The sequence below is a fragment of the Urocitellus parryii genome, chromosome X, assembly GCF_045843805.1.
Source record: "Urocitellus parryii isolate mUroPar1 chromosome X, mUroPar1.hap1, whole genome shotgun sequence".
Classification (NCBI taxonomy): Eukaryota; Metazoa; Chordata; class Mammalia; order Rodentia; family Sciuridae; genus Urocitellus; species Urocitellus parryii.
The window spans coordinates 44401216-44463872 of NC_135547.1; the positions used below are offsets into that span (position 1 = coordinate 44401216).

The following is a 62657-nucleotide window of genomic DNA, read 5'->3' on the forward strand; positions in this document are numbered from 1 at the left end:
AACATTCAATAGCAAGGTACTTTTAAAAATCCATTCACTATTTCATGATGCACTTAATTATGTCTTCCTTCTGCCTGACCACTCTTAGGATTTACAATTCCAACGCCACTGAAAAGAAAAGCAAATTCTAAATGAAAAAAAAAATATATATATATATATATTTATAAACTTTGTTTATAAATATATATATTTATAAGCAAAGGCGAAAGAAAGAGTATATATATATATATATATATATATATATATATATATATAAACTCTTTTTTCTTTGCTCTTTACCACTAAGCATTCTGGCATTTTTCCACCAATAAAGTAAAATGCAAACAATTGAGAAATTTGTAAGCTATTTTCATGGTCAGATAATTCTGGGTATTTATAGTAAGATATTGCCAAATAAGTTAAAGAAGCCAGGTAATTTAAAAATAAGTTTACCATTAGTTCTTTCAGTGAGAGGAGTTACTCAAAAATCCTCTCCACTGCTACTTTTACTTATTAGCCTAAAATTAAAGTCCAATGAACAATAAAAAAGAAGAGACATTAAATAGAGTGAGCAAGCTGGCATCAGATACTGTACAGCAGGACACTTATGCTATAATCAATGTAAACTTTCCAAGAGCAGCCAGTGTTGTGTGTATTCTTTTATCACCTCTTTGGCTAAGAAGAATTGGATGTCACCTGCAAGCACAGAACAAATCAAAGAAATAAATCACAATATTATCTCCATAGATACTCAGATGGTAAATGGAAATGACACTTAAAATTCAGTAAGGGAGCTAATAGTAATTTACTGAGAGATAATTTCTTTAGGCCCAAAGATCACCTGCCTACTGTAGCACAGGCAAATAAAAGTGTCTGATGGAAAATGGGGCTTGATAATATCACTCTTTAAACAGAGTTAACAAAATGGAAATCCAGTATACACATATTATGAGATATATAGCAAAGAGTTCCCCCAAAGCCTTTTATAATTTTACATTGCTGCAAATCATAGTAGCTTTTCAGTCTCTATTAATACAAGGAATGTTATTCTTTTTGAAAAATCAACAACACCAAAAATCAAATAACCCAGCAAATAAATAGGCAAAAGAACTAAATGGACATTTCTCAAAAGAAGAAATACAAATGACCAACATTTATTTGAAAAATGTTCATCATCCTTAGCAATCAGGGAAATACAAATCAAAACTACACTGAGATTTCATCTCCAATTAGAATGGCAACTATCAAGGATACAAAATAGAAGCTGACAAGGATGCAGAGGAAAAGGAACACTTACACATTGTTTGTGGGACTGTAAATCAGCACAACCACTATGGGAAATCAGTATGGAGATTCCTCAAAAGACTAGGAATGTAACCACCACATGACCCAGCTACACCACTCCTTGATAATTTATCCAAAAGATAAATATCAGTATAATGATACATTCATAGCAATGTTTATAGCAGCACAATCCACAATAGCCAAGTTAGTGGACCAGTGCAGGTGTCCATCAACAGATGAATGGATACAAAAATGTGGTATATGTACACAATGAAGTTTTATTTAGCCATAAAGAAGAATGAAATTACGGCATTTGATGATTAATGGATGGAACTGGAAATTTTCTTTTTTAAAATATTCTTACTTGTAGATGGACACAATACCTTTATTTTATTTATTTTTATGTGGTACTGAGGATTGAACCCATGTGTCACATGTGTTAGGCAAGCACTTTACCACTGAGCTACAACCCCAGCCCCTGGAAAACTTCTTGCTAAATGAAATAAGCCAGACTCAGAAAGTCAAGAATAAAATGTTCTCTTTCATATGTGGAAGCTAAAGAGGGAAAAAAAGGAATAAAATTGGGACCTCACAAAAATAGAAGGGAGAATAGTAGAGTACAGGGAGGAGGGGAGGGGAAAGGGGGTACTGAGGAATTAAATTGATCAAATTATGCTATGTGCATGCATGAATATATCACAATGAATCCCACTTGTATGTATAATTATAATGCATCAATTTAAAAAATAGAAGCGAGATTAGTAGAGGAAGGGGCTCATAGGGAGGGAGGGAAAGGAGAAATACTGGATAATGAAACTGATCAAATTATGTTTTTTTTCACATATGAATATGTCATAATGAATCCCACTGTTATGTATAATTGTAATACACCAATAAAACATTAAAAATCAACAAAAAATCTTTTAACTTTTCAGAGGAATCTCAATAAGTAAGTTAGGATCAAAGCTAGGCTATTATCTCTAAGAATATCTCATGTGAACTTTTGAAATTTTGATGAATTGCCAAAGCACAAAGTTTAATCACTCAAAAACCAGTGTAATTATCTAAAAGAACTAAAATCAGCATGCTGTAGTGATAACAGGCACATCAATGTTTTTAGCTGCACAATTCACAATAGCCAAGTTATGGAACCAGTCCAGGTGCCTGTCAATAGATAAAGAGAATGTGGTATGTATACACAATGGAGTTTTACTCAGCCATAAAGAAGAATGAAATTATGTCATTTTCTGGTAAATGGATGGAACTGGAGAATGTCATGCTAAGTGAAATAAGCCAGACTCAGAAAGTCAAGGGTCAAATGTTTTCTCTCATACGCGGAAGCTGTACAGAAAAAAAAAAAGGAATAAAAGGGGGATTCCATGAAAATAGAAGGGAGATCAGTGCAGTTGAGGTGGGGGGAGGAAGAATGGGAAAAGGGAGTAACTGCAGAATAAAATTGACCAAATTATCCTTAGTGCATATGTGAATATAACACAGTGAATTCCACCTTTCTTTATATCTGTGAAGCACCAGGTTTGTTTTTTTTAAGCAATAAATAAACAGAAGTAAGACCGGAAGGGTAGAGGAAAGTTCACAGGGGGAGGAAGGAGGCAAGAGAAAGTGGAAGTATTAGCAATTAAAATTATTTTTTTTTACCATATTTAGTTTTTTATTCATCAGCTGGTGGACATTAGGTTGATCCCACTTTTTGATTATTGTGAAAAATGTTACTATGGACATTTGTGTACAGCTTTTTGTTTGAACATCTGTTTTCAATTATTTCGGGTCGTATACATGGGCGTATATAGCAATTAAAATTAACAAATTATATTCCATGCCTGTGTGCATATGTTAAAATTAACCTCACTATTATGTATAACTAGAATGCACTAATAAAAATATTAAAAATAAAATGTATGAATGAATAAAAAGTAAATTTTAAATTCTAAGTGTAATTACCAAATTAACAAACTAAAAAAGAAAGATCATTGCATTTTGACAGATACAGAAAATGCATCTGATAAAATCCAATCTTCACTCTTTTTTTTTTTTTTTTTTTTTTTTTTTGGTACCAAGGATTGAACTCAGGGGCATGCAACTGCTGAACCACATCCTCAGACCTATTTTGTATTTTTATTTAGAGACAAATTCTCACTGAGTTGCTTAGTGCTTTGCTTTGAACTCCTGATCCTCCTGTCTCAGGTTTCCCGGAGGCGCTGGGATTACAGGCGTGCCACAACTTTTACTCTTGATTTAAGAAAAAAAAAAAATCTTGTAGCTCAGTTATAGAGCACTGGCCTAGCATATATGAGGCACTGGGTTCGATTCTCAGCACCACATAAAAATAAATAAAATAAAGGTATTGTGTCCATCTACAGCTGAAGGAGGAGGAGGAGGAGGAGGAGGAGGAGGAGGAGAAGAGAAAAAACTCTTAGCAATCTAAGAATCAATGGGAATTTCCTTCACTTGTTAAGGAACAATTCTGAAAAACCCAGCACCATAATTATAATAGACTGAATAGTTCGCGGCCAGCCTTGGCAACTTAGCAAGACCCTGTCCCCAAATAATTTTTTTTACAAAAGAACTGGGGATGTAATTTTTTTTAAAAAAGAACTGGCTTGATCCCCAGTGCCACACAGACACACAAAAGTCCAATAATTTATAAGAATTGCTTGAATTTGCCCAACACTGTGCCAAGCATGACAAATAATGTATACCTCAAGGGTTTTTGCTCTTGTGAGGCAGTGTTCTCAAACTTTGGTTTGCCTTCAGATCACGTGAAGTTCATTAAAATGCATATGCCTAAACTCCATTCCCAAAGATTCTAATTTAAAAGAATCCCTTAATTTTTGATACTGATGCAGGTAGTCCTGAGGCCCTCTGTGGAGTAAGAACTATAAGACATCATGAATACAGAAATCTAACTTTGCTGAAAGGACACTGAATGTTAACTCTGTCTTCTAGTACTCATGCTGCCAGATCATCTGTTGGCCACAGAGACACACCCTATGCTATGATTTAAAAGCATCCCCCAAAACTCTATCTGTTGGAGGTCATCTGTTGGCCACAGAGACACACCCTATGCTATGATTTGAAAGCATCCCCCAAAACTCTATCTGTTGGAGGTCATCTGTTGGCCACAGAGACACAACCTTTGCTAGGATTTGAAAGCCCCAAACTCTTATCTGTTGGAAACTTGATCCCCAATGCAACAATGTTGAGAGGGAATTCCTTTGGGAAGTAATTAACAGCGCCCTCCTGAAAGAATAAATGGCTTTTGCAAGAGGGGCTTTGTTATAAAATGTAGCTCTCTGGCTACCTTGCCCTGCCTCATCTTTTGATGCCCTCCACCAGGTGCAGTAGGAGCCTTTTACCAGATACTGAAAAAGCAACTATGCCATGTTCTTAGACTTCCCAGCCTCCAGAACTGTGAGCCAAATAAATATCTATTATTAAATTCTACAAATCCAGCTTATGATTATTCAGTTATAACAACAGAAAACAGACTAAGACACCCTACTACACACCTTCTCTGCCCCTGCCTCCATGACACAATTGGATTTTAGGGTTCCTCCCTTTTCTCTGACTGCCCATATGACAATTTTGACAGGGATTGACTGTTTTAAGACATGTAAAATCATCAGAGGAAGGGCATTTTCTGAACCACTCCCTATTAATATCATATTTGCTTTTGTTCTGGCACCTCCTCATCCTGGCCTTTCTCTGCTCAGTCTCTGAAAGAGACTGATGAAGCTGTGCCTGCTATTGGGTCATCTTGCTTTTTCAGCAGGACCATATATGTAGAAAACTACATATCATATTATATGTGTAATTAAAACCATTTAAGTCAAAACCAATTGTATGCAGTGAAAAGATACACTGGTAAACTGACCTAAATTACAACTGTTTCCATCCATATTAATTTGTTTTGTACATGAAAAGTGTAGTTGAAAGAGCAGCATGGTGTCCGACAGGACTTGAAAAGCAGCACTTGCTGTAAGTAATTTAAATTGAGCACTATTATCATTTACGGATTTATTCTGTTTAGAATCAATAAGAAGAAAAGACCTGAAAGCTATAAGCGGATGCTAATCACTTCTAGTTCAGTAACTCCTTGTACTCATGTATTTTTCCTTTGTATCTTAGTTAATGATATTTCTTAGGCAGCAAATATTTAAATGTTCTTAAAATATTTTACATGGTATCCTTTCTCCTCCCGCCCCCTTCACCAAATGTGGCAACTATAAATTCATTGTGACAGAGAATTGGAATTTATCATAACTATAAGAAAGTCAGATAAATATGGTTGGTACCTAATTTCAGAAGGTAAAATTATTATGCGTTATTGACATTCACTACACATGACTTAAGAGTATTCACAGTGGAAGGACACTTAAGAATCATTTAGTTCCATCTCCCATTTTTATATGGACAAATTGAGACCAAAGAAGGAAGAGATTTTCCCAGCTCCTAGTGAGTCAAACATTACCTTTATTTTTTTCCTCCTTACTCTTCCTTTCTTTAGCCTTCACTTGCCTCAGGCCTGCTGGGACTCTAAGGTTAACCTTAAAGTCATGCTACATCTAGATATTGGGAACCCCTGACCATGTTGACCATTTCGTCAGTCCCCAGATCTGGGGAAAGCCCACTATTTGCAATTACTGAATTGTACTTGACTCACTATGTCCTGCTCCAACCTATTGCCAAATCAGGTGATTCTACTTTGGCAGTATTTTGCAAGGCAACCCATGCCTTCCTAATTCCTGCTGCCAACAAGTTCAGGTGTTCATTGCTTCTCTCCTGAATCAGTGGCACAGCCTCATAATTCTTCCCTATAACCAGTTTCTCTGTCCCCAATCCCATCTCCACTGCCACTCTCCATGAAACTGGAAGACTAACATTCCCAAAGCCAAGTCATTTTGTTACCACCCTGCTTCAAACCTGACAGCAGCTCCCTATAATGGACAAAATAAATCCCAACTCTTTGACCTGGCATTCAAAGCATGCTATGCATTGATCCTCCTTTATTTATCTAGCCTCATCTTCTTCTATTCTCTTTGCTGTATCATATACCCCAAACTCGACTAGCAGCATATTTCCAAGTATACCCCAAGTCTTCACTTACCCTTACCATCCCCACTAATCTCTGTAAAGATCAGCTTAAATGTTCTTCCTGCCACATAACACACTAGAGATACTTTCTCCTTCCTCTTTCATAACACTTAACTATAATACAATTTTAGAAAGAAGCATTTGATTCTTATACTCTCCTTACTCAAACCATAAACTTCTTGGCAGTGTAACCCATTGGCTTCACTCTGATTCAAGCAGAAGTCATGATTTAGTATGCAGCCATTGGAGCAGAGCTGTGCAATGGAAAAAGAATGTGAATCACATATATAATTGAACATTCTCTAGTAGCCACCTTCAAAAATCTACAGATAAAATTAAATATAACCCTATATTTCAATTTATATCAAATTAATTAGCACTTCAACATGTGATAATATTAAAATATTATTGAGATATTTTATATTCTTCCTAAAAATCTTAGAAATGAGGTGTGTTTTTTAATATTTTATTTTTTTAGTTGTAGATAGACACAATATCTTTATTTTATTTTTATGTGGTGCCAAGGATCATACCCAGGGCCTCGAACATGCTAGGCAAGCACTCTGCCACTGAGCCACAACTCCAGCCCAAGGTGTGTGTGTGTGTTTCTTTTTTAAAGTTTACAGCACATATATGTTTGGACTAGCCATATTTCAAGTGTTTAATCACTGCAAGTAGCCAGTGGCTACCACATTAAACAGTCTTGCTGTCCTGATTCAGATCTCTAACTTAAAGCTGTGTGATCTGGACTAATTGCTTAACCTCCCTGTGTCAGTTGTATGTGTAAAAATAGGAAATTCATAGGGTTACAGTGAGGGTGAAAAAACTTAATAGCTTTTACATGCAGTTTAGCACATGGTAATCATCATTTGATTATCAATAATGATAATCATTATTTTTAGTATCAACTTTGTAGCTACTGAAAGATCTAGAGAACGTCCATGGTTGGCAATTAATATGTGTTTCTTGAATCAAACTAAATTATGCTCAGAGTTCCTCAAAAAGTAGAGGTATTGAAAGTAATGTTTATAGCTCGGTGCTTGTGATCCCAGATACTCAGCTAAGGTATGAGAATTGCTTGAGCCCAGGAGTTTGAGGCCAATCTTGGCAACATAATGAGACCCAATCTTTTTTTAAAGAGAGAGAGAGAGAGAGAGTTGGGCACATGGTGCACATCTGCAATCCCAGCTATTTAGGAGGCTGAAGCTGGAAGATCACAGGTTGCAGGCCAACCTCAGAATATAGTGAAACCTCCCCTCAGAGAGGACTGGAGATATTTCTCAGTGGTAGAGGGTCCCTGGGTTCAATCCCCAGGACTAGAAAAACATTAATGTTTACAACAATTAGAATGGGAATATGAGAGATATTAAAGTACCAAATCACAACGAAATATATTTGTTCTTTCAACATATTTACTTTGTAGCCTCTCTGATTCTCTCCATGCAGGGAGAAAGATCTGCTAGTGCTCTCTGGCTCTCAGTGTTGGCTGAATATTGTAATAACCTGAGAAAATTTTTAAAAGCTACCACTGCATGAGTCCACTCACCAAGGGGATTCTGATTTAATTGGTTTTGAGTAGGGCTTGGCCATTGTTGGCTATAAGAGGCCCATAGGTGATGGTAATGTGAAGCCAAGGCTGAAAACCACTGACCCTGACATTATGGTTTAAATATGACATGTCTCCCAAAACTCATGTATGGGACAATGCAAGAAAGTTTAGAGGTGAAACAAATGGGTTATGAGAGCCTTAACATAATCAGTGCAGTAATCCCCTGATAGGGATTAACTGGGTAGTAACTATAGGCAGCTAGGGTGTGGCTACAGGAGGTAGGTCATTGGGATCATACTTTGGGGTTTATATTTTGTCCCTGGTGAACACAGCTTTCTCTCAGCTTCCTGGTGGCATGTTATGAGCTGCTTTCCTCCTCTATACCTTTCTGCTGTGATGTTCTATCTCACTTCGAGCCCTGAGAAATGGATCAGTCATCTATGGACTGAGACCTCTGAAACCATGAGTGCCAAATAAACTTTTCCTACTCTAAAGTCGTTATTATCAGGTCTTTCATCACAACAGTGAAAAAGCTGACTAAATCACTAGATCTCCATACTTTTGAGTCATGTTTCTCAGAGTGATATACAGACTACCCACATCAGAATTATCCAAGGCATTTGTCTAAAAGGCAGATTCTTGGGTTCTCTGGCAAGCAGCATCAGTCAAAAGGATCTAGGAATGTGAATCACAAGTGGTCTACCTTTGTAACAAGTTTCTTAGATGATTTTGCCTGTCTGGCATTCTCAACACCTCTCCTATACACACCTTCCCACTTACTGTGTCATGAAATGTTCTTCCCATTGCACATGCTCAGAGGGTAGTCTACTGTTCTTGGTCTTAGTACAAAAAAAAGCCCTTTTCTTTCTTAGTGGGTGTTACCACTTCCACTCAACACCCCTTCTTCCAAATATGGCTGCTTTGTGGTTGAAATTCCTGTTCAGTGCTCTGATCCATCAGCGCCTCCCTGGAAACAACACTCTGAAGGCATCACTGGATGCTGCTGGGCAGCTTTCCTTGTTTAGCTTTAAACCCCTAGCCTAAAGAGCACCTTGTTCCTGGGAAGCAGGTGTCCTTGTAAAGTGCTCTGTGGCTATGACTGTGCTTCTAGGAGTCCAGCTGGACTTTGGCAAGACACAAGGCTTGGTTAGCAAATCCAACGAAAGTGGCTGGTGGCTGGCCAAATACATTTGGTGGCCTTAGCAGTTCTCCCTTCTCTTGTCTCTGTGGGTATTAAGTTAAATCTAGCGTGATCAATGACAGTGTTAGGATGAGAAGGATTTGTTGCTTTTTACATCATGAATGGTTTTGCCCAAAGGAAGAATAATCACATTTTAACTTGAAAAGCAATGATAATAGGCAGCCATCATTATGTGTTTAACAAGAATCTGCAAAGCACCTATTTTGTATGCAGTACTATGCTCCAAGCTGTCTCTTTGCCCTAGCAGGCCCCCTTTTGCCAGGAATGGATGGCTGCCTCCTAATCTTGTCTTTCAAGTCAAAGCTTAAATTTTCCCTCCTCAGTATTCCTTAGTCTTAAGTGACCCATTCTACAATCACTTTCCATTGCATTACCTGATTTTTATCTTCTTCATATAGTGCTTTCAAGTACCTAAAATACATCTATTTGTTTTCTCTCCTTCATTCCCTCTCTTCTTCCTTTTCTTCTCTTCCCCCTAGAATGTAAGATCCAGGAAAGAAAGCTGGTCTTGTCTGCTTGCTGCTATAGTTTGGATCCTGAGGGCTCTAACCTCATCAATGGGCAATCATTGTTAGATTCATAGCAAAATGAGAGGTGGTGAAAACTGTAGGTGGTGGGAACTAGTTGAAATAAGTGGGTACTTGAGGGCATGCCCTTAGGGACTATACCTTGTCCCTGGCCCAATTCCCCCTCCCTGATTCCTGGCTGCCATGAGATGAGCAACTTTGCTCTGCCACATCCTTCTCACCACAGGCCCAAAGCAATGGAGCCAGCTGACCACAGACTAAAACCTCTGAAACTGTGAGCCACAGAAAATCTTTCTTCCTTTAAGAGAAAATCTTTCTTCCTTTAAGTTGATTTTCTCAGGTATTTTGTCACAGCATCAAAAAGCTGACAGCCAGAGACTAGGTTTGTGGCTCAGTGATAGAGTGCTCGCTTGGCATGCTCGCTTGGCATACACTTGGTTCAATCCTCAGTACCACATAAATGTAAAATAAAGATATTGTGTCCACCTAAAAATAAAAACTAATTAAAAAAAAAGCTGACAGCCAGGCATGGTGGCCCTGTAATCCCAGCGATTTAGGAGGCTGAGGCAGGAGGATCATGACTTCAAAGGCAGCCTCAGCAACTTAGCAAGGCCCTAAGCAACTTAGCAAGACCCTGTCTCTAAAGAAAAAAGAAAAAAAGGCTGGGGTTGTAGCTTAGTGGTAGAGCACTTACCTAGCACGTGTGAGGCACTGGGTTCAACCCTTAGCACCACATAAAAAATAAATAAATAAATAAAATAAAGGTATTATGTCCATCTACAACTAAAATATTTTTTTAAAAGGCTGGGAATATAGCTCAGTGGTTAAGCACTGGGTTTAATCCTTGATACTGAAAAAAAAAAAAAAGCTAACACACTTGCTTTTTTCTACATCCCTAGTAAATAGCCACTCAATAACTTTTGTTATGTTATTCAAGTACACTTGTTCCTCAAGTAAAACCTTGTTGGAGAATATAACCTGAAACAGGAAAAAGACCTTACCCCTCTCATGTCCTTCTTTCCCATTTATAAAACAAGAATTTAAGTAACATTACCAACAACGACATAAGTATTCTTTTTTTGTGTGCTGGGGATTGAACTCATGAGCATTTAACTACTGAGCCACACCCCCAGCCTTTTTTTTGTATTTTATTTAGAGACAGGATCTTTCTAAGTTGCTTAGGGCCTTGCTAAATTGCTGAGACTGGCTTTGAACTCATGATCCTCCTGCCTGAGCCTCCCAAGCCTCTGAGATTACAGGACCATAAGAATTCTATCATCAGGCACTAGTCTATATGACAATCTGATAAGTAGGTCCTCTTATTAGCCCCATTTTACAGATCAAGAAATTGAGGCTCAGAAAGGAAGTTCACACCCAGATCTGTTCCAGAGTTCTATTAAACAACATCTGTAACATGAAAGTTTCAAAGATAGAATCCCATGTGCAAACTTACTGGGAGAAGCTGCCATCTAAAAAGTGGAAAAATTCTGTTAGAATGTGAGAGTTTTGGACACCACAGTCTGAAATGAAAATGTGGTAATTATACTCTGTTCTGAGAGAAGGCAATCTAAACGTATTATGAGCCCTGTGATAAAGAGTTAAGAACAGGGCTGGGGTTGTGGCTTAGTGGTACAGTGCTTGCCTAGCACGCATGAGGCACTGGATTGGAACCTCAGCACCACATAAAAATAAATAAAATAAGGGTATTGTGTTCATCTACAACTAAAAATACATTTTTTTAAAAAAAGAGTTAAGAAGAAAGAATGAGGAAATCTAGCTAGACATTGTGGATTATGCATGTAATCCCAGCAACTCCAGAGGCATAGGCAGGAGATCAGGAGTTCCTGGCCAGCCTCAGCAATTTAGCAAGGCCCTAAACAACTTAGCAAGACACTGTCTCAAAATAAAGAAAAAAATTTAAAGGGCTGGGAATGTGTTTAAGGCCCTCTGGGTTCAATCCCTGGAACTAGAACAAAATGAGGAAAACTAGAATAGCACAACTACCTTCTGAAAGTATGATGTTGAACAGGTTACTTATCTCTCTGAACCTCAGCTGCCTTCTCTATAAAATGAAGATGACTGATACTGCTCCTGAAGTCATGACCTATACTGAAGATTAAGTGAGCTACCATAGGCAACCTTCCACTGTTAGAGGACAAGAGCAGCTTTAGAATGGGATGGATAGGGACCCAAACAATATAGACATTGTGTGACTTTGGGCAGGACACTTTACCTTTCTGAGAACTGATTTCTTTATGTACAAAATGGGAAAAATCATAAACTAATTCTTCCAACAACTATTTATTAAATGCCTATGGTGCTAGGCACTGTACTCAGCTTTGATACCAAAACATGAATATCTTTGCCCTTAAAAGTTTTATAATTTGGGCTGGGGCTGTAGCTCAGCAGCAGAGCACTTGCCTAGAATGCATGAGGCACTGGGTTCGATCCTCAGCACCACATAAAAATCAACAAATAAAACAAAGTCATTCTATCCAACTACAAAAATGTTTAAAAAGCTTTATAATTTTCTAGTAGGAGACAACAAACAAACAAAAAGAAAACATTTTTTGCAAGGACTATGATACAATAGGGGTCCAAATAGAGGAGACGACAATCCTGCCTAGGGGAATTAGGAAAGTCTGCATAGAGGAGGCAGGAAAGTAGGGACATCCAAATTAGGTATATTCTAGTGTGTCAAATGAATAGTACGTGAAAGTAGGTTATAAATGGAAAATAATGTACAGAGGTTTAATATTGTTTCTGTGATGGGGTTTTACTATGCTTCCTGGGTTGATCTCTTTTTTTTTTTTTTTGAGAGAGAGAGAGAGAGAATTTTAATATTTTTTTTTTAGTTCTTAGTGGACACAACATCTTTGTTTTTGTATGTGGTGCTGAGGATCGAACCCGGGCCACACACATGCCAGGCAAGCGGTCTACCGCTTGAGCCACATCCCCCTGGGTTGATCTCTTAACCCCCAGGCTCAAGGGATCCTCCTGCCTCAGCCTTCCAAGTAGTTGAAAGTAAAATTATGTGCCACTATGTCCTGCTGAGGAATGAACTTGTGTTACTCTGCAAGTCTTCCTGCAAGTGGATAGAGTTACCTGGCAATCTGAGAATTTTAATCTAATTTCAATGACTGAATTAGTTGTAAACTGGGCTTCAACTCTTGCAAAAGCTGATCTATTTCTGTTTATTCCTAGGGCATAGTTTTTTTTGGAGGGGGTGGGGCAGGATGCCAGGGATTGAACCTAGGGGTGCTTAACCACTTAGCTACATCCCTAACCTTTTTTTTTTTTTTTTTTAATTTTGAGACAGGGTCTCACTAAGTTGCTAAGGGCCTTGCTAAATTGCTGAGGCTAGTCTCAAACTTGAGGTCCTCCTGTCTCAGCCTCCCAAGTCACTGGAATTACAGGTGTGCTCTCCTATGCCTGCCTAGGGCATAGTTTTTGAAGTGCCATCAAGAGTTTGTATGGAGGGAGTGCTGTGCTCTCCTTGAATGGTCCCTGGACTTCAGCATTTATACCCCTTGTGCCTTGAAGCTCTCAAAGCACTGCTTAACTTTTCAGTTGTTCAACTGTGTTTTATGGAATCTGAGAGTCACTAGAGCAAAAGTTGCCCAAAATGCCAGACTTACTTCTGAGTGTCTTCCTTTTCTTTGCCCTTTGGACCTTTGGTTCCCAAAATTCTGCATTGCCTTGATTCATACACACACACACACACAAACATACACACACTTTTCTTGTTGCCTTCAATGGAAAGGTTGTCCAAATTTCTAGTCCACCATTACCACAATGGAAATGCTACTAGAAACATTTTAAAAACATTACCACATCCTGGGCATAGTGGTACATGCCTGCAATCCCAGTGACTTGGGAGGCTGAGGCAGGAGGATTACAAGTTTGAGGCTAGCCTTAGTAACTTAGTGAGATCCTCAGCAACTTATCGAGAACCTAGGCACTGTAAATAAAAAATAAAAGGGCTGGAAATTTGGCTCAAGTGAACTCAGTGGTTAAACACTTCTGGTTTTAATCCCCAGTATCAAAACAAACAATAAAACACATAAAACACTACCTTGTGTAATCCTCACAGCAAGCTGAGTGATTTGCTCAGCATCATTCAGCTAAAAAATGGGAAAAATGGGAATGGTAGCCTAGTCTCTCTGGTTCCAAAATGTAAGTAAAAAAAAAAAAGAAAGAAAGAAAAAAGAAAAAGGGCAATGGAACACCTGGAATGTTGCATTGTAAGAGCTCACCAGTTAGTTTGTATTCCTTTCATCCCATATTTAACATTTAATGCTAATTCAAAATATTATAGAAAATGGGGGAAAAACCTCTTTAAGTGAACTAACATATGTAAGTTTTAGAAACAATAAGTTGAAGTAACTGGCTTCTACACAATGAAGAATGCACTCATCCCCCTTTCCATCCATATTTCCATTACCTTAATTGAGACCCTCATTATCTCTTATGTAAATTCTATGCACAGAAGAATCTAAGGATGATCACTTTTTTGTTTATTATTTTTGTACTGGGCAGAGACTTAAACAGGGGCCCTTTTCACTGAGCCACATCCCGAGCCCTTTTTTAAATATTTTTTTTATTTATAGATGGAGACAATATCTTTATTTTTATGTGGTGCTGAGGATGGACCCCAGTGCCTCACACTTGGAAGGCAAGCATTCTATCTCTGAGCCACAATCCCAGCCCAATCCCCAGCCCTTTTTATTTTTTATTTTGAGACAGGGTCTTGCTTAGCTGCTGAGACTGCCCTCAAACTTGTGATCCTCCTGTATCAGCCTCAAGAGTCACTGTGATTACAGGTATATATCACCATGCTTGGCTATCTTCACAAAGCAATAATAAACTTACCACTCCCATTTAGAATTCTTCAAAAAAGGTTCTGGTATTTATTTTGACCCCACATCTCCCCCCAACTACCACCAAATTTCTATGATCCCATTCAAAAGAATTCTTTACCATGACTATCTTCATTTTCTCACTTCTCATTCTCTCTTAGACCCATTTCTTTCTGTCTTCTGACCCTCAGCATTCCACAAAAACTTTGATGTGGAATGCTCTCCATGTTGTTAAGTACAATGGAATATTTTCTTATCTCATCAGAGTAGCATTCCACATAATTATTCATTTCTTCATTTTAGAAACATTAGTCTCCTCTTCTGACTTCTCTTCCTTTCATCAACATCAAAATGTTGGTGTCTCAAGTTTTGGTTCTAATAAAAACTATTCTATCGTATTCTCTCCCTGTGTGATCCCATCTAGTCCCAGCTTGAAAAAGTATATATATATATATATATATATATATATATATATATATATATATAGTCTTGCAAATTTACATCTTCAATCAGACCATCCCTGAGTTTCAGCCTCCTAATCTAATGATCTATTTGATATGGCCACTTCAAATTCCTACCTCACTCACCATGTCAAAAACAAAACTTTGATTCTCACATTATACAACTTCTCACCCCAGTTTTTACCATCTCAGAAAATGTCATCTTTGCATTTATACTATTATCATCCTAGTCCAAACTCCCATCATTTCTTTTAGACTGTATCAATGACTTCCTAATAGGTCTCTCTGCTTTTATCTTTACTTTTCTTTCTTTTCCTTTTTAATTTTGGTATTGAGAATTGAACCCAGGGCTATTTATGACTGAACTAAATCCCTAGCCCTTTTTAATTTTTTTTTAATTTTGAGATAAGATATCACTGAGCTGCTTAGGGCCTAAATTTCTGAGGCTGGCCTTGAACTTACAATCCTCCTGAACAGTATCTCAAATCACTGGGATTACAGGCATGTGCTACAGTGCCAGCTTATCTTTGCTTTCCTATAATATGTTCTCTATAGAGCCACCAAAATAGTCCTTTAAAAATCTGAGACTGAACATATAACTATTGTTTTTAAATCCTTCCTTCTATGCACCCAAATGATTCACATGTTGTAGGAGACATAGAAATCATAACATAATCCTGGCATTATTAATAAAGGATTTTTGCAAATGTTTTACTTTTCTTGTACAACTGGTTAACTTGTACAACTTCATAGATCCTATAGGACTCTGCACATTGGTAGTACTCAAACTTTTTCTCTAAAGGACAATATTTTAGGCTTTGTGGGTCATATTGCCTCTGTCATAACTAATTAATTTTGTCATCGTAGCATGAAAGCAGCCATGGACAATAGATGAATGGGCATGGCTGTATCCAGACAAAACTTTATTTATGAAAAAAAGGCAGCTGACTGGATTTAGCTCATAGGTAATAGTTTGTGGAACCCTATATCAAATGTCCTGAGTGTCATCTTGACTATATCAAATAAAAATGGTTACTATGTCAGACATGAAGGTGAACCATTCAGATCTCCCTTCAAGATAGAACCCATCTCAAGAAGTGTAATTATCTGACAGCCTCCAGTTGCAAGTTCCTTCAGGGTCTGCTCAGTTTTTGAGCAGAGCCTTGTGTTTCCTAGGCAGTTAAGCTATGATAGCACAGGACAGCATACGACACTCTTTTAACATGGGCAATCTTTGCAACAGAGCTCCCTATTCAGCTGACCTAAATTGTATCAGAGCTGCAGTGTAATGTGAATTTGATCCCCATCCCCAGTTCTCTTTGCTACCCTGCTCTTGCAGGTTTCAGGTCTGTATCACAATCTGCAGAGAAGTAATGTTATGGTGACCTGGACCTTGGTAGTAGAAATGGTAACAATAAAAAGTGGTCAGATTCTGCAGAAGAGCCTGTTGGATTTGTCGACAGATTGGGTATAAAGTATAAATTAAAGGGAGTTATGGATGATGTTAAAGTTACTTCCATGTAATGTTTTCCAGTTCATTCAGTTATCTGTTTTTTTTTTCTTTTTTAGTTTTATTCTGCCTCTGAATTCTTAACTTGTACACTTAATGAATTAATGTTTAATTCTTTCTTCTTTTTTAAAACATAAGCATGGAGGATTGTATTTCCTGTTGGTAATGTTAAGCTGCATACCATTATTTTTTATTTTATTTATTTATTTTTTATTTTTTTGGTACCAGGGATTGGACACTCGACCAATAAGTCACATCCCCAGCCCTATTTTGTATTTTATTTAGAGACAGGGTCTCACTGAGTTCTTTAATGCCTTGCTAAATTACTGAGGCTGGCTTTGAACTCTCAGTCCTCCTGCCTTAGCCTCCCCAGCTGCTGGGATTACAGGTCTGCACCACCGAGCCAAGTGATACCATGATTTTTGATGCAGAGTATTTTCAAACTTCCAATTTTTTTCCTAGCTTACCTTTTATTAACTTATAATTTATCTGCATGTGGGCAGAGAATGTGCTCTGAATAAGACACATTTAAAAAATTAGTTGTAGATGGACACAATTCCTTTATTTATTTATTGTTATGTAGTGCTGAGGATCTAACCCAGTGCCTCACATGTGCTAGGCAAGCACCCTACCACAGAGCTACAAGCCCAGCCCAGAAGATATTTTTAAAAATTGATTCAGACATGCTTAAGTCCTGGTATATGGTCAAATTTCATAAAAATACACTGAACTTGCTAAGAATCCTGTTATTGTTAGGCATACTGTTCTACATATTCCATTAGGTGAAGCTTGGTAATTACATTTTTAAGTCTGTCTCTACTGAAAAAAAAATTTTTTTTGAAACTGGGGATTGAATTTAGGGACAGTTGACCATTGAGCTAGATCCCCAGCTTTATTTTGTATTTTATTTAGAGACAGGGTGTCACTGGGTTGCTTAGTGCCTCACTGCTGCAGAGGCTGGCTTTGATCCTCCTGCCTCAGGCTCTTTCAGGAGGGGCTGGGGTTAGGGATATGTGCTACAGCATCCAGCTTCTCTACTGAATTTTTATTGACCTGATCTAAAAAAAGCATTTTAAAGTCCCATTATGATGTAAATTTGTCAATTTCTCCTTTTGGTTCTGTAAATTTGCCCAGTACACTTTGACACGCCTTTTATAAGCATATTCAAGTTTGGAATTGTTGTATTCTTCTGGTGATTTGAATCTTTTACTTTATATAATGGCAACCTTCTTTATTTCTAGAATGTTTTTTTGCCCTCAGGTCTACTTTGTTTGGTATTGATACAGCTACACTACCCTTCTTTTGGTTAGTATGTGCCTGTATCTTTCCTCATTTAAACTTTACCTTTTTTTTGTTTGTTTAAATTTTGTTTTTTGTAGTTGTAGATGGACAGCATGTTTTAATTTTATTTATTTATTTATTTGCAGCGCTAAGGCTCGAACCCAGTGCCTCATACATGCTAGGCAAGCACCCTGCCACTGAGCCACAACCCCAGCCCTCCTTTTTTAAAAAATTGTTCTATATACATGACAGTAGAGTATATTTTGACATATTGTACATACATGAAGTATAACTTCCCATTTTTGTGGTTGTACATGATGAGGAGTTTCACTGGTCATGTATTCATATACGAGCCTAGGAATGTAATGTCTGGTTCATTCTATTATCTTTCCTATTCGCATCCCCTCTCCCTTTCCTTCATTCCCCTTGTCTAATCCAATGAATTTCTATTCTTCCTTCCCTCAGCCACCTTTAACGTTTATGGGTCTTCATGTTTTATAGGTGCCTCTTACAAAGAATTAACCTAGTCATATGTTTTTTTGTTGTTGTTGTTGTTTAACAGTTGTTTTATATTACTGTGATATTTTAAATATGTTTGAGTTTTTTTCAGTCATTTTATGGGTTTTATTTGTCCTGCTTTGGTTTTCTTATTTTCTTGCCTACGTTTGAATTAAAAGTTTTTTTCTTTTTCCACTTTTTTCCTTTTATCGATTTAGAAATTAAAACTGTTGTATTTATTTTTAGTAGTCATCCCTGAGATTCAAGTTTAATTAACAATTATTTTACTAAAATAAATTTTTAATATTCATTTTTTTACTTGTACTTGGGCACAATACCTTTATTTAATTTATTTATTTATATGTGTTGCTGAGGATCGAACCCAGGGCCTCACATGTGCTATGTGAGCCATCTGCCACTGAGCCACAACCCCAGCCCCTACTAAAATAAAATTTAAATGTTATTAAGTACTGTGTATAGGTCCTTAGAATATTTTTACTTTAATTTCCTGCTGGCTTAACTGCTTTTTCCCAAGGGCATTTAACCACTGAGCCATATCCCCAGTCCTTGTTTTTCCTTTCTTTTCTTTAGGGCCTCAATAAGTTGCTGAGGCAGTCATTGAACTTGTGATCCTCCTACGTAAGTTTCTGAGTTGCTGGGATTACAAGTGTGTACCACCACACCCAGCCTTAAGTGCTAATTTAAAAGCATTTTAATGAAATATAACATATGTACAGAACATTGCACATTAGTGTACAGCCCACTGACTTCCTAGAAACTGACCATATTATTTAATTAACAGCTACATAAAGACACTAAAAATTACCACTACCCTAGAAGGCCTCCTCAAATACCCTTCTAGTTATTATGGGCACCCTAGGCTCCTAAGGGTAACCACTATCCTAGCTAGTTCTAGCAACATACACCACCTTCTCTTTTGTTTTGTTTATACCATGTATTAGGTATTCTTCTGTATTTTGAAACAGAAGAATATTTTGAAACACAACATTATGCTTGTGATATATATCCTCATTGTTAGATGTAGTGGCATATCATTCATGATCAAAGTTGCACAGTATTATTGTGTGAATATACATACTCTTATTAAGTTCACATTTTCATCATTTGAGTAGTTTCCAATTTGAAGATATTATAATTGTTGTACTCTAGTAAATGTCTTGGCAAACATACATATATTTATATTGTATATATCTAAGAGTAGAATTGCTGGGTATTAAGGTATACATATGTTCAGCTATAGTAAATACTGCTAAACAATTTTTGAAAGTTCTGGTTCCTCCACTCTCTAAATCCAACTTGGGTATATGCTATTGTATTTATTTTTGTGGTGCTGGGGATTGAACCCAGGGCCTCATGCACACTAAGCTACATCCCCAGCCCTATGCTATTTTTAAACTGCTAGGTTTTTTTAACCCCACAAAGTAGGTATTATTTTATACTGCTTATGTTTTAGATTTACCTATGTTTTCCTTTTGGAACCTTATCATTTTTTTCCACTTTGTTTTAATTGGAGTATAATTGACATACATTGAATAACACGTTTAAATACAATTGTCCTTCCTTCTCAAATGTCAGATATCTTTCTGGAATTATTTTTCTTCCTTCTAAAGTATTTAATTTAGAAATTGGCCTAATAAGAATCTAATGATACTAATCTCAGCTTTTTTATTCTGAAAATGCTTTAACTTGCCCTCATATTTTAAATTTTTATTAATTAAAAAAGTTAAATCTATTTAAATCAAGAAAATATCATTAACTCCGATGTAACTGCCACCCAATGTCAACAATTATCCATTCATGCTAATCTTTCATATTTATCCTTTTGAAGGAAATTCCAGATATTATGATTCACCCATAAATATATTAATGTGCATCTCTGAAATATAAACTCTTAAAAATTAAAGATAACAACAACCTGTTATCACTCTAGGAAAATAGATGATTCTTTAATATATAAGATCATTGAATATCCAGTGTTCACATTTTCCCTGATTGCTTCTTTTTTAACAATTGTTTGAATAGGGACTCAACAGGTCCATACATTGAAATTAATGTTTGGAGCTGGGTTTGTGGCTCAGTGGTAGAGTGCTCACCTAGCACATGCAAGGCCCTGAGTTTGATCCTCAGCACCACATAAAAATAAATAAAATAAAGGTATTGTGTCCAACTACAACTAAAAAATAAATATAAAAAAAGAAACTAATGTTTGTTTCTTGTGTGTCTTTTTATGGATAAGATTCCTCCTCCATCTTCTCATTTCCTTTGCAATGTTTTTGTTAAGGAAATTGAGTTGTTTATCCTGTTGTTTCCTGGAATATGTATCTTACAAATTACCTTTGATTTCATCTGAATTCATTCAAACTCAAAAACCTAGCTACATAGAATCCTTAACCAAAACACACACATATAAACAAGGTCTTTTAAATGTACACTTTCCTTTTCAAAGCTATGTAGACAGGGCTGGGGATGTGGCTCAGGCGGTAGCGCGCTCGTCTGGCATGCGTGTGGCCCGGGTTCGATCCTCAGCACCACATACCAACAAAGATGTTGTGTCCGCCGAAAACTAAAAATAAATAAAAAACATTAAAAAAAAAAGCTATGTAGACAAGGACAGCATCATCTCCATCCTACCTCTACTAAGTAATAAGGTGCCCTCCATTCTTACTTCATATTGGTCTGTGTTTTATATGTATATAAAATATTGACCTAATGAACAATTTGAAAGACCAGATATCAGATGTAGTCCGTAGATAATTATAACTAAAAAATGAGGATAATATTAAATATTTCATGAAATGTATGTTGTTAACATGGGGAAGCGAAGGAAAATTTGAAATATTTTTAGTTAAAAATATTTCCAGTAAAGTATATTTTAACATATTTATACAAACATGGAGTGCATCATATTCTAGTTAGGATCCCAGTATATCTAAAAAAGAATTTTAAAATTTCCTTCAGAAATCAACAAAAAGGGGCTGGGGTCATGGCTCAGTGATAGAGTGCTTGCCTAGCATGTGTGAGACACTGGGTTTGATCCTCAGCACCATATAAAAATAAAAAGTAAAGATATTGTGTCCACCTATAACTACAAATATTAAAAAAAGAGAAAGAAATCAAGGAAAACATGTCAAATTCCTTTGCTACCAATGGTGGCATCTTAAATAATGTAATAAAATACTCAAACTGAATTCTCTTAGGAGGTTTTTAAATGATCATACTCCCGTGGGGAAAAATATTTTAATAACTGTCATATTTAGACATAGTATACTGATGACAAGGCAATTTTCTGAATGCACATGAGATAAATGAAGTTAATACCACTGAGCAAACATGACATTTTTGTTGTACTATGATCAAGGATGAATCACCAAGTAAAATAATTAATCAGAAATCAGTGCTAACTCTCACTGGGAAACTATTATTTCCTTGCAAGGCAGTTAACTGCTCTAAATTTATAAGCTAATGAATTTGTTCTAGTTATAAGCAGGTATTAGTTGCAGGAAATTTTTGTTCATTTAAGCAAAAGTAATGACCTTTTTATATATATTTTAGCACACTTTTATCATATAGGATATTGTGCAAATATGTTAGATGACAGCATACATTACAAATAAATTTTGGATAATATAATATTATAAAACAAGTCTAGAATTTGAATACATGTCCAAAATATATTTAGGAATCATAAATTTAAATCTTAATTTCATCAGCCTTTGAATAGCATTTTTTTCAATGATTAAATAAAGTATAAAAATGGCTAGGGATGTATTTCAGTGGTTTAATGCTCCTGGGTTCAATCCCTGGTACAAGAGAGAGAGAGAGAGAGAGAGAGAGAGAGAGAGATAGAGAGAGAGAGATAGATGAGGATAGGTCAAAGATGAGCAAAGCCTTAAGAGTTTCAGTGTCCATGATCATACCTTAATAAATATGATCATGATTTAAATCAGTTTGAAAGGAATGGGGAGTTGCAAAGAAGCAACAGTGTTCATGCTTTCAATAAATATGAAGAATAATAGGACTAGGATTTTTAAAATAATTCTATTTGAATTGAAATCTCCATTAAACTCAGATTTTAAAAGCTATTATTAATATCAAATTAACAAAGCTCTGTACATGTGCAAGAAACTAGAGATGTGAAAATGAAAATGAGGACTCATGGGAATGACAAATAAACCTAATTGTAAGGCAGAATGGCATACATGCTTAATGAAGGTAGAATAAATGTTTTAATAGTGCCTAAAAGAAACACACCCTGAGAGGAATAAGGGTTACCTTCAAATGCATAACTAGGACTTCCAAAATGCCTATATGGGGCCTGTGGCCAGACCAGAATGAAATCTCTTCACTGGTCTGTAGCAAAATGACCAAAATGGTAATATGGAAAAGTTTTCATACATCTTCTTTAGAAGTATGCCTTCCTCCCTTCTTGGTTTGAAAATTAGCTTTCCTTTGATGAAATGCATCTTGGTTGTCTCTGATCTGAAACTCTGAAAACCAATGTAAGAGAATGTAAGGTGGCTGGATGCAGTGATACACACTTTCCATCCCAGCCTCTCAGGAGGCTGAGGTAGGAGGATCACAAGTTCAAAGACTTTGTCTCAATATAAAATATAAAAAGGAATGGGTATGTAGCTCAGTGGTTGAGTGTTCCTGGGTTTAATTCCTGGTACAAAAAAAAAAAAAAAATGAGGCTAGGTCAAAGGTACTCAGGTGAAAAGCCTTAAGAGTTTCCGATATCAAAGCTGGGAAAAACTTGAGTAACAAATAAATAACACAGTATCAGGTTCTAACCCAAAATATAAAATACCCATCTGTCTACTTATTTGACATAAATAATTGAATAAATAAATAAATGGGCAAAAGAGAAAATCCTCTTTAGAGAAGAATTCCAAATAATATGTGTAGATACTCCAGTCTTTAGGAAATGGAATCTCATTTCCCCTTTGGTTGTGGGCTGGATGGAGTAACTTGCTTCTGAAAAACAGTACAGAAAAGGAAAATCAAGCTGGGTGCAGTGGAGCACACCTGTAGTCACAGTGGTTCAGAAGGCTGAGGCAGGAGGAACCCAAGTTCAAAGCCAGCTTCAGCAACTTATGGAGTCCTTAAGCAACTCAGCAAGACCCTTCTCTAAATATAAAATACAAAAAAGGGATGGGGATGTGGCTCAGTGGTTAAGCACCCCTGGGTTCAATACCAAGTACAAAAAAAAAAAAAGGAAAATCAGTAACTTTACAATGAAGAAGACTGGCAAATAGCACCTTACCCAGGTGATCAGTTAGCATGATTAGTGTTAAGCCATGTTCATAGGATAAACTCTTTGAGACAATGCAATGAGAATGGCACCACACCCTTATGGTACTCCTCAAAACTCCAAATTCCAGTCTAACCATGAGAAACACATCAGGCAAACCCAAACTGAGGAATAACATTCCACAAAAACCTAATTTTCATATTTTAAAAACAAGGAAAACTATGGCCCTTTCATAGACCAGAGGAGTCTAAAGAGACATGATGATTAAACGCAATGAGGTATCCTGGATTAGATTCCAGGATCTAAAAGGCCTATTAGTGGGAAAACTAGTGAAATCAAAAGGAAATCAATCTGTAGTTCAGATAATAGTAATGCATTGATTTTCATATTAAAGTGAATTTCAAAATGTACTATAGTTATGCAAGATATTAATATTAGGGGAACTAAATGGGAGTTACTCTCTGTACTATCTTTACAACTTTTTTATAAGCCTAAAATTATTCCAAAATAAAATGTTTGCTATGAATCAATAAATGGAAAGACTTTGCCTCTAAGATTCTAATTTATCTGGATGAGGGGGTGGGGAGAGTTAGAAATCTGTATTTTCCAAAAGTCTCCTGATGATTCTGATGATTAGCTGGAGTGGAGAAATACTATATCAGTGGTTTTTAAACATAAATATGCATCTGAATTCCCTGGCAAGCTTGCTAAACAGATTGCCAGGCTGGAGATGGAACTCAGTGGGAGAGTGCCTATTTAGTATGCATGAAACCCTGGGTTCAAATCACAAAAACAAGGACAACAAAACAAAACAAAAACCCACACAGATTGCTAGTCCCCCACCTCAGAATTTATTACATAGTAGATCTGGAATGGCGCCTGAGAAATTGGTCTTCTTAAAAGTTCTCAGGTGATGCTGATTTTAGTGCTCTACATAATGGAACCATACCTTGAGAACCATTGTTTTACACCCAAATCTTAAGTCCCAATATCTTAGTGTGAATTGTACAAGTGTGTAAACCACTATGAAATGTAGCAGAATAGCAGTGTGATCCAGTGGAAAGATAATTGGTCTATAGTTTCACAGACTTGGATTCTGGTCCTTAATTTGTCATCATCAAACCATATGACCTAGATGAAATGCTTAACCTTCCTTGGCCTCAAAGTTTCTCATCTACACAGTAAAGACACTGGTTTAATAAAATTTCTTTCAAGCTTTCCAATCACCAAATAGTTCTTTTTTTTTTTTTTTTTTTTTTTTTGGTACCAGGGATTGAACCCAGGGGCACTTAACCACTGAGCCACATCCCCAACTGTTGAGAGCCACAGCCAAAGGGGCCCCAGCAAACTTCCAGCTGCCAGCAAACTTCCAGCTGCCGGCTGATGATTGGCTCACAGCGGCCCCAGCAACATCTAGCTGATTGGCTCCTCTGCGGTAATGTTCATTGGGCTGTTTCCCTGCCCTTTCAGACCACGGAGCTGCTCATTGGGGGACTCCTTTGGCTCCGCCCACGCGACCCAGCCAATTGGCCTCAAGAGCAGGAGAATTGTGGGAGGTGGTGAGGCTTGTGTGGGTGAGAGGCTTGTGGGAAGCCGGTGGTGGCAGTTGGGCTCTGAGGGTTTTTTCCTGAGGAGCTGTTTTGTTTGGCGTTTGTAGTTCTAAAAATAAAGTTAGTTTCTTTTGACAAGTGGCTCCTGAATTGTGCCCAGCCAGACTGAGGCACCCAACCCTTGTTTATATTTTTTTGGGAGACAGGGTGTTGCCTAGTTGCTTAGGGCCTTGCTAAATTATTGGGATTGGCTTTGAACTCAAAATCCTCCTGCCTCAGCCTCCCAAGCCACTAGGGATTATAGTTGTGTGCCCCTACACCTGGAACCAACTAGTTCTGTTATCTCAGATTTGATAAAGAATTGTGTGAATCTAATCCAATATTTTAAAAACATTAGTGGAAAATATTTCTCTAGAGTATATGTTATTATGAAGCAATAGAATACTATTTTTAAACAATAAGCCAGAACAGGTCCAAATTAATATTATCTTCATTCCATGTCATCATGATACACCTTGTTCAATCATGTTGTCATTGCCATAAATAATAAATAAAAGGCATTGTGTCCATCTGCAACTAAAAATATAAAACAAAGTCTCATTTAAAAAAAATCATACCTCATTGGCCAAAGCCATCAATTTCCAGCTTTCTCACCCACATTAACTACCAGAAAGCCTCCAAATGATGGCTATTTCTAAAAACCAAATTGCCCTACATAGACAGTTGTAGCTATTAGGAGGAAGGAAACCCATTTTTAAAAAATATTTATTTTTTAGGTGTAGTTGGACACAATGCCTTTATTTTATTTACTTATTTTTATGTGGTGCTGAGGATCGAACCCAGAGCCTCTCACATGCTAGGCGACCGCTCTGCCACTGGACCTCAGCCCCAGCCTCAGCCCCAGGAAATCCATTTGAGACCTTGATAAAAGATATGGAAGCTGGGCACAAGGGGCACACCTATAATCCCAGCTACTAGGGAAGATGAGACAAGAGGATCCCAAATTCAAGGCCAGCCTGGGCAACTTAATGAGACTATTTTAAAAAAAAAAAATCAAGGTAGGGTTGTAGGTCCCTTGAAGCACCCAAATTCTATAGTTTAACTGGAAAGTGTAAACTTCAGTAAGTTACAATACAATATACATAAAAATAGACATGCTAACCATTTAAAGCTACAAAAAGTCTCAGTTACATCTGTTAAAAGTAGATTTCTTTTTTCTTTTTAAAAATCATTTTTTAATTTTTTTATTATTGGTTGTTCAAAACATTATAAAGCTCTTGACATATTTCATACATTTGATTCAAGTGGGTTATGAACTCCCATTTTTACCCCGTATACAGATTGCAGAATCACATCGGTTACACATCCACGTTTTTACATATTGCCCTACTAGTGACTGTTGTATTCTGCTACCTTTTCTATCCTCTACTTAAAAATCATTTTATTGTTGTTTATTTTTTATGTGGTGATGGGGATTGAACCAGGGCCTCATGCATGCTAGGCATTGCTTTACCACTGAGCTACCTTCCCAGCCCAAAAGTAGATTTCTTAATTTCTTCTTTTTTATTTTTTAGTTATAGGTAGACACAATATCTTTATTTTATATTTATGTGATGCTGAGGATCGAACCCAGTGCCCCATGCATGCTAGGTGAGCACGCTACCTCTGAGCCACAGCCACAACCCCAGATTTCTTAATTTCTAAGGGATACAAATCTTAAATTTTCCTTGTTTCCTCCACAGTATTCTCACAAAATTCTATACCTATTTACAAATCTACCCTATGGGTCAATTTTGGCTAAAAAGAAAGTTATTGGGCTAAGAGGTAGGTGGGATAGTAAATACATGCTCCAACTTATCTTGAACAGTTATTTCCCTTCCTCCTGCCTCCTACCCAAATTATCCCATGGCTTTAATAACTAAGTACTGAGGAACAACTGGAATCTGTTTTTATCTAAAAGCAACAGGACATCTCACTTTCACTGAAAAGTGTTTAAGACACCATCAGGGCTTATCAAGCAATAGTAAAAACTCTTCTACACTATTGCTAACAAAATGATTTTGAAATGAATTATACAAATGATCATGATTTTGACTGCAGATAAAAACAAATATTTGATATTAAGGAACTATTTTAAATGTATTATTTTTAGAGGTATGATGATGGTATTATAGTTACATATAAGACAGGAATATCTTTGTTTTTAAAAATCACATACTAAAATACTTAAAAATGAAATTCTGTCACCTGAGATTACTTCAGTATCATTGGAATTTTAAGATAAGGTGAGTGGGTGGGTAGCTAAGGTAAAAGAAACAAAAGACTAGTGGTGAGAGTCAACATATAGATGTCTACGTGGGGATTCATTTTATTCTTCTCTACTTGAAATTTTTTATAATGAAATTGAAAATACATAAATCCAATAATCTGTCAGGAGGATCCTGATAACCAAAGGAGTGTTAAAACATTATTCATTACAGAGGGAAGTGATATTGTACCTAAATGTTAAAACATTATTCATACCTAAGTGTTAAAACATTATTCATTATTCATTATCCATTACAGAGGGAAGTTATATTGTACCTAAATGTAGTATCAACCTATTAGTAAAGAAACATGGATATTATAATATAAGCATCCCGCTTACCATGAGATCCAAGCTAATGGCAAGGGTGAAGAATTGTCAGACCCAAGAAACAGTGAATCTATTAAGGCTCTTGTATCCTAAGGATTAATGAAGAAACACTTTGGGAGGATGATTCAGAAATTCACACTTCTATTTTTTTTATATATTTACTTTTTAGTTGCATTTGGACATAATACCTTTATTTTTTTTTTATTTTTATGTGGTGCTGAGGAACCAGTGCCTCACATGTGCTGGGTGAGTGCTCTACCACTGAGCCACAACCCCAGCCCTCTATTTTTTATAAGCATATTTTTTAAAAACTGCAGTCTTTTAAAATGTATGTATTTCAGTTCTGAGTACTAGTATTGTCATTTACAATTGTTTTTGCATCAAAGGGCAAACTCATAAAGAAACCTGGAAAGATAAAAACTGAGAAATTGTGTGGTTGGGGGTATAGTTCAATGGCAGGGCACACACGTGGTAGGCCCTGGGTTCAATCCCCAGCACTAAAACATACAAACCTCGGAAAATGCACCAAATTTCCCACAGTATTCGAATATATCTTTTCAATAGTCAAATGAAATGGTCAATGTTTGAGTAATTCCTCCTTGAAACCACCAAGTTCCTAATTTTGGTAGTGTCTTTAATGAAGCAGAAGATGAAATAGATCTTACTTTTCCTCTCATGCCAATCACAACAGTTAGTTGTAAACAGTAGTTTTTAGCCACTCATTATCATTCACTAGTAAAATAATGTTTAATGGTTTGCTATATAAGCCATCAAATCTCTATTGCAGCATTGTCAAGAACTCTCTGTGGTAATGGGAATGTTCTAGAGCCTGTGCTTTCCAATAGAGAAATAGAAATATTTCACATGTGGTTATTGGGCACTTGAAGCACTGCTATGGGACTAAGGAATTAATTCTCAAAATTTATTTAGTTTTATTTCATTTAAATAGCCACATATGGGGCTGGGGTTGTGGCTTAGTAGTAGAGTGCTTACCTAGTATGTGCGAGGCACACAGGGTTCAATCCTCAGCACCACATAAAAAGAAATAAATAAAATAAAGGTATTGTGTCAACCTACAACTAAAAATATATTTTTTAAAAAATAATAAATAAATAGCCACATGTGGCTAATGGCTACCATAGGGACAGTACAGCTCTCAAGTACACAAAAGAAGAAATACACATACTCAAGTTTCACTTAATACCTAACTCACATTTATTAAAAATTGAAGATTACAGAAAAGCATGAATAAGACTGGCTTCACTAAACAAGCTTAATTAAGTTACCTTTGACTAATAAATGAAAGTACTTAATACCACAAAGGAATTTTGAGAATAAGGTCTATGCCAACCTCTGAAATTAAAAACAAAGGAAAAGCAGCTAGGACATTTTCCAAAGGAGAGAGCAATCATAGGCCTCCCTCTAGTGGCAAGAGATAAAGTTGCTGCTGAAAAGCTGAACTGCTCCTGTTTCTATACATCAAATTGCACACAGGGATTTCTTTTATAAAACCATAACTTAAAAAGATTTAGAGTGACTATAAGGAAACCAGATCATTTTTGTCAACAAAATAAGGCCTAATTTTCACTTATTATCAACATTAATCTCTCTCTTGAAATCTAATCTCTTCAGAAAAAAAATATTTTGCCAATGACTTTTGGGGAATTGGGCTCTACCCAAGCAGAGAGCTAAAGGAAAGAGAGCGATTCTTCTCTGCTGGTCAGTGTCCTAGGATGAACATGAAAGAAACTGATTCAGAAGTATAAAGTGGTAACCAGCAGCAGGGTTTGTAAAAACTTGCACATCAAAAGAAACAATAAAAATGATATTATTACAAGTGTTCTTAATAACTGGAAACATTTTTTCATTCTGATATTCAGTTCAAAAGACAGCTCTGCCACATAGCCAGTTTTAATTACAATCACACACACTCATTTAGACTTAACTACTGAATTACTTTCAAGTACAAGAAGGAACTCAAAATAGAAATGACTTGTGTTATAACTATTATTATTTCCTCACACAGCTTCAGGAAAAACAGGCTTTATATACACTGTAGTAAGTACAGAATGTACAGAAGACAGTTATATATACAAAAGTGCATTAATACATTTAGCAGGAATACAGGAAAAATAAATCCTGGTTAACAACCGGATACATTACAGTATTTAAGACTACTTGAAGATTCTCCAAACCAGTCAACTTCCTACTTGCTTTGGTTATGATATTGATGCTACATAACTAATCTTTGAAACTAAAAACAAAGACAAAAAAACCCCTCAAACAATTTGAAATACTTAACCATCTGTGAAATGTCTTACATGGAGTTGATCATTAATATCTTTGACAAAGAGTTCTATTAGATTCCCAACACAAAGATTTAGAATGTCTAATATTTATATCTAAATTAGGAAATATCAAATAGGAAATTAAATGAATCTACTTCAGGAACAGAGATTATCTGCTCCATTCTTAAACGCCTCAGCTAGATAAGCTAACTCCAAAGTTTCATTTTACAATAAGTCACCTACTGTTAAGAGCAAGTAGCTCCACAAAACAAGTCATGGCTTCAGGCCAATGTTCCTTAGAACAATCCAGAATAGTAAGTATTAACTTGTCATTTATACGTATTACTTGTACAACTACCTTTACATAGTCAAAATGTATATGCATAATTAAGCAATTCACCTTTTTTTTTTTTACCTCCATCCCTCACCACAAAAAAGAATACAGATTTCCACAGGTTCCATTAACCACAAAAACGCAACAATAAACTTGACAATAAAGAAAAAGTTCTACAAATTCAGCAAAGACCAAATCAGACCAAACTGGTTTTTCTGAGTTCCTCATGAATTTCAAATTAAAATGTAATTCACCATTATTTGATCTAGGTTAAGACACTAATAACATTATTTTAAAAAAAATTGGAAAGGGCGTTGAAAACAATTTAATATTTTTAAAATGGGAATACAATTTCAGTGAGTCAACTCAGATCTTCAACTATACCATGCAACTTCCTTATTCTTAATACCCAATTAGAAGAATTTTCAGAGTTCTTTCTAAGCCTTTTGGAATAAGTAAATTATTTTCCAAAGAAATAATGACAGGTAGCAGATAGACATGAACAGTAGGAACATTAAGGGGATAATTCTATAGATGGGCCTACTGTGTTGGCCTACCCACATGCTTTCTTTTAAAAAGCAATTTACCTAAGGCCACTCAGGCCCTGCCCTGGCTTAAGGCAATAGGATGAGTTGCAACCTGTTATCTGTAGAGTTATTCTCAGGCATAAGGAACTTAAGATCCCTCCCTGCCTAAAAGAACAAAAAGTACCCTGAAGTGAAGACTTTCAAAACCCTTATATACACCAAAAGTTCTACTGAGGAAGACGGGATAATTAAAAGCAAAGCCCACCCACCATGAAATCTGTTTAAATTTTTTTAAAAAATCAAGTTCCAATTAGAACTGGTTAGGTGGAACAAAGTGACCAGAGTTGCCTTCAGATCTTCAGCATTACATGGTAAAATTCCCCCCATGGGCTCTGTTTGGGTACCTGAGGCTAAGATACTATGCAGTAGGGACTAAAAATCTGATGCAAAACTATTATCAGTCAAAAAGTTGAGACCCCCCCCCATCTTCCTCCCTCTTGAGAGTGCTTTTTTCCTTCTAATAAAACTGCTAGACTTTACTACTTTTCATGCCTTGCCTGGAATTTTCTCCTGCAAGAACTCAAGATCTGAGAAACACAACATGATCCCAGACCATGGCTGGTAACATTAAGACTTAATTTCTAAGGAGTATGTTTCAGATACTATGCTTAGAGGTGCTTAGCTCAAAGTGTCTCCCAGATGGTTCTTAACCACTTAACCTAATTTCAGTTTTAAGAAAAATTTACTTTATCAGACTGAAAACAAATCTGAAGTTACCACAGTACATATGTATACAAATTTATTTACTAATAGTCCTTTTCATGATTAAATATACTTGTAATTTAGACATACTGAATATCACTGAACTCATTGTCAACAAAATTATTTAATGTAACTGGGAATTTTACTATCAACTGTCCCCAAATAAAAATGGACAGAAGTATTCCCCCTCAATGCCAAATAAGATAGAAGTGCTAAAAGGTTAATTTGTTAAAGGAAAGTATTATGTTTTTGGATATGAGTTATCCTCCAATAAGCTCATGTGATAGACAGAAATGTTAAGAGGTGAAATGATTAGACTGATAGCTAAAACCTAATCAGGGGATTAATCAATTTGATAGTTTGATAATTTGAATGGATTACTGGGTGATAACTGGTATGACTGGAAGAAGTAGGTCACTGAAGGACATGCCCTTAAGGAATCATATTTTGGCTCTGTGAGTTGAGTAGTTTTCCTTCACCCTGCCCTGCTAGGATGTTCTGCCTCACCTCCATCCGGCTCAGAGTGATATAGCCAGCTGTCCGTGGACTGAGCCTCTGAAACTGTGGGCCCAAATTAAACCTTTTTCTCCTCCAAATTGTTCTTGTCGGGCCTTTTGGTCACAGTGATGAAAAGCTGACTAACACAGAAAGGGAAGGTAGTATTCCAATTATGACACAAATGAATTTAAAGAATCCTTAAAGTTAACAAGAGAATCAGCTTGCTATATACTCTTGGCTCTTGGAATACTTTTACCTATACCTTGAAAATTTTCTTTCCAGATAACTGTATCTGGTTGTAAAAGTATCCTGGCCTATGACTTTTCTCAGGGAAAAAAAAAAAAGAATACATTAAGTCATACTTCAGATAACTTTCAAGATTCTCCAGTGATCTAGATGGGTAGAAAATAAAGTTACACAAATGAGGTTTAAGATCTGAAGGATTTTGTTTTTGTTTTACACTCTATCACTATATATTGGTTCAATTCAAAGGTTTTACTTACTGATATCCAAACACCATGGGCATTATACAAAATGAATTATCACATGATTATTTTTTGAGTTTGGAGAAGCCTGATAGTGACAAAAAGTACAGAGTTCACCACCTTTTAAGGCACATGAGGCTAAAAGACTAAGCCATGAACAAAAAGTCTACTAGAGAACCCAAAACAAACAAGACTTCTATATTGTTTATATACTAACATTTTTGGCTTAAATATGAAGATATTTGACAAATTTTACAATTTTTAAAGCTCATCAGAATCTGGATAACTTTATATAATAATTTCTTATAATTTTAGTTTTCTTGAGATTTAGCATTTCAAAAGCTAAATAAAATGAGACATCTACTCAATCTATGAAGAGTCATTATTTTATTAAGTCAGTTTCTGAGATTAATTCAGCAATATCTAATTTACCCAAGGGACAAAGAAATTAAACTAAGCTGTCACATCCAACAAAATATGAGACAAGTATTACTTTTAAGTTTTTGTTGAGAAAGAATGAATTAGCCCTTTATACCCCACTACACATTATAGCACACTGTCTTCCTTTAATAGGGTGCAAAACTGTAGAAAAATACACACCATTTTATTTAACTCAAGATTCATGCTTTTAAAAGTAGCAGTAAGGACTGAAATACCATTCATTATAAGATCTCTAATCAAAGGTCTCTGGAAAATCTGTGGGAACTTTAGCATGTACTTTAACAAGTTTTATTTTTTAAAGAGGAGAATTATTTGCAGCAATGTCAGTTCTGTACAAATGAGAACCAACACTGGGGCAAATAAGCCTTGCCTTAACCCTAATTGGTTAATAAGGGTTTGTATTTAAGAAGGATAAATACTGAGTTGCATTTCTTTTATTTGAACTTAGAGAGATAACAGATTGAATAAATAATTACTTATTCCAAGAAAGAGATCATTCAAACTTTAATTATCCACATGAAGCATTAAAAAGATAAAAATCATTTCTTTTTGGGCTGGCTTCTTTTTTGGAGGGATAGAAAAAGACTTGGTAGTCTTCCTCTTAGATTATAAGCAAGTTCAAGTTATTTATTTATTTATTTATTTATTTATTTTTAATGAAAGAAATATTTCATTGTTTTCCAAATCCTCTTTATGGGTTGGCTCTAATTTATAGTAAAGATAGTGCATCCAGATTTACACAAAATTTTATGACACACTTCTACAAACAACCAAACCTTTACAAACTTTAAAAATTCGCTTTGTGGCACTTTGGTAAATTTGTTTAATAGTGACTTAAGTTAAATCTAAGGTAATAAAACTACGTGATTTTGGGGAGAATACAGGAATTGGTCTTAAAATCACATCATGACCCTGTTTAGGAATTTCTCTTAGTGACCACTGGGATTTTCTTTTACAGGTCACCATATAAAGTAAATAGTTTCCAAGTATGTGACAGATAAATGCTGCTCACATTGGTCTCCCAATGTGGCCTATTTTCCTTGAATCATAGATAAAGAGCAGGCAATAAGTCTGTTGGATTTTGTTTTTCCTAAAAGCAAGTAGAGAATTCAGATGTATTTGCTCTTCTCTCCCTTTATTCTTCCTATACTTGGAAGGGAAAATAATGAGGTTTATCTTTTCCATCTTCTTCCAAGTAGTCTGGAGTCTTTTCCCAGCTCTCTTTGAGTCCTCTAAGCTGGGTAGGGGCACCAAAGAGGAAGTAAGAGGAAAGTCAGAAAGATACACATATGATTTTATTTTAGTAAACTTTTACATTCTGACTTTAGAAGTAGTCTTCAAAAGGTTACCACTAAATCACAGACCTTGCAAAACTGCAATGTATTAATTTAACCCTCAGTTTCAATTCTTTAACCTACAAGGAATCAAAATGAAATCAAATTTCAAAACAAATGATTACAGTGAAGTTTAAGCCTTATAACAACTGAGAATTAAGAATTTAAGTTGATCTTTTTTTTAATGAGCTAATGTTAAAAAGAAGTAGAAATTCTATTAACCTCTGGACTTTAGAGTTTAAAAAAATATTGATTATGACTCTTCCTACAGAATCAAGATTACCTCCTAAATGTTATTCACTATAAAAAGAAAATTATGAAAGTCGAAAAGCAGCTTGATTGTCAGTAGTATCACTTTCCATCTTCTTTAACTCATGTGCGTGTTCAAAGACATGTAGTAGAAGAAAAGGAATCACTCTATTTCTAAATCTGTAATAAATTCTCTGTGAAAACATTTAAAGAATCTACATGATTTCACATTTAAATTTAGAGTTCTATTAATCACCAACAAATTAAGGTGTTTTCTGTAACTCACTGATCTGTATACTTACAGCAATTTATAGAGAAGTTTAGCAGAACTCTAAAGGCTGTCTGTCATCAGTTAATTTTGAACATTAACTTGTTCACATGCCTGAAGCTGTTACACCAAATATTTTAAAATTAGAGCTGTGCTGGATGAAAAATGACCCACAAAAAGAACTTGAGAAACAGAGAATGATAAGGGGAAGGGGAGCGAGAAGAGAGAGATTTTTTTATCTTTGAGACAATTTTGCAGCCTAAAATTTCAGAAAGCAATGGGAAAATAGAATCAGTTGTTCTGCTTAATTGCTTTCTCTACTTGCATATGAATCAACAGTATCAAGTCTACAATTCAGCTACTACTAACATTATATCCTCAGTAGTTATCATTTGCAGAAAGGATTCAATTTTACCTAAAGGGAAAAATGAAAACAAAAAACCTAACTGGAAAAAAAGGGTAGGGCCTGTTCTTTTACACCTTTGAGTTAACAATGAATGAAAACAAATAGAACTAAATCTAATGAAGGCACTATAGTAAACAGCAATCCACACTTTACACACACCCCTACTCTACCCCACCCCCGCTTCAAGAAAGATTCCCACAAGGAATTAAGAATTATGCTATGGCCCTTTAGAAAAAGTAAACTAAGAAATCTTAACATTAAGAAGGGAACTAAGGGGCTAGGGATATGGCTCAGTGGTAGAGCACTTGCCTGGCATGCGTGAGGCCCTGGGTTTGATCCCAAGCACCACAAAAAAGGGGAGGGGGACTGAATTATGATCTATACACATGTACATAACAAACTACTTGTCAGCAGTACCATGAAGTAAAATCTCCTAAAAAGTACTAGTCTTTGAAAAAAACCCACTTAACTACCATAAAGTTTAAATAGTCAAAACATTTACTTAAACCAGTGGTTCTTAAACCAGAATGTGCATCAGAACAGCCTGGCACTGGTTGAAAAACACAATGCTGGGCTACTCCCCCAGCGTTTCTGACTCATTGGGTGTGGAGTGGGGCTGATAGTAAGCAATCCTAAAAATTTCTCAGGTGATGCTAAAGTTGTAGTTCCTGGGACCACCCTCTGAGAATCACTGGCCTAAGTTACTAATGGTATATCAGCACAGCCCTAACCAAAATTTTGGTCAAGATGCATGTAAACCAATAAGGATAGAATAATGCTTAGAAAGAACACTGATAAATTCATCCTTATTACATCAAAACATCAACATCTGCTTCATGGTCTTCCTCAGTCACTTTCAAGGACAGCACTTCTTCATTAAGGAAGAGCCCACTAAGCCTCTCCTTCCGGGCCTGCCTCTGCTCCTTCAGCTGCCTCTTGCGAAAGGCCTTCTGCTGTAACTTCCGCTGCTTAGATCGTTTCTGTCAAAGTAAAAAGCTCTAGATCAATAAGGTTTACTTCTTGGAATATCCACCCCAAAGTGTTTTTTATAGCTCAATATTCTCCTTTCCCAATTTTAAGAGATGTTCAAGATTCTCCTTTCATTGCATTTGACCAGCAACTCTTCTGACCTTCCAGGAAGGGCTGATACTTGATCATTTGGGCTAGCTATGGATAACCAGACACTTATTAAGGCACATTGGTATCAATGCATAGTGAAAACAAAATTAATACTAGGGGACAAAATGAATATAGAATGTAGAGAACTTTTCATAAATCTCTACCACTTATGCTTTTAAGGAAGCTTGAACCCAAAAGCACTAACAATTTTTATAATGGCTGGGAAAGAATCATGCCTTTTTATATTAGCCAAATATCATCTTAAAACCCCATTAGAACCCCAGTGAATAATCCAATCTTCAATACCAGGGAACTAATGCAAAAAAGGAATGGCCACATATCAAGAGAAATCCTCTGGCAACCAACAAAGCTGGCTATGTTTCTGCTACTTCGTTAAGAACCAGGAAAGAAATCATTATGTATCTTTAAGTCACCACTGAGTTCTCAAAGAGTTAAAGAGATTCTCTTTCCATCTTTAAATTGGTTCCAGACTGTATCACTGCAAGGAACCAAATGCTCCTGTTAAGCCTCAGAACCATTCCATATACACTTAAATACTTTCTGTTTTTAAAAGTACCCGATATTATTATAAAGGATTTCTATAAACAGAAATTACAGAAAGCACTATTACATGTCTAAATTATCTAAGAAGGAACATTCAAGGTTAAAACATCAAGAAAACATTTAACACACACAAAAGACATACACAACATTTTTAGGAGCAAATAGACAGCAACATCAGCAACATAGTGAGATTCGCTCAGTAGTGAGTTGCAGTCAATATTGCAATCTTGAGAATTACTCATTATTTCCATTAATATCTTATTTAAGACAGACACAAAAATCAAATAAAATTGAATGTGAATGACTGTGGGTCAAAAGAGTACTTCAAAGCACTCAGCCTAGAGTGCTCTCTTTGACAGCAGAGCATCCTGCTTGTTCAATTAAAACCCAAACCCACAGGCATCTAGATAGACAATTTTCACTGTTCAAGAAATTTAAATGAAGAAGGACTAATATTAATATTGAAAGGTAAAGTTTTGTATTGATTAGACATTTTACTTTTGAATCCCGAATCCGCTCTGCTGCACTTGCAGACAGGTTGCTGTCACTGTGTGCTCGACTCATGTTGGCACTGGAGTTTGAAGCAGAGTTTCCAACACTGGACCCACTGCTGCTTGCAGAACTGACCATGCTGGCACTGCTGCTGCTGGCACTGGCACCGCTCACTCCACTAGTGCTTGCACAACTAAAATTGCTTCTCTTCCAGGCCTCTCTCGAAGGCCGCTGGCGAGGACTATGCTCCTTGATATAGTTTCTGACCTTGGGACATGAGGATGAAAAACAGCTTAGTGTTATACCTTGATATTTGACTGTCAAGATACTGGAGGGGAAAAAAAATCACATTGTCCTTAATAAAAAAAAAAAAAAAACTGTCAAAAGTGCTACAAATGTATAAATAAAGTAGAATAGAAGGGCAACAGAAACCTTTAAATTTAAAACAATTACCCAAAAAATTGACTGTTTGAAATGCTAGAAAAGTATAATCAGTGAATGAAAGGCTAATAGAAATCAAAACAAAGCACAATAGATGTGTTTAATCATTTGTAAAATCTCCACTTAAGATGACTTAAGTAAATTAACAATTGTATTTATGATCAGGGTATTTGTTCCTATACTTTAGTGAGGGGTCAATGGTACCTATCTTCAAATGCAAAGCAGCAATTTAGCATAATAAATAAAAAGGGCTGGAATGTAGAAAATTATATTCTATGTCTATTGAGAGAAAAATCAAAATGAGAGAAATTTTTCACAGATGATAAATGCAAAATAAACCAAAAGGAGAACATTAAAATATTAAGTATTCATTTAGCCATCTACTAGAGAAAAAGGAAGCAGCAAAGACTATAATTAGAAGATACCAGAAATATAAGTTTCAGAACGGCAGAGGGAATAGTCATTAGATTTCACCTCAGTCAATTACTCCATAAGACTACTCAAAGCCCTCAGCTAATATATTTACTAAAGTATTGAGCTTGTTAATTAGTATGTTTATTCTGTCAATTCATCTTTTATAAATTGAGTTAGAATAAATCTATACCTTAGCTTAACCACACCTTATATAATAAAACTAAGTTTCAAAGCCTTTATAACTTAACAGCAGGTTCTAGATCCAAGTTGACCAGAAAAGGTACTACCAGGTGAGAAGTACATAAAACCTTTTAAAAGCACATGTTCTCCAATATTACCATTATTTTTTTCATTTTCTTCTTCTTTTCTTTGTGGTGCTAGGAAATGAACCTAGATCCTTGCATATGCTAGGCAAGCAAATGTTCTACCTCTGAGCTATATCCCCAGTCCCATCATTTTTTAAAATACCTTGGTTTATTTATTTATTTTTATGTGGCGCTGAGCATGGAACTCAGTGCCTCACACGTGCTAGGCAAGTGCTCTACTACTGAGCTACAACCCTAGCACCCCCATCATCATTTTTTAAATATTACAAATCACAACAGTGATTTCTCAATGTATATATGCATGATTATTCATTTTACATTTTATAAGATGGTGGCATTTTCAATAGGCAAACAAACTGTATTAACATACCTGCTTCAGTTTTTCATCTGTGAGACAGTTAAGTTCAATGATAAACTCACTGTCTGTAGGGGAGATTTGAGCAGAAGGATCAATGATTTTAATAATATCAAGTTGCTCGCGAAGGCCCATCTCAGTACTGACTTTTCGGCTCAGATACTCAATATATTCCACCTATATGATGAAAAATTACAACACACAATATCAATGCTAAAACCTCTGGTCCTTCAATATACCAATTATAACGTATCTTATGTATCAGAAACACTTAACATTATATTTGGTTCCCGAAAAACAATTAAAGCTCAAATTCAGACTTACTAAACAATCCATATTTACCAAGTGGCTTTAAATAGGAAATAAAATGGGCTTCACATATTCTCCACATATGCTTTCAGTTAAGCATGTCAACATTTTTACCTGTTCATCATTTGTCATTGCACTCCAAGGAAGTTCATCTAAATTTTGGTGCTTGTTTTTCTTTTTAGGAAGCAGGCAAGGTGAACTTGGAATACTGGGTATGACATCAGAAAGTACATCACTTCCACTGGCAATGTCACTGCCTGGTAACTTTATAAAAACAAGGAAGGTAGGAGATAGGGAAAGCAAGATTTTTAAAAACACATTTTGAATATCACAACAAATTTCATTCATTGATTAAAAGTTACTTTTACATAAAACTAATGGTAAATATACCAATCACAGAACATAAATTCAGATGTACACCTAACTTATACACGGCAGCATAATCAATATTCTCTTTGCATATATATATATATATATTCACTTATTCAATAAAATATGTTTTCTGAAAGTTTAAAATCATAATCAAAACTTGTTAAAGTGCTAACTTAAGAGACAATCATCATTAAGGAGCCGGACGCAGTGATGTACATCTGTAATCCCAATGAGTTGGGAGGCTGAGGCAGGAGGATCTAAAGTTCAAAGTAAGCCTTAGCAACTTGGCAAGGCCTGAAGCAACTCAGTGAGATCCTGTCTCAAAATAAAAAGTTAAAAACGGCTGAGGATGTGGTTCAGTGGTTAAATGCCCCTGGGTTCAATCCCTGGTATCCCCCCAAATCATTAAAGATTTTTAATTTAGAGTGCCATTGTTACTAGGGCCCAAACAGCAATAAATAAGAAGTACTGGTCTGAATATTGGGAGATCTGAATGAGCTGTCACTCACTGGCTTTTTGCCAGACGTTTCTAGTCATATTGCCAACAAAAAGACAAATAAACCATGGTTCTTGTCCTTAAGTCCATGTTAACAACCTCAAGAAAATTTAAAAAATTCAAAATATGAATTGCCCTAAAGCAAGAAATTTTAAAGACCAGAAGTACTAAAGAAAATAGAAAAATAGAAAACAAAGTGTAGACAAAAGAGAAATAAAAGCAAGCCTAACACACAGCAAATCAAACCAGCTTAAGGAGAGACAAACAGCAAAAATACATGCCATAATATTATACTGCCTGTTAAAAAAGAGAGGGGATTTAATCTTCATAGCTTTATTAATGTACACTTAAAACCAAAACCGTACATATCAAATGTATACAATTCAATGCATTTGAAAACATACACATACCCAAGAAACCATCACCACAATCAAAGTGATAAGCATATCCCTCACCTCTAAAAGTGAGAATGGATTTAAATAAATGTATTTAACATATATGTCAAAAAGAGAAATCAGGGGCTGGGGTTGTGGCTCAATGGTAGAGTGCTTGCCTAGCAAGTGCAAGGCCCTGGGTTTGATCCTCAGCACCACATATAATAAATAAGATATTGTGTCCAACTATAACTAAAACATAAATATTTTTTTAAAAAGAGAAATCATTTTCTGCTGAAGTAGCATGTAACAATTTTCAAAGATATTGTTTTCATGTTTACAAGGTACAAAACAGCACATTTTTGTTGTTGTATAGTGTTTGCAACTAAACCTGAACTGAGTGATTTCTAGGTTTTTGAAGTTACCAAGAGAAGAGCTTCTTCAGTTACAAAAACTATCACAATCATGTATTTGAACTCCTATTATACGCACAATATAACAAGCACAGGAGATTCAAATGAGTGTAAGTTTTGGTCCTTACACAAAAACATTATACTCCAGTTGGGAAGATAATAACACCCAAATATAACAGAGCACAGGATGAATGCTAGGCCTGAGATGATAGGTCATTCATAGAAATACTTAGCAGTGAGTTGAAACTCCAGGATTAAAGTTATGGAGACCTGTGAGGGTTTTAAAGATGGGAATTGGGAAGTCAATTATATAGAAGAGATTGGGTAAGGCCACAAAAATGGGATCAATGACTATAATTGTGATATTTAGAATGAAACTGTTAGGGACCATTTTTTCTACATCTCCATAAGCAACTAAATCCTACAAACCATATTTTCACTATGATAGTCATTGATGAATCCAATACTAGTGTATAAGTAACTTCCAACAATTTGTAGGACTTGTAAAAATCTCATTAACACTGCTTGAATCGTTCACCCTTATCCCTAATGTTATCAAGCCAGTGCTATAAAAGGATGATTGCTGAATACACACACGAAGGTCATCTCTTTTCCAAGCTTTATTGGCAAAAATGAAAAAGCTCTGCTATTTTTTCATTGATTTCAAAACTTCAAATCACAACGTTACATTAGAGATCTCCCTAGAGTCTCCAAACACAATGAGACCCTCCTTATCAAATGAAAGGTCTCCTGTATTTCAAGTTCCTTCGATAAAGAAGGCAGAAAAAAATAAACACTCAAAATAGCTATATTGGGCTGGGGTTGTAGCTCAGTGGTAGGGCGCTTGCCTAGCATGTATGAGGCACTGGATTTGATCCTCAGCACCACATAAAAATAAATAAATAAAATAAAGGTACTCTGTCCATCTACAACTAAAAAAATATCTTAAAATACCTATACTTTCAAAATCAAGAAATTTTCTTTAATCTAAGTTTTCAGAGAATATCTCCTAGGCGCCAGACTATATGAAATGTGGTTAATGCCATTGATTTCAAAGGATTATTGACAGAACTTTAAATTAGATAACATGCCTGACACATAGATGATACTCAAAAAAGAGATGTATTTTTAAAAACTTCTTCCATCTCTGGCCATGATTTAAGGTAGCATAAATATTCAGGGAATACTATATGTTGCTAAAGTGACTAGGTTGAGTTTCACAAGGAGGTATTTCAGAATGACAGAAGGGGAAAAGGAAATGGCATTTCAGGTAAAGAGAATAACTTAATGAAATCACAGATGAAAATATAAAAAGGCAAGTTGAAAAACAATACAATTAAAACAAAATCAATGTTAGGGATTTGAAAGCTCAAAAGAAGAACCAGAAGATGTCCAGTGACATATAGAAGTTGGCCTATAGCATCATGTGATGAAAGCAGTCACCAGGGAAAATTAGTTAAAAAGTACTATGGGGACAAAATAGTGAGAAAAGTTTGGAATTAGGATGCTCTTGTTATGATTGAGGCCTGGACTAAAGCAAAAATAGAAAGAAAAAAGGGAATAAATAGGAAATTTTTTTTAATGAAAAACAATTTACAAAGCTGTTTGATAACTGATGAAAGAATAAGGAGTCAGATGTTGAGACTAGAAGAAAACTGGTAATATTTCAAGGTCATATGAACACCCATGGTGATATTCTCAAAGACTTGAATAGTTACAGGAAGAGAACTGAAGCAATCTTACAGATCTTGTAATCCAACACCCTCTTAAAAATAAGGAAAAATGACATCCAGAGAGAGGCATACAACTAGTGGCAGAATTCGAAATTGACACAAGTCCAGTGCTTTCAACTGTGCCAGACAGCCTTGCCTTGGATGCAGTTTGGAATGAGAGAACACAATTTGGTATATTGAGAGTCTGTGGTGATAATGGGAAAAACACAAATGTCCTTTGAACAGACAATAGCCATTTTTCACTATGCTATAAAGACATATCACAAAGCAGAATTTATTTTTTCCTATGGAAACACTATACTTGGAAGTGGCATCACTGACCAAGGATTCAGCATTAGATAACAGGTTAATATTAAATAATAAGGTCATCCAAGTGGAAATGTCATGTGCTCAATTGGACATACGGGATTAGAGAAGCAGTTGTACAGCAGAATTAATTGCATGGGCTCCTGTATATTTATTAGACCAGCAGTGTTCCATTTCATAACTGATAATATATTTCAGAATAAAAATGTTTAATGAGTCCTATCCTATATTTTTCAGGGATAATATTTGGTATATTTATATTATAATCAGTAATTGTGACATATAAGGAGAATTAAATCAAAGCTCTGCCATATTTTCTGCAGGATGCAGCAGAATTTTATGAGTAAGCTCATTTCTGTAACAGCTGATGTGTAATTTCAGATTGCACCTCTAGGTTTCAATTGTGACAGCTGAATTACTCTGTAAATTTTCTAAGCTCTCCTGCCCAACAATAGAAATAATTTCTCAAGCTCTAAGACTAGTCAAATATATCTTCAATAATGAAAGGACTGCAAGCAATGCAAATGATCAGTAAGCAAAATGCACTGATGCTACCTCAAATGCTAAGATCTGCTTTATTCTAAGGTTCAAATCTTGCTTTATCAAGAAGTTAGCATTTCTCTTCCTAGAGAATCTATGAATCATTTTTTATTTATTTTTATTTTAGTAGCAACTGAAATATCTAATGTTAAAAGAAAGATTTAAACACATATGCTTTTTAATCTCAACAGAGGTAATATGAATTTTTAAACTATAGTAAACGATTTTTACTTTATATTATTCCTAACATATAATTTGTAATTATCCTCTTGGACAATTTACTGCTCATCATTATGAGGCCCCACAAAAATAAGACAGCATTTCAAACCTTTCAGCATATTTAAATAGTAAATATCCATGGTAACAGAGTACCCATACTCCAATTTCAGAAGTGGGAAAACACATTACTAAAGCAGACCTGATTTTTGTTCCAACATTTTAGCCACTAATGTACATTAACTGTGAGTAGTTGTGGATGGATTTCCACTCTAATCACTCATGAAATGAGTGAAGAAGCCAGCAATTAAAAATTTTAAAAGCCTGCCACATTGTGACATTATAGATGATAAGAATTCTAAATAAATCATATGAACTAAGCAGAAAATATATTTCCCATAATCATCAGGGCTCTATCTGATTATACTTTATTAAGAATCCTTGAAGTATGATTTTAAATACAATTTACACACTTAAAAATGAGATTCTAAAGTATAAAAAAGACACACAAAAATTATCACTGTGGTGTTATCTGTAACAAAAAATTGAAACAGAAGTAAACAAAACATTTTCACAAGTTCTGGCATGTCTAACAGCAGGAATATCATGTAGTCATTACAAAATGTATTATGAAGAACATGGAAAAATTCATACGTTAAATAAGAAAATATTACAAAATTTTATCAAGAAGAAAGAACATTTCCTAACTCCTTCTATGAGGCCAGTGTTACCTGATACCAAAGAAAAACAAAGATAAAAGAAAACCAGAGACTAATATCCCTTATGAGTACAGATGCAAAATTCCTTAAAAAATACTATACAACTGTGTCCAGGGGCTGGAGTTAAGGCTCAGTAGTAGAGAGCCTGCCTAGCACATATGAGGCACTGGGTTCGATCCTCAGCACCACATAAAAATAAATAAATAAAATAAAGGTATATGTCTATCAACAACTAAAAAAAAAAAAAAAAAAACAAAAAAACTATATGCAGAAGCACATTAAAAGGACTATACACCGGGTTGGGGATGTGGCTCAAGTGGTAGTGCGCTCGCCTGGCATGTGCAGGACGCTGGGTTCGGTTCTCAGCACCACATAAAAATTTAAAAAAGATGTTGTGTCCACCGAAACTAAAAAATAAATATTAAAAAATTATCTCTCTCTCTTTAAAAAAAAAAAAAGGACTATGCACCATAACCAATTAGGATTTATTCCAGAAAAGTAAGGGTAGTTAAACATGAAAATCAACCAATGTAACACTACCAATTCTATTAATAGAATTCCAATCAATTCTATTAATAGAATGAAGAAGGAACACATCATCTAAAATGATGTAGAAATAACATTTGATGAAATTCTATACTCTTTCATGAAAAAAATTGTACCAATTGGAACAAAAGATGAATTCCTCAGTATGATATAGGGTGCTTATGGCAAAAAATAAATAAATAAATTTCTCCCCTGAGATGAGAAAAAAACACAAGATCCTCCCATTCTCATCAATTCTATTCAACACTGTATGATCCAGCCAGGGCAATTAAACAAGAAATAAAAGATATCCAGATTGGGAAAAAAGGAAGGAAAAACTATCTCTATTCACAGATGACATGATGTTAAATGTAGAAAAACCTGGAGAATCTATACAGGGAAAAAACTATTAATGCTAACAAACAAGTTCAGCAAAGTTGCAGGATACAAAATCAGTATACAGAAATTAATTAGACATCTTTAAACATATATACACTTGCAATGAACAATCTGAAAATGAAATTAAGAAAATGGTACCATTTATAATAATGGCACAAAGAATAAAGTATTTAGGAATACATTCAACCAAGGAAGTATAAGAGTTAGGCACTGAAAACTCTAAAACATCACTGAAAGAAATTAAAGGAGATGTAAATAAAGACATTCCATCTCATTTCTTGGATTGGAATATTTAATACTGTTAAGATGTCAATACTCCCCAAACTGACGTATGGATTCAATGCAATCTCTCTCAAAATTCCAACTGCCATTTGTAGAAATGGATAACCTGGTCCTAAAATTCATATAGAATTGGGAGGGACCTCCAAAAGCAAACCAATCTTTATAAAGAAAAATAAAGTGAGAAAACTCCCACTTTCCATTTTGAAAGCTTACTACAAAACTGTAATTTAAACAATGCTGTACTGGCGTAAGGACAGACACACATATTAATGGAAAATAATTGAGAGTCCAAAGATAACCCTATTTTGGATAGGGTGCCAAGACTGTTTAATGAGGAAAAAATAGTCTTTTCAACAAATGGTGCTGGAACAACTGGAAATCCACATGCAAAGGAATGAATTTGGACCTTTATTTCATACTGGAAAGAAAAAGTAATTCAAGATGGATCAAAGACCTAACTTAGTATAAGAACTAAAACTCTAAAACTCAGAGGAAAACAGGTGAAAATCTTAATGATACTGGATTAGTCTACAAATAAATTAGACTTCAAAATTCAAAATGTTTACATAAGATACTATGAAGTGAATAGAAACTATCAAGTGAAAAGACAATCCACAAAACAGGAAAAAATTTTGTAAATTATATACCTGATAAAAGTTTAGTAGCAAAAGAACTCTTAGAACTAAAAGATAGCACAATTTAAAAAACAAGTAAAGGACTTAAATAGAACAACATCAAAGATGATGTACAAACAGTCAATAAGCACAGAAGAAGTTGTTCAACACAATTAGTCACTAGAAAAATATAAACAAAACTCACAAGAACATAACCACTTCACACCCAATAAGACACTATAATCAAAAGAAAGAATACCAAGTGTAGGCAAGAATGTGGAGAAAGTGAAACTTTCATACACTGCTGGTGGAAATGTAAAATGAGGCAGCTACTCTGGAAAACATTGTTGGCAATTCCTCAAAATGTTATCATATCAAGTCTTAATAATGGTGACCACAGTGGAGTGAGACTTTGAGACTTTTAACTTCATGTCATTCTGCATTATTTGATTTTAAGAATTTTCTGAAATAAAATATCTGATTCCTGTTTTGGAATATCACTTCAAGTATTCAGTTTTCAAATATAGTAAGCATTCAAGCTTATTTGTGGAATAAAACATTTGCTGTACGAAAGAAGAGCTCTTGGAATGTTATTGCCTTTTATAATCAGTAAAAAGGATGTAGGGAAAACATCATCTATATTTTCTGATAGACTGTACTCATTATGAGGCAGCATTTTCAAACAATTTGCCACAAAACCATTTTGTATGGTATACATGCCATGAGAAAAGTGTCAGGTGAAAAAAATGTCTACAAAGAGAATACAAAATGAGAAATTATATTCCATTTCTGATAACAAAACCAAAAATTATGTATTTATGGTAATAATGGTTTATGGCATTAGATACATAAGGTGACACTGATGTGTGTCCTATGAGGACAAAAGGCTATCTATTACAAAGCAGGGAAAATAAATGTGCCTGGATTCATGCACAGAAAAGTACTGATTATTTTGTAAACAAAAACCTACAAAAGGGGCTGGGGCTATAGCTTAGTGACAGAGTGCTTGCCTAGCATGTGTGAGGCACTGGGTTTGATCCTCAGCACCACGTAAAAACAAACAAATAAAATAAAGGCATTCTGTCCATCTATAACTACAAAATTAAAAAAAAAACCTACAAAAGGATTATCTATAGCATCATAAGGCTAAAGGATATATTTGCAAAAATAAAAAATACATATTTCATTGAATTCTCAACCTTAAAATGTGTTGTCAAAGAATTCCCAGATCTGGAGATTGTAGAAAAACTTACTTTGAGGTAGAAATAAAAAAAAGAAAAAGAAAAATTGCATTTGTATTTATATAGTAATAATGTCAATTAAAGAAAAAACAAAGCTGGGCATGGTGGCACACACCTGTAATTCCAGTGGTTCAGAAGGCTGAGATAGGGGGATTGCAAGCACAAAGCCAGCAACTTAAGAAAGACCCTGTCTCAAAATGAAATATTAAAAACCAAAAGTGCTGGGGATGTGGCTCAGTGGCTAAGTGCCCCTGGGTTCAATCCCCAGTAAGGGGGCAGGGAGATGACCAAATACCTACCTGCCATTCAAATTCACTATCTGACCAATCCCAGTAAGTACTAATAGAAGAAGACACATCACTGCAGACACTCCCCTCAGGGAACAAATCAAAAGAAGTGAAGTCTTGATCATCTAACAGGGAATAGCAATCATCTTGATCTCCAACAGAAACTGATGAAAACAGCTCCTCACTGCATTCTGAGCTGGCAACACTTGTTCCACACGAAGTTAGGTTCCACCTTTAAAAACATAACATAAAAGAAATCATGACAGCGACTACAGTCCACACACTTTGAAGTTATTAATAGGAAACATTTATGAGGAATGTATTTTTAGGTAATATATAAGTGTGATTATTTTTAAAAAGCATTTACATTTTAAGAAAATATACTAAAATATTTATGAGTAAAATATGTCTGGGATTTGCCTCAAAATAATAAGAAAGGAGTTGGGGAATAGGTTAGAAATATAGATAAAGCATGATGCCATATGTGAAAAATTGAAGCTGGGTGATGTGTACAAAAGGTTCAGTATACTATTTTCTTTTATAGCTGTCTGAAAAACTTTATTTTAAAACAAAAATATATTTAAATTAGGAATGAAGTAGAACCTTCTTCCAAAACAAAATATATAACACAGTGGGTATGACTAAGCCTTGGAGTCAGAATGAGTACAAATTCTTGCTCTGTCATCATCTGCTAGCTCTTTGATCTTAAGTAAATCACAACCTTTCCAAGCCTACGTCCTCATCTTTAAAATGGAGTTATTGTGAGCAGTATATAAGAATGCATACAGAGAATTTAGCACACATAAAAAGTGCTCAATACATGACAGCTATTATTACTAAATTAAAGGACAAGGACAGCCAGTTCGTGGCAGAGAAAATCACCAACAACGTACACAGGAAGAAGTTTAAGAAGTGGTTGTTATATTTAAATAACTTTTATATATTAATGTTACACAGGATCACTGTAGAGATGCTGGAATAAAAAAAGAGTAAATATGTTTAAAAGGTCCTATAGTTCCACTATCCAGCAACAGCTAGCCTATAAAATTTTGTAACTGTTTTCTAGATGCATATATATATTTTTTACAGAATTGGCAATTAGCCTACGTATACATATATGTGTATACACTGAATATTATATACTGAACATTTTTCTAAGCACAAGTTGAATATCTTGTTTACACTGAATATTGTTTATACTGAATATTATATACCGAACATTTTTCTAAGCACAAGTTGAATATCTTGTTTACACTGAATATTATATACTGAACATTTTTCTAAGCACAAGTTGAATATCCCTTACCTAAAACATTTAAAACAAAATGGGGACCAGAATTGTTTCCATCATTTTTAAAATTTTGAATTATTTGCATATACATAATGATATGTATTGGGGATGAGACCTGAGTATAAAAATGAAATACATTTGTTTCATATACACTGTAAACACATATCCTGAAAGTAATTTTATACAATATTTTTAATGCACCTATTTTTTTTTGTCTTGAGGTACTAGGCACTGAGCTATATCCACACCCTCTTTTACTTTTTATTTTGAGACAGGGTTTCACTAAATTGCTAAGGCTGGCCTCAAACTTGCAATCTTCCTGCCTCAGGCACTGGAGTAGGTGAGATTAGAGGCATGTGTCATCACATGCAGGTAGTGCACCTGTATTTTGACTGCATTCCATCACGTGAGGTCACAGTGGAACTTTCCACTTGCTATGTCGAGTTGCCATTCAGGAAGTTTCAGATTTTGAATTTTTACATTAGGTATACTCAACCTGCATATTATTTGAAACTATTTTAATATCAATATAATATTATATTGATTGAATGAATCATAACTTATTTACCTTATTTCCCCAATAACAGATATGTAGACTGCTCTCTGTTTTTATATATTACACATAATACAGAGATAAGCTTTTTGTTTATAATTATTTATCCAAACATCAATACTCCCAGGATAGACTGCTTGAAAGGTAAGTACTGAGTCAAAGAATATAAACACTCCTAAGGGCCACAGTACATTTAGTCAAATACCTTTTTGAAAGGCTGCATCAATTCATATTCCCCAAGGCAACATATAAATATGTTAATTTGGGGCTGGGGATATAGGACAGTGGTAAAGTACTTGTCTAGCAAGTGGAAGGCCCTGGGTTCAAGCCACAGTACCACAAAAAAAAAAAAAATCAAAACTGAAATAAGGTTCATCTCACCATAACCATAACAGCAAAGAAATCTTCATTTAAGAAAACTTTTACCTATCTCCTGGGACAGAAATATTTTATTCACATTTTTATTTGATTATCAGGATGATCAAAACTTTAAATATGTATTAGCTATTTTTCTAATGGTGTTTTTCTATGTGTTAAATGTTTTCATCTATTGATTTCATGAATTCTTCATGCATTAAGAATATTAAGATTTTTTTCATGTACTATTTGTTAAAGGGATTTTGGGGTTTGCCTGTTTTGTTGTTGTTTTATGGTCTTAAAAATCTATGAAATTTACTGGGCATGATGATGCATGCCTATAATCCAAGGCTCGAGAAGCTGAGGGAGGAGGATTGCGGGTTCAAAGCCAGCCTCAGCAACTTAGCAAGATCCTACGCAAGCGATACCCTGTCTCTAAATAAAAAATATATAGGGGGCTGGGGTTGTGGCTCAGTGGTAGCATGCTTGCCTGGCATGTGTGAGGCACTGGGTTTAATCCTCAGCACCACATAAAAGTAAATAAATAAAGGTACTGTATCCATCTACAACTAAAAAACAAAGTTTTATATATATATATATATATATATATATATATATATATATATAGAGAGAGAGAGAGAGAGAGAGAGAGAGAGAGAGAGAGAGAGATAGCGCTCGCGCGGGAAGTGGCTCAGTGGTTAAGTGCCCCTGGGCTCATTCCTGTTACCACTCCCCCCCCCAAAAAAAAAAACGGTATAAAATTTGTTTTCTTTTGTAAATTTCCACTAGTTTCATACCATTAATGAGATAATGAGATCTTTTTCATTGCTTTGCTAGTAGAATAGGGAATTAATTCTGAAGATAATGATTTAGTATTTCCAATACTAATAAGCTACTGAACTAATGGCTTCCTGAAGAAAAGCCTATTATTTATCTATTATTAGGTTGTTCCTCATCCTTCATTAAATCCAGATTTTTTGAATTATAAAATTTTTTAACTTCCTTCTCTGCTTTTTTTGAAGTGGAAATTGAATTCAGGTGCACTTTACCACTGAGCTACATCCCCAACCTTTTATTTTTAATTTTGAGACAGAGTCTTGGTAAATTGCTGAGGCTGACCTCGAATTTGAGATCCTACTGCCTCAGCCTCTGGAATCTCTGGGATTACAGGAGATGACACCACCCACAGCCTTTCCTTATTTTTCATAGCTAACATTAAATTCAGAAGTTCATGATTTAACAAATTTGGAAAACTCAAAAAATGTATGGTATCTATTTCTGCTGAGCTGACAGTAGAGTTGAAATGTGCAGGAGCCTGTATAGACACACTCAACTATTACAGTTCAATAAATAAAAAGCACATGTTGATAATTTGTTACAAATCTATCATTCATCTAAGAATTATAGAATACTATGTAGTATTACTTAGTTTCATTGTATCCTTGCTGTGTGGGCAGTATCCTCATTTAAAAAAATTAACAAACTAGTAGATCTAACCAAATTGCTCAGAGCTTGCAATAAAAGCTCTAAACCTCAATCATAAGTGCTCTCCTAGACACAGTAAGCCAGTTACACTGAGCAAACTATTTTCTCTTCAAACTGCTTGTCTTCAAATTGCACATGACTTTCCCCCCTTTATTCATTCACCCATTCAACAAACATTTAGTCAGTATCTTCTGTGTGCCAAATACAATGTTCACTGTTAGGAAAAGCTGTTAGATAATTGTTTTTTAATTAGAATTTCTTTTCAGCTTGTAAAAATTCTGCTGAAACGTATTTCCCTCAATGAGTAATAACATACCTTTTTAAAAAGCTATGTCACATTTGATAATCTAACCATTAGTTTACTGGAAAGTTAGGGATTTGCATGGTTTTGTGCCCTTACCATAAGGCAAAATTAGTATGTTTCTCAGATTTATGACTATGTAACAAGGTTCTAGATATTCTCAGAAGCCTCTGTCTTTTTTATTATCAGTAGCAAGTAAACTGGGCTTTTTACTTTACAAATCATTTACAAAATAGAAAAAAAAGTATTTTTATTACTAATGATTTTTTAAAAATTCTTTATCTTCTAATTTATAATATTGTTTTATTATTATTTTAAAGCAGTGTGGATAAAAACATAGCAAGAAATACTTTTATCCATTTCTGATATGAGTATAAATTGATATAATCCTTTTGAAAATCAATTAGTAGTATATGCATACCAAAAGCATTAAAAAGGTTCATTCTTAGCAGGGTTCGGTGTCACACTCTTATAATCCAACCCACTTGGGAGACTGAGGCACAATGATTACAAGTTCAAGACCAGCCCCAGCAACTTAATGAGACCTTGTCTCAAAATAAAAAATAAAAAGGGCTGGGATGCAGCTCAATGGTAGAGTCCCATGCGCCCAATCCCAAGTGACACCCTCCCCCCCACCAACGAAGGTCCGTACCTTTGGACTCCATTAATTTATATTCTAGGAAATCTATTCCTTTCCCCAAATAGAAATTTAGAAAAAATAAATTTCAAATATGTCAAAAATATCATTTATATTGGGCTGGGGATGTGGCTCAAGTGGTAGCGTGCTCGCCTGGCATGCGTGCGGCCCGGGTTCGATCCTCAGCACCACATACCAACAAAAATGTTGTGTCCACCGAGAACTAAAAAAAATAAATATTAAAAATTCTCTTTCTCTCTCTTTAAAAAAAATATCATTTATAATAGCAAAAATGGGAAAATAAATGACCTTAAAACCTGGGGAATAACTGTCATATCTCAATAACAGTATTTTTGTAATCATTTAAAAAATCACATTTTCAGATGATTTGTTGAAAAGGAAAACATTCATCTATATTAGTGCAAATAAACAAATCACAAATAGTATATGTGGCCTGATAGTGATTTTTAAAAATTACATAGGTTAAGCATCACTAATCTGAAAATCCAAAATTTGAACCTTTCCAAAATCCATTCAACTTTTTGAATGTTGACTTGACACAACAAGTGGAAAAAAATTCCACTCTGACCTTGTGATGGGCTGCAGTCAAAATACAGGCACACTAAAAATAGTGTATAACATTACCTTCAGGCTATGTGTATAAGACACATGTGAAACAAATGAATTTTGTGTTTACTCTTGGGTCTCACCCCCAAAATATCTCATTATGCACATGCAACTATTCAAAAAAAAATGAAATCTGAAACACTTCTGGTCCCAAGCATTTTAGATAAGAGATACTTAAACCTCTATCTGTACAGAGAAGGGACATTAAAAGTAACATTGAAGTGTTGACAAATTGTTAACTCTGGGAAAAGGGATCATGAGTGGTCTTCATAGTTTTAATATGCCTTCAATTTTCTATTATGAGCTTTTATAATAAAAATTTAACTGTGATTCACTTTGACTGTTCTGACAGCTTTCAATGAATGTTCATCGTAGGCGTAGCACTGAATCATTCAAATTTACAAGCTCTTCCATCTTATTCACTAAGGGAAAGCTGCCTAATACTAAGGTTCTAGATATAACTATAACATTACTCTCAAAGGAGACTTTCTCCAAAAAGTGTACAAGAAAACATGTTGACAAGAACTCCAATGAAATGGTGTTTAACTCAATAACTAGGCTTCCTGCCCCAATTTTTTTTTAATTTAAATTTTTTTAGTTGTAGTTGGACACAATACCTTTATTTTATTTATTTTATGTGGTGCTGAGGATCAAGCTCAGTGCCTTGTACATGCTAGGCAAGTGCTCTTCTGCTGAGCCATAAGCCCAGCCCCCCAATTTTAATTAAAAAAAAAGACAAGAACACTTCTTTGCAAAGTTTTTCAGCAAGAATATACAGATAACAATTTTCAGCTGTATTTTGATAAGTAGCTATTTAAATGTGGAATAAAGGAAAGGATGTCCACCATGTACTCATTCCTCTGTAGTTCTTTCCTCTTTCAGGTGGATCTCTCAGGATGAGAATCCAGCCAACAGGCACTGTCAAAGTCAAAACTGTCAAGCTGATCAAGGTCACTCCAAATCCATGCTATACATTCTTTCTTAGAGGACAGTCCCTCATCATCATAAGTATTCATCTTTGAATCCCTGACAGAATAGTCACCCCACTCTGCTTCTCCTTTGGATTCTAACAGGTCATCAGGGTTCCAATAGGGAGTAGATGGCACAACCCACTTCTCTATTTCCCATAAGTTTCCTACTGTCCTCCCAGCTACCTTAATTGTCTTGAGATCATTACCCATCTTCCTTACTCCTTCTACTGTCTTAGAAGTTAAAAAAAAATCCTGTGCCATTTCTTTTTTTTTAAGTATTTGTTTTTAGATATTGATGGAACTTTATTTTACTCATTTATATGTGGTGCTGAGAATCGAACCCAGTGCCTCACACATTCCAGGCAAGTGCTCTACCACTGAGCCACAACTCCAACCCCTCCTGTGCCATTTTTAAGGTCAATCCTTCATTTGGGCTTCTGAGTTTACCGTATCTATCTCCACTCATCTCAACCTCTCTTCTGTTTTCAACTTCTCCCTTTCTACGGCCTGCTCCAAGGAAGCTAAAATATCTATTATTGGAAAAGAAAAACTAAATAAAAAAATTTATCATCCATTCCCTGCTAGATTTATTGAAAAACTCCCACTCTTTCAGCCATTAGAACCTGTGCTTTTACTACTATCACACTACTAGAAATTCTGTTGATTACTCTATTATGGTTTGGATATGAGGAATCCCCACCTGGCAAAGCTCCTGTATTAATGCAGGAAAATATTCAGAGGTGAAATGGCTGAATTGTGAGAGCTGTAACCTAATCAGTACATCCTAATTTGAGTGAGCTAGGTGGTAACTGTAGGCAGGTGGAGTATGGCTAGAGGTGGGTCACTGGGGGTTAACTTCCCTGTGATCCCTTCCTCTGCTTCCTGGCTATCATGAATGGAGCACCATGTCCTTCCATCATGAGGTTCTCTCTCACTTGGGCCCAGAGCAATGGAGTTGGCCCAAAACAGACTGAACCTCTGAAACCATGAGCCCAAATAAACTTTCCCTCTAAGTTATCCTTGTCAGAAATTTTGGTCAGTGACAAAAAGAGGACTAATACATACCTCCAAGTCTATTATTTCTAGCTTGGAAATTTCTCCAAAGCCTGAGCCCCATTCTCATTTTGTCTCAAGTCCCTAACCAAATTCCTCCAATTTGTTTCTCCCACCTGTAACCCACAGTTCTTCTGCACCTCCAATTCTACACCTAGATAGTAAAACTGTGTGTGGTATAAAAGATACACAATAGGGGCTAGGGATGTAGCTCAGTGGTAAAGCATTTCCTTAGCATGTGTGAGACCCTAGGTTCAATTCCCAGCACTGCCAAACAATAACAAAAAAGGAAACACAATAGTATTGGAATTTTTCTGCTTAATTGTGGTTGAAAATGGGGCTCTAAAATCTCATCACTGAGTAACTGATTTATTCAATAGTTCATTTCATACCCTGCAGGTAAGGTGTACAAAAAGTAAGGCACTGTCCTCCCACACACTTTTCACAATTGTTTAATGTCATAGTACTAATGCAGTCCTGAAGGATGAAGAGAATAACATACTTCGTAGTTAATATTAACTTCTGTCATCTCACAATTTAATCATAGGACCTATCAATATCATGAAAAATTTTCCAATCTGCTAAATGACATCTGATTTTGGAGTGGTTGCAGCAGACATAGCTAGTATACAAAAAAAAAAAAAAGTCCTGATGCTAATTCAAGAGAAAAACACCATTTACGTCAGAAAAACCCTGTCCCAAAAACCACAGAGAATGCTTTGAAAACATGCCCACACAAATTAATATTATATATATATAAAAACACTGACATTTCAAGTTTCTTTTTAAGTCTTAATTTTTTAGCTAATTTAAATTTATTCTATTTTTCCAAAATTCTAGAAAAACTCAATTAGTTCTTAAAATTCTAAAAGATGTGATTTCCCTCCTTTTTTTTTTTTTTTTTTTTTAAGGTAATGTCTCCTATGTTGCCCAGCCTGGTTTTCTGGTCTAAGTTCTGGTTAGGGGACAGACAGATGAGGATGGTGGAAACATGAGGTTAAGAGAATAATTCTATAAAATGGGCTCACTGTGGTGACCCCACATGCTTTCTTTGCCAAAAAGCAATTTTGCCTGCCTGGCCTAAGTGGACAGGATATGTCACATTCCTCAATAAACTACCTGTTATCTGTAAAGAAATGTAAGCAGGAAATATTGATAAAATATTGATAAAAAATATTGATAAAAAGAACCCAAGTTACTTTGAAGGGAAACTTTTGTGACCCTCTTCACAAATCAGATCCTAAAAGATAAGGATAGTTCCTCCTGACCATAAAACATGTAAAAATGATTAAGAGTCCAATTAAAACCACTCATCACAAGCCAGGGTATCATAGAGTTGTCATGCAACAGGCACTTGAAAGTCTGATGTCAACCTGCTGTCAGTCAAAAGTCAAGAGGTGGACCTGGGCGGGACTCTCTGGAAACTTATCTGGGATCCCCAATAAAACTGGAGTCCAGGAGAGGCACATTGTTCCTCTCCTTTCTGAGAGGACCCACTCCCTCCCTTGAGAGTTTCCCCTTTCCCTTTTCGTATCCCTTCAATAAACTCATTCCTGTTACTCTGAGTGGCATGTCTGAAATCTTTGTGACTAGATTAAGAATTAGGGTTTGAAGGGTGGGTCTTCATGCTGTCTCAGTTTTCTGGAAGGCCCCAGCTTCATAACATTCTGAGCTCAAGTGATTCTTTGCCTCAGCCTCCACAGTAGCTGGTACTACAAGAGTACATCACCATACCTTGATAGAAAATGAAAATTCTTCAAAAAAATGGTTATGTCCCTGTAATTTATTTTCTACTGAACCTAGATCAGTGACACACCAACCTATATCAAACATGATTCTAATGTGCACACATGTATTCAAACTTAGGGACCAGTATTAGTTCCATGACTCTCTTGGCTAATGAAGATTAGAAATAGAGCTCATTCAAGTAAATGAGTAGGCACAATAGTCATAATCACAAGGTCCTTATCAAGGGCATTAATTAAACAATCTCCCTATTTTCTTACCGATAATAAGGAAGAAGCCAATTAAAGGTAAACCAAATATCTACACACTGACAAGCTTTCTATTTTCAATAAAACTTGTTTTACAGTGACTAAACCCAAAGCAGAATTTTAGTACTCGACTATTCACATCTGATTTTTGGAATGTTGCTTGAATTGGCAAATGATGTGATATGAAGAAAAAAAGTGACGCATACAACTCCAAAATAAAAGAACTCCCTATATTAAACTTTGCCCACATAGATGATTTAGCTGTTTGCTTCTCCCTGAAAAGAAATGGCTGGAAGCATATGGTTCTCTCAAACACCATCTTGAAGAGGGGTAAGAAGGCAGAACATTCCAGAAGGAGAAAAGATTTAAAAAGCAAGGTAGCCTAGGGCAGAAACATCATCTGCTATAAATATTGCTAATTCTGTTTCTTCTACTTTCTCTTGAAAAGAATGCAGAGTATTAGATCCCATGCTACCATTCCAAGCCTTGTGAAAAATACAGTAGAAAAGGGAGAGTTAAAAAAAAAAAAAGCAGGCAGTGCTAGGTGTGGCACACCCATAATCCCAGCTACTCTGGAGGTTGAGGCAGGAGGAGTAAAAGTTCAAGGCCAGGCTAAGCATTTTAGGAAGACCCTGTCTGGGGCTAAAGATGGGACTCAGTGGTCCTGCACTCCTGGGTTCAATCCCCTGTACTGTAAAAAAAAAAAAAAAAAGGCAGTAAGAAAAAAAATAAAAAATAAAGCTTGACTTAGACAAACTTGGCCTTGACAGGAACCTCCTTTCACCCTCACTGCCCCATTCTGGAAAACAGCCCTGACCTTTTTACAGTCTTTTAAAGGGGAAAAAATACAAGGAAATAATGGGGAGGAGGAGGAACAGAACAAACTGTAAGAAACATATTATTCTCACTGCTTCACTCCCCATAACCTCCACCAGTTTTGGCAACAGTGACCCTCAAATTCTGCCCCCACTTCCTTGCCCTCATCATCAGAGCCAGCTAATTCTAAAATCATTTAGCTTTCCTGGGTATGTAACTTACTCCACTACTGCAAAACTTGAATACCAAATATATGCAAAGGCATTCTTTTATATTATTTTTCAAAACAAATAACCTTAATACTTGATTTTATCAATTTTACATTCATGTTAGTTACATCATGGTTAAACAGGCTTCTGTGAGTCAGTCTAAGAAACTACAATGACCATTGATAATCCTAGATCCATTGGTTCTGATCCAAGTTCCATCACTGGCTCCAAAGGAGTAGTCCAGGTCTGACTAGGCGTTTCCCTGATTAGGAAAGGTTTTGTGACCTTCAAATCAGTCTTTTTCTCTCTGAGCCTCAGTTTCTTCATTTTTGCAATAAAAACTTGGAATAGTTGTAAAAAATTTACTGCCATTTTGTATTATGCTGATGTTCTGAAAGAGTATTAAAGCATCTTTGTTTCCACAGACTATAACTTTCTTTTAGATAAGAATCATGTTTTATGGTAGAGACTCAGTAGATCTAGATTGATTTAAGTGGGTAGGAGGGAAAATATACAAAACACTAAATTGTGGATGGATTTGATCAAACTCACATAGTAAACTTGGATCAGAAATAAGAACTAGACTACTTACTTCCAGTATTTTCTACAGCTGAACCCTCTCAAGTCCCTTTTACACATTCTCCCAGTCCTTTGTATGCCTATCTCAAATATCCTCAGTTATTAAAAGTTGAGGCTTATATCTAAAACATCCTCAAATCCCCCACAACGTTTGATGTAACACTTAAGTACTTTCGTGGGAGAATTCTCCAGAACACTGCCTTCCAATAAAACCAGTTAGAAGATGCACCCTCTGAATAAAATTTGTATAAACAAGTTCATTTTAAGCCTTGCTCTAACCCCATACTGAGGAAGCAAACGAAGGATTATGTTACATGAAGGAATCTTCCAGATTTTAAGTTTTATACATTTTGGCAGGGCCTAAAGCGCTCAGGCAAAGAGTTCATAAAGGAAGGGGGGGTAGTTTTTACAGCGCTCCGCTAAAAAATGGGGGAGGTGGATGGGAAAATAACTATTAAGACAGGTTAAAAATTGGGAAAGAGAAGGTTCGAGCTTCAAAAGTGCCACCTTTCAAAGATCCATGGATTGATTTTTGAGCCACCCAAAATTCACTCTATAGCGTACCGGAAATGGAATGGGTTAAACTTTTGCAGATGGATGGAAACAGGGGAGCATCTAAAAATCAAGGGTGGGGGTTTGAGATTCGCAGGGTACAGATGGGGAGGTGGAAGGGAAAAAGCAGGGGGCAGGAAAACAAGATAACGCTGTTGTCAGAAGATGAATGGGGGAAAGAAACCTAGTAACGCCAGTGGGAAGGAAAATCAGAGGGCAGGGGTGAAAATAGGGAGGAGGAGGAGGAGGAGGAGGGAAAGAGCCCGGGAATGAGCGCTGGTCGAAGGAAGGTGGGGGAGGGGGCCATTGGAAGCTCAGCCTCAGGCAAAGGACCTGAAAAGCTGCTGGGGCGCGACCCCGCGTTCTCCAGCAATAGGCAGCGATATGGGAAGTCCACCGCTGCCCTCGGAGGCGGCTCATACCTGTTGGTATGGAAGCGGTGGAGCGGGTCGGTGCGATGGCAGGAGGACAGCTGGCAGCCAAAGTCGCTGATGTCCAGGCAGCCTGGCTCCTCGCTGGGGCAGGTGCCCACGCCACGAGGGGGTCCCAGGAGCGGGAAGGGCTCCTCCGGGGTTAGGAACTTCTCGTAGGAAGTGGTGGCCGACGCCTCGTCGGACATGGCTGGAGATTGTCCGGCTTGGACTCCTTCTCTGGCCCTGGGCTGTTCCCGCGCCCTCCCCTGCCCCCACTCTAACCTGTCCGCTGTCACCGCAGCTCCAGGGTGTGCCCACCGCAGCTCGCTGGCGGGCTGAGCACCGAGGTCCCCGCTGCTCAGGGAGTGCGGATCTGTGTGAAGAGGCTGCACGAGGGCAGAGAGGGTCGCCGGCCACCCAGTCGGCGCCCCAGTGGCCTCTGCAGCCGCAGCCTCCGCCGCTGCCGCTGCCGCTGCCACTGCCACTACCCCGCCCAGCCAGTCAGCGCAGCGCCACCGCCCCGCTTGGGCGGCCCCGCCCACTGCGCTCGCAGCTTGCGACTGCTGCAGTCGGCCAGACGCCGTCCAGTATAGGAAGAGCGGCGGGAAGCCGCTCCCCTTGCCCCCTGCTGGAGCGGAGGAGCAACTGAACCTCCGCGGGCCACAGCCCCGCGTGGCCCGCCCCGCCCGACGCGTGGAATCAGGGATTCAGGGCTTTGGAAGGACTGACTCAAACCAGCCTCCTCCTCCACTTTCCCACTCGCACCTAAGCAGCAACCGCAGCCCTGAGAAAAGGGACTTGGCCAAGGTCACACCGCGGGTGCGTGAGAAAGGATTCATATGTCCTTGTTCCCAGCGTACTCGATCATCCTGTCTCAATTCAACAAGTATTTATTAAGCTCCTGTAGCGTGTGTGCCCAGCACTGTGCAAAGAGCTGTAGAAGAAAAACGCCAAGTAGAAAAAAAAATAGTCCCTGCCTCACCCTTAATCACCTCGCTTCAAGAACCCTACGCTCCAGCTACCAAGCTACTCAGAACTGCTGGACACGTAGTGTTTCTTTTGTGCTCTGTGCTTTTGCTCGCATTATGCACTCTGCTTGGAATGCCCTGCCATTTCTTCCCTGCTGATCCTTAAAGCCCGGCTCAAAAGCTACCTCCTCGGTGAAGCCTTCCCAGACTCCCAAAGGAGACACACACTCCCGCTATTACTTCCCGCAGGCCCCCCTCCCGCATTGCAAGTATGTTATGGAACTGATTCAACTTAACTCAATTTACTAAATTTCACTGTTCTTTCCTGCTATCACTTCTCTTTGCTCGATTCTCTAGACAAGTGGTTCCAGATGTTGTATGCACAAAATATTTAGAGGAAAACCCAACATTGCCAATTTCTTATTTTGTCAAATGAAGACACTTTTAAAAACAACCCACTACTATTTATAAAAGGAAGCTTTCCTCCCCTCCTCCCCCACTCCTCTTCTCCTTTGGCACAAGAGACTGAATCCAGAGGTGCTTTAAGATTGAGCTACATCTCCAATCCTTTTTTTTTTTTTTGAGACAGAGTATCACTAAGTTTCTGAGGGTCTCACTATATTGCTGAAGCTAGCCTCAAACTTGTGGTTCTCCTGACTCAGTTCTCTAGTTGTTGGGATTAAGGTGTGCTCCCATCTAGCATTTATTTCCATATAAAATTATAAGGCATAATATTATAAGGAATGTAATATGATAATAAAAATAATTCTTTACATTAAATATATTTAGCTTTATGGAAAAATTTATTACATTGATCCTAGAGGGAAGTAAGGAACTAAAGTAGAAGGGAAAGATGAAGGAACACAAGAGCAAGATAAGAAAGAGGACAACATAAGGGAAAAACTGTCACACAAATAGGCACACTCTGTGCCTTGCCCTACCAATACAATATAATGAAAACAACTTCCCCAAACACTTCTAAAAATTTATATGTAGTCGTCCCTGGGTATCTGCAGAGTATTGGTCCAGGACCCCCAAAGACAGGAAAATCCATGGATGCTCAAGTCCCTTGTATAAAATGGCAGAATATTGCCAGGAACACCTGTAATCCCAGAGGCTTGGGAGGCTGAGGCAGGAGGATTGCGAGTTCAAAGCCAGCCTCAGCAAAAGTGAGCTCCTAAGCAACTCGGTGAGATCCCGTTTTTAAATAAAATACAAAATAGGGCTGGGGATGTGGCTCAGTGATGGAGTGTCCCTGAATGTAATTCCCACTACCAAAAATAAAATAAAATGGCAGAGGGGCTGGGGTTGTGGTTCAGTAGTAGAGCACTTTCCTGGAATGTGTGAGGCACTGGATTCAATTCTCAGCACCACATCTAAATAAATAAATTAAATAAAGGTCCATCAATGACTAAAAATAAAATAAAATAAAATGGCATAATATTTACATATAATTTGTGCACATCATCCCATATACTTTAAACAATCTCCAGATTACTTATCATAGTTGTTATACTGTATTGTTTGGGGAATAATGATGAGAAAAACCTGTGTATGTTTGTACAGATACATTTTTGTTTTCAAATATCTTCTACTCACAGTGGTTGAATCCCAGGGTGAAGAACCAGCAGATATACTGTCTTGCTTCAGTTATTTGGTTACCTAACTGTGGAGCATGACCATTTTCTTTCATTTAGATTGCAGGTATGTTGTATTGGGAATGTGAATTTCAAAATCAATCATTCATTAACACCTCAGGATGCCAACCAATTTAAAACTTGTGGAAGTGAGGATGGTGATGGTTTAACCTATGATTCCCAGGGTACCAATCCCCAGGGGTCTGGGGCTAGTGAGGCCAAATGGGTCATGGCTTATTCCCCAAAAACAAAGATATTCGATTGTCCAAATGGAACAAGAGTCAAGTGCTTCATGATAACATTAAGTACTCGGGTAAGATGTTTGTACTGGGGATTGAACCTGGGGGCTCTACTACTAAGCTTCATC

The 62657-nt window shown here is 36.2% G+C and overlaps 1 protein-coding gene across 1 annotated transcript; it reads right to left on the bottom strand.

Moving 5' to 3' along the window:
- Positions 1 to 34206: 34206 nt before the first annotated feature.
- On the bottom strand, positions 34207 to 60150 carry Fam199x (family with sequence similarity 199, X-linked). Its single transcript, XM_026402877.2, has 6 exons — positions 59695 to 60150; positions 47860 to 48079; positions 39445 to 39594; positions 39037 to 39198; positions 37492 to 37752; positions 34207 to 36290 (listed from the first exon to the last, which is right to left on the bottom strand). The coding sequence occupies exons 1-6, from the start codon at positions 59889 to 59891 to the stop codon at positions 36120 to 36122; spliced, it is 1161 nt and encodes a 386-aa protein (XP_026258662.1). The 5' UTR covers positions 59892 to 60150; the 3' UTR covers positions 34207 to 36119.
- Positions 60151 to 62657: the final 2507 nt, after the last annotated feature.

Bases quoted from the DNA above. Each gene is read 5' to 3' on its own strand.
- Fam199x (XM_026402877.2), bottom strand. From the start codon at position 59,891: ATGTCCGACGAGGCGTCGGCCACCACTTCCTACGAGAAGTTCCTAACC. The intron at 39,595-47,859 runs GTAGGTATTTGG...GTTTTTATAAAG, and splicing joins ATAGTGAATTTGAATGGCAG to TTACCAGGCAGTGACATTGC. The intron at 36,291-37,491 runs GTAAAATGTCTA...TTACTTTGACAG, and splicing joins AGCGGATTCGGGATTCAAAA to AAACGATCTAAGCAGCGGAA.